The 71,838-nt window shown below is 45.3% G+C and overlaps 2 protein-coding genes and 1 gene segment (V, D, J or C); 1 reads left to right on the forward strand and 2 right to left on the reverse strand.

The window, feature by feature from the left end:
• Nucleotides 1-8,578: 8,578 nt before the first annotated feature.
• Nucleotides 8,579-21,414, reverse strand: LOC120381295. The segment is given in 8 exon segments: nt 8,579-9,909; nt 10,848-11,162; nt 12,132-12,440; nt 12,567-12,926; nt 13,806-13,925; nt 15,218-15,547; nt 16,489-16,830; nt 21,057-21,414. Coding segments are annotated over 8 exon segments (1,821 nt in total).
• A 1,712-nt stretch (nt 21,415-23,126) lies between these two features.
• Nucleotides 23,127-26,639, reverse strand: TP53RK (TP53 regulating kinase). Its single transcript, XM_039499491.1, has 2 exons — nt 26,385-26,639; nt 23,127-24,284 (listed from the first exon to the last, which is right to left on the reverse strand). Exons 1-2 carry the CDS (start codon nt 26,620-26,622, stop codon nt 23,806-23,808), a joined length of 717 nt encoding a protein of 238 aa, XP_039355425.1. The 5' UTR covers nt 26,623-26,639; the 3' UTR covers nt 23,127-23,805.
• A 15,166-nt stretch (nt 26,640-41,805) lies between these two features.
• On the forward strand, nt 41,806-54,784 carry SLC2A10 (solute carrier family 2 member 10). Of its 2 annotated transcripts, none has more exons than XM_039497274.1 (5): nt 41,806-42,321; nt 47,767-49,149; nt 51,314-51,436; nt 52,360-52,402; nt 54,332-54,784. In XM_039497274.1, exons 1-5 carry the CDS (start codon nt 42,318-42,320, stop codon nt 54,426-54,428), a joined length of 1,650 nt encoding a protein of 549 aa, XP_039353208.1. In that variant the 5' UTR covers nt 41,806-42,317; the 3' UTR covers nt 54,429-54,784. The 2 variants fall into 2 exon arrangements, with proteins under 2 accessions (XP_039353208.1, XP_039353207.1); XM_039497273.1 differs by having other exon boundaries at nt 41,813-42,321; nt 52,267-52,402.
• Nucleotides 54,785-71,838: the final 17,054 nt, after the last annotated feature.

Here is a 71,838-nt window from a genome sequence, read left to right on the forward strand (position 1 = left end):
AGTCAGTAGTTACACCAGGGATGATTCTGGGCTGGCCCTAGTGTTCAATGAGCACAAGCAGTGTATGTTTTGTTATCCTTGGGTATCTAACACGAAGAAACACTGACAGTGTTTGTGATACTGCAGTTGGTCGCCTTTAGAAGGCCAGTAATGGCAGCTTCTCCCCCAAATGTGCCTTTTACAGTGAACAGCAAGGCCCAGTCTGAGAATGAGTCCGTGAAGTAGTGAATACACATCTTGCCCTAGCCTCCAAGGCACACATTTTCATTTTGTGATCGTTTAGTCTAGTCTTGATTCTCCATCGCCTTGCACCTTATATCATCATTTACACTTTTGCAAAAATGATGAGGATTCCCATAGGTGTGAGTGGAATATTCTGATTTGAGAGATCGCACCTGCTTACATAGGTGCAAGGGAGAAGGCATTGGGAAATAAGACCCTTATTTTTAAAAAAATAGTGTTTGCCAGACTAAGAAATCTAAAGCAAAGGTCCAGTATAGAAATCAATTCCAAAAATGTCATGTACCTTTAAATTTTGCACCGTTATAGCTACCGAAGGCAGAAAATGTAAAGTTAAAATTCCATCAGAAACATTAACTATGTAACCTTCATTATTATTTAACATTTATATTACAGTAACACCCAGAGAGGCTTCAGCCAGGATCAAGGCCTAATTGCACACGTAAATGCATTCTCTGCTGTGAAGAGCATAGAATTAGGTTTTTGCAGTTAATGTCGAGAGTTTTTTAAAGAAAAAAAAGTGGGAGAGGAAGGGGGAGGGTAGAGGGAATAAAAAATCCAGGGCTCCTCAGTTTGCAATGTTTACAAAATGGGGGAGGGAGAGGAAAAGGGCTGCATTTCACAGCACATCTGCAAAAACTCTCATTGGTGGCAGGTGTGATAGGTATGGGTGGTATTGCTATAGGTGTAGCCATTACACTATGCTTTGAAAATTTGGCCCCATGAATTAAATTCACATTTCAATCCAGATATCTCTGGAATAAAATTGCAGATCTAGGGTCAAGTATCAGAGGGGTAGCCGTGTTAGTCTGGATCGGTAAAAAGCAACAGAGTCTTGTTAGTATATAAGGTGCCACAGGACTCTTTGCTGCTTTTAGAGAGTCTTGTGGCACCTTTAATACTAACAGATGTATTGGAGCATAAGCTTTTGTGGGTGAATACCCGCTTCATCAGACGCATGTAATGAAAATTTCCAGAGGCAGGTATAAATATGCAGGCAAGAATCAGTCTGTGGATAACGAAGTTAGTTCAATCAGGGAGGGTAAGGTCCTCTGCGAGCAGCTGAGGTGTGAACACCAAGGGAGGAGAAACTGCTTTTGTAGTTGGCTAGCCATTCCTAGGGTCATGACTACCCTGTCTTTCCCATGCTGCCAAACAGGAGGAGATCCCCAGCTAGATGGAACAGAGGTCCCAGTATGAAAAGGGTTGAGAACCACTGATCTATAGGATTACAATCCAGAAGTGAATATCTAGGCAAAGTTCTCACTGAGATCAGTGGAGTGTTGCCTGAGAAAGGATGTCAGCATATGGTCCAGTAGCAGAAGGTAATACTGCAGATCTGCTTAGCTTAGATTCTTGCTTTCTTTGTGCTCTCCCACTTTGCCCTCTCCCCCCTCCCACCTGTTACATCTTCCTCCATAATTTAGAGCATATTCTATTTAGATATTGTTCAGACACAGACATAGGCCAACGGTGAAAAGTTCTACGTTCTGGGTTGCAGAATGCACAGAAAACAACTCAGCATAATGACAAGCAACAGCTCCAAATCTTTAGCATTGGCCCCAGAACTCAGACACTAGCCAGCACTGCTGTGAAATAGCTGGCAGTGGAAAGGGCATGTTTCCAAAGATGACTTCTCCAGTAACAAGGTAACTCAAAGGCTCCTATCAATAACTAGAAGACAGAACCCTTCTCACGGTGGAATACAGGTCAAACCTGACTCAGATAAAACAAATGGAATGGGCAGGCTTGGGAGGTTGGGGGAGGTACAGGGGAAAGCATTACATGTTCCCTTCTCCAGTAGAAGGCACTGAGATTAGGAAGAGCACAGACAAAGGACAGAAGATGGAAGAGAGCCACACACATCATGTTGATTGATCTCCTTTCACAGTAACGAAGGATTAAAGAAACCAATTGACGACTTTGTTAGCGAGTTACCCTTAATCAGCTGATTAAAGGGATACAGAGTGACCTGCAAACAAATCAACCCAGCCTCTGGGCTTGGCCAGACATTGTTCAAATGAGTAGTGTCACTGTTTCATTAAGATTACTTGGTTAATTAATATTTATTTACTTTTGTCTATTTATTTAATGTATAAAATGTGCCTATCACTCCAGCTGCTTGTAGAAGGCAGTTCAGAAATACACACAAAGTAAAAACTGACTGGCTGTCAACATACAACAATCACTGACCTCCCTTCCCCAGCAACACAAGCCCATCTTCCTGCCATCTCCATGCAGCCCTAGTCACTCCTCCCTCAGAAAAAGGTGCTTACATCTGACATGCTACAAAATAATGAAAATCAGTGTGCTTAAATATTTGTTCAAATGCTCAATCTGGAATCCAGTATCATATTTCTTCCCCGTACACAGAAATCAAACACAACTGCACATTACGAAGAAGCCAAAAATGACAATGCAGGGAGGTGCAGTTGCTTTTCCAACTCCACTCAATAACACAGGGCTTTTTTAAAGAATGTTGACAAGTTCTCCACACTGTAAAGGTAAGAGCTAATCACAGCAGACCCAAGCCAAAGGACAACAGTCAGTTCCAAACTTTCTCAAAGTTTGCAGGTGCTCAGCTCAAGAGTTTTGGTCCAGGCCCTCTGGAATATTCTGCCTTGTGTCATTCTAATCTTAGCAAAACTAAATCTATTTCCCCACTTTGCACTCTGATGCTGAATAAGCAAAAACTAGCAAGTGAATGTGGCCCAAATACATTAATCCAAGCAAAGGCTAAGCCTGTTAGAAAAGGATGCTTTATAAACAGGTCACAGAGGGAGTACAGAAACTGCCCACACCAGAATTATAACTCCAAATGACTGGCTTTTCACACCTGACCTCAGATACCCCTGCAAAATAAATTCCCGATCAGCACAGGCAGGATAGCTCTTTTCCTCTTTATCAAACAGCAAAAAAGACAGCATAAAGGGCAAGGAGAGGATTCTTTTATTTAACTAACTAAAAGTAAAATCCAACATGGACATTCAAACAATTGATAAACTACAATCCTTCAAATTATGATGTTACAGAAGAATTCTGAAAATATCCTAGATAGACCACATAACTAACCAAAAAAGTATTAAAGATGATTGGAACTCAGTCACCAGACCTGGGGAGAGGGCCAAGGAGCCCCTTCCCCCCACCAGCCCCCAACACACATACTTTTTAACAAAAGAAATATATGTGGAAAATCATGATTGTACTCCTAGGGACAAAGATGCACTATGAGATCAGATGCATTCCTAGATAATTGCGTGATCAAAACTGCATTAAGTTTACATTTTTTGCTTAATAGATATTGTATTGCTTCTGTCTGCTACAGCCTGTTCATGATGTTTGTTAGCATTTCTAAAAATATAAAATATATTTTTTATTTTATTTTATTTTTTATAAAACATAGAAAAATCATTTCATATGGGAGCTCTTCTATGGGGACACGTTTACCTTCTTTCAGAGTTGTTTGTTATGATTATTAATTTTGTTGATGCCTTTTTCTAAGGAGATGTACAATTTAGGGTTACAATTATTAAAATATACATTATATATAAACAAGGACAATTGGATTGTAATGTTACAGAATTGCAAGTTACAGTTCAATAGTAAAAAAAAATAATGCCGTATTAATAGTGGCGTATATGCAATAACATGATAAATGCAAGTGAAGTACAAAAATAAAATGCAGTCCCGATGTTTAGAACTAAAGTTGTCTTCTTTTCTTTTGTTTGTTCATACTATAATTATCCCTTAAATATTATAATCTGGCTACATTTTGTATTCTGGGTATTTATGTTACAGTTGTACTCTGTGGGATATTTAAGTAGCACTTTAATTCCCCCGCCACTCTGGCCTTGCCCTCCCCACAACCTTCTACAAAGGTTCTGATGCCCTTAAACTCAGTCAATGCAATGTAGTATCCTGGTGGACCAAAAGGACTGTTATCCCCAAAGAGATAAGCAGAGGATCGTACAGAATGAGCGACCATACGTGCAAACCTCCAGGAATGGAAATGCCACATAAGAAAAAAGTAAAATCGACCATAGCCTCAGAGAGGCTGGAGGTTGCATTTTAGTTGGGCTCTCCATGCAAGGGGCCGAAGATACAGATGACAATTCAAACTTTATAATCAAATTGAGGAACAGATCAAAGGGGGAAAAGATGGGAGGATAAAGTCAAGTGCGGGCTGGACTTTCTCTCTGTTTTGTTGCTGTGTCTGGAGCACAGCGAATGGAGGCTAAATCAGTCTGAATAAAACCAGAGAGTGAGCAGAAAAGACAAGCAACATAATAACCTGATCTCACTTTGCACTTCTACAGCATCCTCTCACTGACTAGCTCAAAGTGCATTACAGATGGTGATGAATTCAGCCCCACAACGTACTAGGAGATACGAAATTATTATTAGGCAGACAAGCCCTTTCCCCTTCAGAGCCAATTAGCCATCAGGGGCATTAGCAATAATAGACAGGTCATTCCTAATGTGTCAGGAAAGTCATAGTTTCTAACAGAGTCAAATGAGTAGCAAGAAAGTACAAAACAGATTCCAAAGAAGAAAACCATCCCCTGGATAATAAGAACCATAAATCACTGGCCCGGTGGAAAAGAGGTGGAGTATATAGCCACAGAGCTTGTTGGTACTGCATGTTTTAGAGACTGATTTGCAACTTGTCTGAGCAGATCCTGGTCCATGTGAGATAGTTTCTCCCTCCTCTCCAATAGCACTTTATAGCTTCAGAATACTATGCAAATAATAACAAATCAATTAATACCCCTATCAATCCTTCGGGGTGGGTAAGTGGATATTATTATTATCATGCCAACTTTTCAAATGGGGAAAGTGACACAAGAAGTTAAATGACTTGCTCAAGGCCACCCAGAGAGCCAGTGGCAGAGCTAGAATTCAGGATGTTCCTAGCTCCCAGCCCCCTGCTCAGTCCATGCTGGCATACATACCTCCTTTCCTGCTTATTTCCTTAGTGATACTGTGTGGTTCTCCATTTAAATTAAATAACTGGTTGGAAGAGAGAAAGGTATGTGTATGTTTCAGCCCTTTCTGCAAGTTTCATATTTTGCCATTGAGAGACATGAATAAAAAGTTACTGCATGAACAAAGATGCAGAATAACTCTCCAGCATTGCATAAGCTTTAATCCTTTACAAACAAAGCAGCCGACGAGACCTTATTCAATCAGACTAATTGCATTTCTCTCTCCACACACAACCTGCAGATCCAAACCCAGAAGGCCAAAGTCAAACTTCAAAACCAACTACAGGCAACAGTACAGCCCTCCAAAGCCTTCTCATGCCAGCCTGATTCGCTGAAAAGAATCTGTTTTCAAAGAGAGTAAACAGCCTCAAAGATGTTAATTAAAGAGCAACTGCAGCACTAAAGGAAAATGAGCTCTTCATGCCCACACCAAAAATGACCAAATAAAACAAAAACCAAATGATCTATGGGAATTCGGGAATGCAGCTCTAGACAAAACAAAAACAAACCCCAGTGAAAAGATGAAACATCCTGGAAGCAAAGAACTGAAACACAACTAAGACCATAATATAGTTGGGTGAGTCTCACCAAACCCAGTGCCATTCATTGGGCAATGATTTCCCAATACCAGAGTTCTCTACAGCAGCAGAGATGCACATGGCTAAAGCAGGTTGCATTTTAGTTGGGCTGCTTTTGTTAGCCTGATGCTGTTTCAATTTCCCATCCTTTGATAGGGTAGCCTCGATTTGAACTGATTTTCTATCTAGGCTCCAGGGTTATCAGGGATCATTTTGACACAGGTAGAAATCAGGAGCCAATGGGGTAGATTTCACATTTTCAGACCACGAACACAAGACCCGAATCTGCTGCCCTTACTCCTGTGACTAGTCCCAGGATAACTGTCATGGGTCTGCTCCGGCTCCCATTGAAGTCAACGGCTACACACCTATGTGAGTTAGCCAAGAGGGTAAGGACTGCAGTATCAGACCCATAATTAACAACGAGAAGGAAAGAGAACGAAAAGGGAGCCTGCTCATCAGCTGTGAACATGACTCTAATGATGGAGGTTTTGAAACACACACAACCCAGTCACTAAGGTAACATTCCATACGCGGTGACAAAGGATGAGCGGATAAAGAAGCTGAAGACCCAACGGTAAAATTCTCAAATCATAAACCACTGCAACCACTTAAAAGGAGACCAAGTCACCAAATAATATACTGTGCCTCTGTGCTGTAGCCACAGAAGCCCCCCAAATCCCTCTCTCAAAAATCAGCTATGTCAAATACAAGAACACCGTGAGATCTTAGAAAAGAAAGAGTTTATTTGGTGGTCAGTGCAGAAATCTGCCATTTCTCTTATAGTGATACAGGTTTCTAAGAAACAAAGGGAAGGCATTTCCTTACTCGATTCACATTTGTGCCTGTTTAATTCTATTCAACTCCCTTAATGCAACTCCTATCAGCTCAATATCATAAACATGCCGCTCAGTATTCATAGGACAGGGCCCTGTCTCTTACTGAGGTTTACTGTGCTAGTGGTGACATACTGATTTGCTTAGAGTTCCGGTATTTTGAATGTGATTACGATTTAAACCCCAACCTCTTTGTATCTTCTTCATTATGTAAATGCCCACAGGCGCTGGAACTAGAGGTGCTCAGAGTGCTGGCTTGAAGTCATATACAGGGTTTACAGTTTGGTTCAGTGGCTCTCAGCACCCCCACTATACAAATTGTTCCAGCACCCCGTAAACACCTATAATCAACACTTCCTGTGCCAGCATTAGCCTTCATTTTTTCCCATATTACCGTATATACTTGTTCATAAGCCGAATATTTTTGGTAAAAAAAAGTGACTCAAAGAGCGGGGGTCAGCTTATAAACGGGTCTACACCAACATTTGATGATTTTAAACTCTATGGAATCATTGAATATCTAATACATTGTCGTTTTGTTTACCTGGAGCGTCTGCAGGCATGGCGCCCCTCAGCTCCCTGTGGCTGCAGTTCGCCATTCCCAGCCAATGGGAGCTGTGAGAAGTGGAGCACCACTTCCCGCAGTTCCCATTGGCTGGGAAAGGCAAACTGTGGACACAGGGAGCTGAGGGGCGCCATGTCTGCAGACGCTCCAGGTAAACAAAACATCCCAACCTGCCAGCAGCTTACCCTGACGGCCCAGAAGCCAAAGTTTTCCAACTCCTGAAATATAGGGTTGGCTTATGAAAGGGTCATACAGTTTTTGCTATTTTTAACCTATCCATTTTGGGGGGGGTGGCTTATAAACAAATGGGCTAATGAACGAGTATATACGGTAATTATTTCCTGCTGTAACTAGATTTGTATCTCTCTGTTAATGGGCATGGAAGGAAGGATGGTTGATGCCAACCCAACACTTGCTGTAATCACTAATTCCACTACATTTAAATCCACTCACTGTTCATGCAAACGAGAGAGCTGGTAGGTATGGCACTAAGGAACAGCCTGAGACTCTGGGCTTGTGTTCTGACTGGGGAGAGGCTGTATTTATCATTAGTGACCCTCACATACTGACCTTTGTTTTACCAATGAGCTTTTATTGTACTGTTTGACTTATTTCCTATCAGCACCCATACGGTGTTTGCAAGAGGTTAGTAGTGCTCTGCATTTTGCAGAGCAGGCGGATTCCAAATTCCTGCAGCTAGAGTTTTAAAAATTCACATTCCACAATGTATGTGCATAATTTGTACATTCAGTTTTCATGCAGAATCACAGTAACTGAACATGCAAAGGGACAGTGAGACACTGATCCTTTTCACATGTAGTCATGGTAACTGAACACACACACAGATTATACATGTGTATTCTTGCTCACACACTTGTACCAGCAGCCATGCTTATTGGTTTTACACATATATATTATATTTCACATTTATTTTTATCTTTGCATTCCTGTTGGCCAAGCAACCACACTTTCCTCCTTCATTTCCCCTTATAGAGTTCTGGATTCTACTCCCAATGAACTCAGTGGCCAAAGTGGTCCTTAACATTATTACTTCTAATAATCTACACCTAGGCACTTGCTGCTCTTTGCCCCCTGCTTATGATAGAAGTCACTTACCACAGTGGTTCATGGGGGTATGCAGAGATCTTCCAGAAATTACATCAACTCATCTAGCTACTTGCCTAGTTTTATAACAGGCTACATAAAAACCACTAGCGAAGTCAGTGCAAATTAAAATTTCATACAGACAATGACTTATGCTCTATATACTGAAATGTAAGTACAATATCAATATTCCAATTGATTTATTTTATAATGATATGGTAAAAAGGAGAAAGTCAGCAATTTTTCAGCAATCGTGTGCTGTGACCCTTTTGTATTTTTATGTCTTATTTGTAAGCAAGTAGTTTTTAAGCGAGGTGAAACTTGGGGGTATGCAAGACAAATAAGACTCCTGAAAGGGAAGTCTGGAAAGCTTGAGAGCCACTGACTTACAACAATAAAAAAAGAATGCAACAAATTAAGACAATTCAGTTGATAACCAACATCCCTCTCCAAAATAACCCCACACCTATCCCAAAAGAACCTCTCCCTCTGCCCTTGTTTTATCGTTTCCTACTTCCTTATATCCCCCCTTCCCATGGTTTGCTGTCGTTGCACACTGAACTTAATTCAGCCCTGGTGTAAGAAGGTGCATCTCCACTGAAATCATTGGAATGGCGACCATTTACAGCAGACCTAGAGTTGGCCCACTGAGAAAGGGAATTCATTCCTCAAAGCAGCTGGAGTCGATCCACTGTGTAAGACGTATAGGAGGAGTGTCAATTTTCTGTTCAATAAATGATTTTGCAAATACTTGATTGTGAAAAGAATCAAGAAAACAAAAGGCAAAGCTCTTTCTCCATTCACACTGGGCTAGGTAACGCACTCTGGTCACCACAGGCCAGACTGCAGAGCCGTCTTTACATTTTTCAGTTCTATCTCCAGTGATGAGGTAAAGAGAGACACCCAGTGGTAAAATATATGATAGGTCTTCTCTTGTCTTCTTCGCGGCCTTGCCCCTTTCTGTCTAGGAGTCAGGTATGATCATTTCAATGTACATGAAAGCCAACGAACCCCTTAGTATCTGTGAAAATAATTCCACAGCTGTCCACGTAACCTTGGGTAAATCATTTTCACTACTTCGTGTCTCCGTTTCTCCTTCTGTTAAACAGGTTAATAACTATGCCCTAGCTACCCTAGCCCTAGTACTTAATTAATGCCCTTTGGAGATTAATCCTAGTGTTAATAATACTAAGAAAAAGTTTTATGTTAATAATACTGACTCTATAGTGTTGCTCACATGCACATTTAGCAATTCTGTACAACCCACCAAATGCAGGAAGCTAGGCCACCCTTTCACCAAAAGTGAAGCTAAAGAATAAAAAATTCTCTCTGCTCTACAAGCCAGCTGATGAACTGGTGCTTCTCATACAGAAAGGCAGTGAGCAGCTGCCACGAGTGTGACATATAACCAGACACAGTCCTTACATTGAGGATGGGAATCCCTTTACAAGGAGAACGTGAAAGCCAGGAGATGAAGTGGGAGGGATGTAGAATCAACTTTTCAGTAAGTTTCATTTCCAGAGAACTTTCCCTGTGCTGGAACTGTAGCTTCTGCTTTCTTTCCCACCCTGGACAGTCTGCTGAGCCTTCACCACGTCAATCTATAAAGAAAAAGTCAGAATTGTCAGCTTGGCCGGCAGTAACTGCTGATGTGTGCTTTGTTACACCGATATGAAAAAAAAAAAATCACATGCCAAATGGTGGGGGGAAGTTAATCAGTTTGCAATGGAGTAAAACATTTTGGGTTCTCACTACCAATAGTCTGCAGAGCTTTTTTTTTTTTAAATGTCTCCATAAAAATGACATTTCCATATGGGGCAAATTCATAAACAAAAATTTGCCTTATTTGTCCTGGGTGAAATGTTGCCATTTGTGATGCAGGAAGTTGCATTTGCTGACCACAGTGAGGATCCCATGTAGGAGTACAGTACTTTGGGCAAGGCTTTGAAAATTTAACAGACACCAACTAGCCAAAGGACTAAATCTGGTAGCCAGAGACCAATACAAAAGAGGAGGAGGGGTGGGGGAGGGGAACGCACCAGCAAAGTCCAAGCATCCCCTGGTGCAGTGCTCACCTCTAGCTGTGGGATGCAGGAGGGCCTAGGATGACCTTAGAGGCGAGCCTGTGTTTCATAACATTTCACCAGCCCTAAAAACCTGCAGCTGATCAGCTTTGTTCCTGTCCTAAGAGTACATGCAGAGAGCAGCCACAGGCTGCATTCTAATAACATAACAAGAATTAGAAATGAGGCGCTTTGCAAACACAGCACTTCTCGCTCCACCCTTACGTAAGTGAGTGTTTGTACAGATGGGGGCTCTTAGGCAGAGAGATGAAGCATGCTGGGAGTCTGTGTAAGAGCTGAGATCAGGTCTCATTAAGCTCCTAGCTCACAGCCATCGGCTCACACCAGTACTTTAGGCCTCCCTCTGGCACTCTACAGGCCTCATTTGGCCCCTTGACCACACTTTGCTTTAAGCTAATCTCTGTTGTTCAGGCACTGTCTGAACTATCCAATCAAACACACTGTATAGGACATACCAGGCAGCTGCAGAGTGTATGATCTTTCTACAGAGTCCCTTAGAGCAGCATGTGTCACCCGACACGTAAACACTGCTCCTTCCTCTTCCCTTCCAGGCATGACTCTCAAAACGCTCCAGATGGAGTGCAAACCATTGGCTCCCATTATGGAGACGGAATGGCAGACTCCCGCTTGCAGGAGCTGCCCATCTCGGAACCAGTTCACAGTGATCACGTTAGGGGAGAAGTTATTGATCCTGCAGTTCAGCCTCAGCTCCTCTCCCACCACAGGAACGGAGGGGTCTGTGGTGATCCAGAGAACTTCAGGGGGGGTCCCTGTTCAAATGGAAAGAACACACAGCAGGACAGATGGTTAGAGGAGTCACCCCCAATGTCAAGAAGAGGGCAAATGGCCAATATGCATAACTGTACCAATGGGAGTGGTGAAAATTATTTGTGACAGTCATAATGAGAACATGGGAGCCTACAGCTCACACAGTGAGAGAGCTGCTGTAGATTGTGCCTGGCTTGATTGTTTATGGCATGTTGTGGGTCTGGCAATGGAAATTTTTGGGTGTGACTGTAGCTTTGACCTTGGCCCAACATTGTGTATGTCACGCTTTCCCCTGTATCTATAGCTCATGGGGCTCTCTCAGTACTCCAGGCCCCCCATCACATCCCCAGGCTCTCCCATACAGACACACAGTGCACTGTGCTGAATAAGGTCTCTCTCTACTCAGCCACAGGCACCACACCTCTTCTTCTGCATCCCAGACTTTGGGCATTACCTGAGCCGGTTCCCCTTTGCACCACCGCTGAAGATCAGTGTGTGAAATGGGGCTAAGACAAGAAAACAGAAGGCCCATTCAGCAATCACTCTAATAGGCTGGGTTAGGAGGAACTCAGCTGCTCCTTAGCTTCTTCCACAGTCTTTAACCCAAAGGCCCCATTCAGATTCCAGGTGATCAAACCAGTCTCACCTAGAAATATCGAATACTTCCATAGCACTTTATATTAGCTAGCTGATGCTCACAATACCCCTATCCTCTACATTTTATAGAAGAAAAACAGGGGCTGACTTGCCCCAAGCCACATTCCAAGTCAGTGGCAGAGCCAGGATTAGCTCTCAGGACTTCCTAGCGTTACACCCTGTGCACGGACCAATAGACCACCCTGCCTCTCAAGCTCTGAAACTCAACCCTCCAAATCTTTTGCACCTCGTGGTGTAAATCTGCTGAACCTCTCAAAGGCAGCTCCACTACTAGCATCATTTGCAGCAGTTGACTCACTCAGCATGCGGCTTACCTTGCAAGTTAACTTCATAGAAGAGTTCTTCTATATTTCCAAAGCTGCTGTGTTTTATCTGACAGATATAAACTGCCCCTTCCTCCTCATTGGTCAGTAGAAACTCTGTCTGGCTCCAGACACTAAAATAGTCTATTTCACAAGGGAAAGGTCCAAACTGCGTCACATCGCTAACCAGTTGTCCATTTCGAAACCAAGTCAAAGTGATATCCTTCGGGTAAAATTTCTCTACTACGCAGCTCAGAATGAGCTTCTCTCCTACCATGGGAGCCTGAGGCCAGCTAGTGATGTAGAGACTTGTTGGCCGAGCTGAAAGGGAGAGAGAGAGAGAGAGAGAGAGAGATTAGGGAAATCTTGTAAAAAGTTACTGTTCAGATTTTGGCAACGAGTCAGTAAGAAAAGAAGATCTGCTGGAGTGCGGGGGGAAGCTCTTACCGGTGACACTCAGCGTGGTGCTCATCCATATGGCGCTTTTCAGTGCACTGTGCTCAACGCTGCATTCAAACACTGCCCCGTCATCCCGGATGGTGGGTGTGTAGGTCAGACAGGATGGAACACTGAAGAACTTGCCATTGGTTTCCAAAGGCTGCCTTGCCTTGTCTGTAATATCGTCTCTCGGACCCAGAAGAAAAGAGGCTTCTCCAGGAGCTTCACTTGATGCCATTTGGGGGGTTCTCCGGTACCATGTCACACTAATCGCTTTTGGTCTAAACCCATTTATGTTGCACATCAGCTTCAGCTTCTCATTAATCGGGATCACATCTGGTTTGTTAATCAAGGAAACCTGAGGCGGCACTGAAAAGAAGATAAATTTAGGAGGTAGAAGTCTCTGTGAGATGCTGGCATAGCAGAACTGGGGGTTCCTGGATATATAAAGTAGTGATATTCACAGTAAGAGTGAAATACTGGCCCCAGTGAAATCAACACACTGGGTCTTTTCTAGGCAGGTACCCAAAGTGTAGCTGCAGCGAGCTCCGGACCTTTTATGGGAGCCCTGCTTTGTCATCACTCTTGCTCAGACACAACCAGGACCTCCTCCACCCAATGGCCCTTTGCAATAAGATGAGTTGAGGGGGCCCACTCCTCTTTCAGTTGCTGAAACCCACCCTTTCTATCTGATTAAACCCTTGTGATCCCTCCAGTACTGACAAGTGCTATGACTGCTAAAATCTAGTGCCCCTTTCTCTACTGTTGGTCTCCCATAGTTGCTAATACCCTCTTGCATCCCTCTAATGACTGGATTAGATTAGACTAAATTAGTCCATGACAGATGGTTTAGGGAAATGAAATCAATCCTGCCATGATGCAGGTAAATAAGCTAGATTACCTACTATTGGTGCCTCGCAAGGAGTCTGTGCATGGGTCATACAGCTGATTGAGCTGTCCTAACATACAAAATATCCATAAGGAAATCAGATAGAAGTACAGAAGCTAGCAACTCCCTTCTTTGGGGCTCAGAATCAAATAGGATATATTTGTTAGAGAAAGCTGTAGCTCTGATTTTTTGGCCAACTTTCCTTTAACATGAGCTAAGAAGCACACTGTTTGCAGAGCGTACCCTTAGCTAAGTTATAATTAGTTATTAATTATTATTATCATAATTAGTACGTAAATGGGAGGCCTACCACAGCTAGAAGGATGCTGAAGGGTAGGAATGTTTTAAAAAAAAATTACCTTTCATAAGTTGTTCCCGATAGAATATGGTCAAAAATATACTACACGCTCCAGTTATCACAATACAAGCAGCAGCCACTCCAACAATGAACCCAATATCCCGATGATACTGCTTTGGGGCTGAAAACAAATGTATTCATTAGAAACTATTTAAAATAATCAGATTCCACCCAAGGATCTCAAAGCATTTACAAACAATTAATGAAGCTTCCCATCAGCCCTGGAAAGTGCAGCACTTCTGTATTATTGTTATTATCCCTCTTTTACATGATGGTAAACTGAGTCAGAAAGAGGTCAAGCTATAATCAGTTCTCTGTAGGCAAGACAAGGGATTATAGGCCTTTTGGATGGCATGTGCATGAAGAACACACTTGAAACAGGAGCGGACTGAGCCATGGAGTAACTTTGCTATTTTGGGTACAGGACTATGTCTATGAAGGTATGAAGCAGGGATAGGGGTAATATGAGTTTGCTAGAGAAGGCTGATATACAGGATATTTGAGTGGTTTTTTGCTTTCCTGCCCTCAACTACAGCCTGAGTAACTGGGGCTGTGAGCTGGAGAGATTTGTGGGAACTGCAAGGGTGAAGAAACAGATCTCCCATACAGGCTGCAGAGCTCAGGAGCAGCTATTGAAGCCTCAAGGCTGCAAAAGTCCCTGGGAATGCTGCATTCCTTTTCTGTGGATGGTGGATCTGCAACAGCCCCGCCCTACTCTCAATCTCTTCTGCGTGCTGTTGCACTGAGCCAACACAGAGCACAGCCTGAAGAGAGTGCAGAACCCCTGTGCAGGCACCTAGAGTCCTGAGCCCCTGGGCGCTGGTTTTACTGCACTCAGGACTTTCTGGAGTTAAGGAAGGATTTTGCCCCTATTAAAATTATTTCTCCCATCAATCATTTCTTAGGATTTCCCCAATGCCTAGAGAGTAGAATTTCCATTTGCTGGGAAATCCCAACATTTTTAAATTTGTTTTTGTTCCAAAACAAACTGAAAAGCTGAAAGTTTGAAATTTTCTACAAAAATGAAAATTCTGAAAAAGTTTGATGTGGAACAATTGAAACATTTAATTTCAGTAATGTCAAAACATTGTTATATAAAATATTAACTACAGCATAGATTCTATCGTGTTAAATCTCTACATACAATATATTAAAACTAATATTTTAGTATAATATTAAAGTTTAAACAAAAATTAATCAAAATGATAAAGTCAAAATTAATCATTTTTACCTTATCAAAATTAAAAAGTAAAAAATGATTCTTTTAAACTTTTTCCTGTTGAAAATGTCATCAAACCAACACATTTCCATGAAACAGTTTGATTTCAGCAAAATTACATTTTCTGACAGAAAATTGTGCCATTAAAAATTTTTCAACCAGATCTATTCAGAGTCTGTTCTTGGGCCACTTACTCGTGACAAATATGGTTGTATTTCCTCTCAGCGGCTTTTCCAGGGATTCATGTCGGACTTCACAGATGTACAAGGATCCATCATCCTCTTCAGACACCTCTCGGGTCACCCGGCTCAACATGGTGAACGTGCCCTTTTTATCATGAGCCAATGGGACTCCCGTGCAGATGTCCTGCGTTAAAGGCCTCTCGTGTTTACCGCCATACTTCCTAACTAGCCAGGAGATGTCAATTTCTTGAGGGTAAAATTGATGAACATCACAGGAAAAGGTTTTCTCTCCCCCTGCTGTAATTTCAGGGTTTTGGGGTGACAGCATCACTGTAGGCTGAGCTGGGAAGACAGATCACAGTCACGCACAAACAAGATCCTGTTGATCATGATTCCCCATAACAGATTCCTAATTAGCACCAGACACTAATTTTGCTTCTGGGTAGATAGTTAAAATTGGGACTACAGAGTTACATGGCATTAAGTGAATAGGACTAGATCCAAAATACTGACTGAGTGCTAATGGACACTAGCAAAACTTTAGTTCAAAATAAAAAGGAGAATGTAAATGCACAAAGGAGTGATAGATACACACCAGTGAAGCACAGTAAGAATTCCTCTGAAGTTTCTTTTCTACAAAAGTTTTACTCTTATAACATTAACATGTAAACAAGCCAGACCGTGGCTAAATCATTGCATCAAAGATACAGTAAAGGAGCTAACTTTAAACTGACCACAAGGACCTGGCAAGCACCTGATGATCCCCTAAGAAACATCTGCTGCAGTTATCCTCAAACAAGTGCCAAAAATAATTCAGAACAGTCACTGGAGAATGAACAGCTGGCTGTAGGCAGTGGCAAGAGAAATTATAGGGGGTTGCTTAATATTCAGTGCTCCTGTTCCAAAAAAGTCACTTCCTATCCATATGCGGTTTAGTGTTTATTGCAGGCCGGGGATAGGAAATCAGGCCTCTTGGTTCTAGTCCCAGTTCTATCATAAACTCACTGTGTGACTCTGGGCAGGTCAGTTATTCTCTATACCTCAATTTCCCCCATCTGTAAAATGAGTTTATTAATACAGGATACTCCCATTTATCTGACACCCTATTGTCCCAATTCAGTAGTTTATGAAGCAGTTAGGAATTCCTGAAGATGGAAATCTCCAAGGCTAAAATAAGGCTACTGTTTCATTACATCCCAGCATCCTGTCTTAACTCAACCCTCTGGCCTCAAAGTTACACATTGGTTGGTTGTTTCTGTTTTATAGCTAATAGCACTGAGTACCTCTGACTCGGAGCTGGATTGTCCCACTTCCATATTGCGGGGTTATTAAAACAGTGCATGTGTAGATCCCTTCATCATCTAATGTCACATTATGCAGGTTCAGTGATGCGCTGCCCTGGGTTAGTAATTCAGGATTCACCAAGGCCCCATTCCGGTGATATAATGTATGCTTGCCATCAAACTGGTATACTGTCTTCTCTCCAAATTCATTGTTTATGGTCCATTTCACTGCCACATCCTCCAATTTAACACTCTTCCAGATTGTAAAATTACAATGCAACTCAATATGTTTGTCCACCAGACAGAATACTGGGGAAGGGCTGGTCTTGATTTCCAATGTAGCTAAAAATAAAACAAATAAACATGTAATTGGCACTCACTATCAGTCTCAGCAACAGGAAAAGGAGTGAAAGGGTTATAGAGACTGAATTCTCCCTCTCAGCCCTAATTAGGGGCCTGCCCAGGATCAGGATGGAATCACATCACTGTGCTGGGGTGGGGACATTTGTGCCTCTATGGCTGTACCTGTCCTGTGGATAAATCAAAGCCATCAGACACATATCTGAGGGGATTAATATTTTTAGGAACTGAGCCCTGTAAGAACATAGAACATAAGATCAGCCAGACTGAGTCAGACCAAAGGTTCATCTAGCCCAGTAGCCTCTTTTTTGACAGAGGCCAGAGCCAAATGCTTCAGAGAGAATGAACAGAACAGGGCAATTTCAAGTGATCCCTCCCTTGTCATCCAGTTCCAGCTTCTGGCAGTTGGAGGTTTAGGTACACCTGGAGCATGGGGTTGCATCCCTGAGCATCTTGGCTAACAGCCGTCTTGGCTAATCACCATAGTTCATAAACATGAATTTATCTAATTCTTTTTTCAACCCAGTTATTATTTTGGCCTTCACAACATCCCCTGCAACAAGTCCCATAAGTTTTCTGTGCATTGTGTGAAGAAATACTTCCTTTTTTTGTTTTAAACCTGCTGCCTATTAATTTCATTGGGTGACCCCTAGTTCTTATGTTATGTGAAGGGGTAAATAACACTTTCCTGTTCACTTTCTCCACACCATTCATGATTTTACAGACTGCTGTTATATCTCACTTCCCCCACCCTCCAAGCTGAACTGTCCCAGTCTTTTTAATCTCTCCCAGTATGGGAGCTGTTCCATACCCCTATTCATTCTTGTTGTCTTGTTGCCTTTTTCTGTACCTTTTCCAATTCTAATATATCTTTTTTTTGAGATGGGGTGACCAATATATTGATGCTTTGGAGCACAAACATGTCATTGTTTACTCAATGGGACACTGTCAGCATAAAAATTACACATCTGCCTCAAATGTATTTCCTTACCCTTGTTACAAGTAACACGTGAAAAGGATTAGAGAGGGGAGTTGGATTCATTTTTTTGTTTGTTTATTCCATGCCTTTGACAGCACACTGTGCCAAGCACAGGTCCCAAACCTGCAATCAGATCTGCTAGCAAGGATGTCTACACCCATGTGCAGCCCCATTGAAGTCAACAGGGTATTGCATAGGTGTAGGATTCACATCAACTGGAACAAATGGTGGATCATGATCTTAGTCAGTTTCCTCTTTTGATTGTGTGAGTTCAGAAAATGTAATCCTAAAAACCACAATTAAGACTCAAGAGATCAAGATAAGACCTGAAACAAGTTTTCATTCATTTTTTTTAATTGACTAGATTTCAAGCTGATGGTACCATTTGCTTTTTTAAGTCACTGTCATACATTTCTGTCTGTGGAACATCTCTTCCCAATTTGTAAAAGGTCTGCTATAGAAATTGTTCCACGTGTTTGTTCCAGATTCCCGTCTGAAATAAACCTAGCCATGTTAGGGACCCAACTGCACTCTTTGGTATCAGAGATTTCAGAAATTAATCAGACTTCTTTTTTTGTAACTATGCTACTGTAGTCAAACATACTTTTAATAAAACTAGCCTTATTTATTACTGAACAAGTCAGGAGATGATATTTTCCACTTGGACTGCAGTTGTGGAATCTGGACAGTTCTTAATGGACATAATGTTTCCTTTTCTCCACACACACCCTTCAACTCCCCCAAATGGCAAATGTTCAGAATAGTTTTCATGTTATCTCCTTTGAATTCTTATTTATTTTATTTATTGTTACAACACAGCTCTTCGGGCCACAATCTGCTCTCGATGCACTTGAAAACGGGAATCTCCAGTGAAATTAACAGGAGCCCTGTAGGTGCATCCAAGAGCAGAATTTGGCCCTTAAAACTGAAACCCTCAAACTTGGAAGCTGAAGACACTTTGGGCCAAATTTGCCTTCACTTTAGATGCAAGTTGTTACACATTCCAAACAATTAGTGTAAAATACTACTACTTTTCTAGCCCTGTTCTGTGAAGCATTCCAAATATTAGTTACCCTGATATTCTATGTTTGCTCTGTATTGTGTTGCAACATAGCCACTCGTATCTCTGGAATGTAAACTCTTTTGAGGAGGGACCTATTATTTGTCTGGCATAAGTTTATCTAGCATATAGCACCATGTGTGACAGATATGGCAATGTCACAATATCCCTGAAAGACCTTATTGTATTAAGTTCATGTAATCTCTCTAGGGGCAAGATATGACCAATGTAGGAATGGGGAGTTCAAAAGACTCTATTGAAAATGCCAGACAAGTATGCACTTTTGGGACAATAAGCATTAACTGCAGTTCCTGGGGATACCTAGGATGCAGTTAACGCACATTATCCAACTCTGGTTATGCAAACACCCAGCCTTTTGAAGCTACATCCAGAGGAGAGGGTCTTTGTTGATTACCCATTGTAGAAGATCAAAGGCTTAAGATGTAGAAAGAAACTAATGCTCTGCCCAGCCTTCGTTCTGGTTCTGGAGCTAAGATGGATATGAACTTTCAACCACAGGGAAAATCCAGTGGTCGGTTTTGAAAGACTGAAAGCTACCAGTGTGCTAGGTTGGTGTTGGGAGTGACCTGCGGTAATTGTTCTAGCATGCGTGTAGATTCTTTTATTGTTTTCTCTGTCCTGTTTTTACCTTAAGAATAAATGTACTTGCTTAAAAGGAGCTATGTGGTAACCGATAACTGTGGGCAATACATGGGCTATAGCCTTCAGGGAAAAAGCAAGGTGCAGATGTTTGCCTGTTTAGGCAGTCTGGCTTGCTGAGGATATCACAGTGTAATCCAAGGAGCTGTGCAGGCTTAAAATCATCTGTGAGGAGGAAGAGAGAGATGCAGGTCTCTGCTCAAGAGAGGTGATGGCTGGGAACCAGAAACCTTTAAGTGGGTGTCCTAGAGGAACCATGGAGGGGGAAATACACGTGCAGTTACCAGAAACTATGAGTTAGGCTTGACAGAAATTGGTTTACACCAGGAGTCGGCAACCTTTCAGAAGTGGTGTGCCGAGTCTTCACTTATTCACTCTGATTTCAAGTTTCACGTGCCAGTAATACATTTTAACATTTTTAGAAGGTCTCTTTCTATAAGTCTATAATATATAAACAAACTATTGTTGTATGTAACGTAAATAAGGTTTTTCAAATGTTTAAGATGCTTCATTTAAAATTAAATTAAAATGCAGAGCCCCCCAGACCGGTGGCCAGGACCCAGGCAGTGTGAGTGCCACTGAAAATCAGCTCGCGTGCTGCCTTCGGCACCCGTGCCATAGATTGCCTACCCCTGGTTTTTACACACACACACACACACACACACACACACAATTTAAATTTGCACAGCTGCACAAGATAATTGGTTTTAAAGCTTTTTTTTTCTATTTTTATCTATTTAAACTTTTACAGTTGTGGGAAATTATGGGGGTCCAACAATTATTGAATGACAATAGACATTGAAATTCAATCAGTTAAAGCTTTATACCCCAACACAAACTGTCAAAAGCACATGTCAAAAAGTCCAAAGTAAATGCCCTCAAATCAACCAATCCTAACTGTTCACTAGCCCATTTGTAACAAGTCGAATTCAAAGTCTAAATCACTGAATTTAGACTCTTCGGAAGTTATTGGGCAGCATTTTTCTTACTTTGCCCAGTTGTAACTTTGGATAGTTACTGATGGAAATGTTTTGCCAGTTCCTGTGTGTACCGTGAAACTGACATTTACTGATAAAAATCTAATGCTTCCCAGCCTACTTAGCCTGCCACTTAAATAAGCCACAAGACCACCACCAACTTCGGTACCTTCCTCCCTCTCCTTGCGGTGACACTTTGGGGGGATTTTTTTTAAATCAGTGGGAGTTGAGGTTGAACCCAAACCCAACCCCCAAAGGCCCAACACGGCCACCTTTGCTGCTGTTGAACGGTATCTTCCTTCGGGAATAGCCCCAGCTGAACAGAGCCACTCAAGGAGCAAGGTCCTGCACAAACGCGAATAGAGGCGGCAGAGTCTGGCTGGCAGCTACCGGTCATGGATTGGAAATACAGCAGCGGCAAAGGAGGGGAAGGCGGCGGGAGGGGCAGCAAAGGGAGTCTCCTGTGTCACTCGCCGCCTCCCCCCAGGCACGGCCCAAGCCGCAGGGCAGAGGAAGAGGGGAGCGTCCATACCTGCAGCCACGAGGTGCAGCAGCATGAGCAGCGCTTCCATAGTCCGGCGCGGGCAGGGCAGGGCGCCGGGAAGGAGCCGCCGCAGCAGGTGCCCTTTGAACGGCTGTAGAAATTAGCGCAGCCCGGAGTAGCCTCGCCCCGAGAAGGGCCCCGCCCCCCAGACGTGCCGGGAAGGTTAAGACAGCGGGGGCGGGCAGGGGCTTGGCTCAGGCTCCGGCTCCCTGCACCTCGGGCACCGGGCAGCCAGAGCAGGGAGTGGCTCTGCTCGGCCCAGAGGCGGCCGCCCGGTAAAATTGTCCCCGGGCCGGTGGAACCCGGCTCCCACGGGGGGGGGAACCGGGCACTTGACCTGGGCAAACTTTTCTGGCAAGGGAGTGAATACGCGCCGGGCACGGGCAGCCCGAAGCGCTAGGACGCTTGCACGGGGAGGGGAATAGCAGCCGCGAACTCGGCTCCTCCCCGCTCCCAGGCTGCGGCGCTAAAGCTGAGCCACCGAGCTGCTTGGTAGCGCCTTGCTCCGCTTGGCGGCATGGCAGCGGCTTCTAGGCTGCCAGAGCAGAGCTCCACCACTTCCACCACCGAGCGATGGGGGGACCCCTTGTGCGCCCGTCCTCTTCCCCCAGGACAAAGAAACTCACCATGCTCCCTCCCACAAGCCCTGGCGGCTGCCAGAGACCAAGGGGTCTCTGCCCCCAATCTCAGCGCTCCATAAGATATTTAAAAAATATATAACCACCCATCTTGCCCAAAGTGTGCAGATGAGACATGGTTACAAAAATGTCACAGAAAACTACAGTAGTTATTAGCTTACAGCAGTGGTTATTACAAAATAAAAAGAGGTTCAGAGAAGGGTGACAAGAATGATTAGGGCTTGTCTACACTACTTTTCCATGGAAAAAGCTCATAGGAAGAGAGATTGAAAAGATGCAGATTCTGTATTTTGGAAAGGACATAAACAACAAGGAATAAAAGTATAAAATAAGGTATGGTATAGAGATGGTAGATCAGGAGTTTCTGCTCTCCCTATTTCATACCACAGGAACAAGGGAACAAAGGTGACAAGTTCTAAACTGATGAAAGGAAATAAATACCTAATTAGACTGTAGAACTGATTGCCACCAAAAGTCAGAGGCTCAGAACTTAACAACATTCAAGAAGGAATTGGACATTTATACAGATGACAAGAATATCCAGAGTTATAAATAGCTAATGCTAAGAACATATTTCCAATTAACGTTCAAGCGTGCTTCAGGACTTAGATGTATGAGTGATCACGATGTGGGGGGCTGATTAGCCCACATTTGCCAACTGCAGAATTCTTATTTTGGCTCCCGGGGGAATTCTGCACCATTGCACAACACAGAGTTTGCTCAGAATTAATGTTCTGCACAGAATTTCATTCCCTCCCCTGCAGAATTGGCACTGCAGAGCTGCTGCCCAGTGCTAAGATCCGGCAGAGCCCAGCTCCCCAGGAGGCTTGAGCAGGCTGCAGTTCCTGGGTTTGCTGGCCCCGCTCAGTCCCATGATGCCACCAGCCCCCACCCCCCATACAGTAGCTGCCAGAAGAGGCAGAAGCAATAGCAGGGAGCTGCAGGGAGGGGAGACTTAAGTGAGGAGGGGGTGAGGCCTGCCGGGGAGGGAGCATGACTCAAGCTGGTCCAGGGGCAGCCAAACCTTAAAATTGTGCCCCCCCCACCACCACCCACACACACACAATCAGCAGGTATGAGTTGTCTCTGCCTGGCATGCAGTAATGAAACTTCAGAGCAGAGCCTGCAGCTGGTCTCTGGAGATGTAGGCGTGTGTGACAGACCAAGAGTGAGGCACCCAACAAAAGCATAACAGAGAAACAGGAACTGGATTGTCCTAGGGGTTTCTTTAACTTCCTACTTCTGGGGGGAATCCTTTTTGTCATCTGTATCATTACAGACATACTTGATGACAGGCATTTTGAAATAAATAACCAAATAATTGAAAATGGCATGATTATATTGTGTTTTGACATAAAATATGCAGAATTTTAATTTTTTGGTGCAGAATTCCCCCAGGAATACATTTTCCTCAGAAGTATCTGATATCGACCAGTGTTGGAAACAGGATACCAGAGTAGACGGACCTCATCTCTGATCCAGTATGGCATTCTGCTGTTATACTGTGATGATTAAAAAAATGATTTATTTTAGAGGGCCTAAACAGAGTGGAAGCAGTTCTTCTTACAGAAACTCTGCATGGAAAGTTGCAACATTTTTGTTTAACTGAAAGATCCTCAGCAGAGGAATCGGTCATTTTTATTACTGGTGTTACTGACTATTGGCTTAAAACAAAGTTGATTTGAAAACAGAGCCAAAATTTACACTTTCCCAAATTTACTGCAATAAACATTTTTAATGCTCTAACAAAACAAGCTCTATGTTTGCATAGCAAAACACACTACAAATATTGGATTTTTCTTTTTAAAAAGGGATATATAATAGTTAGGAGACAAGAAAAGCAACTGTTCCCACCTCAGCTGTTACTTTCCCACCTGCACTCTCATCACCTATCATTAACTTGGTTACTCTGAGCCACTTGTCAGATTGCTGTACAAGGATCACCACCATGTTGGATTAAACTGGTTTATTGTACATTTGAAAGACAACGAAAGCTACCAAAATGGTGAATTATGAAATAAAACCAAACAATAAACAAGCACATTTGCACATCCTAGGAAGTTACATTTCCCCTACCCTCCCACAAATTCTGCTTTCTTCTATCCAACCATGGATCTCTTTCTTCCCCTTAGTCGTACTTCATCCAGCTTTTTGATCACTAGACTTGATTTTTTAGATGTAGTAGAGTACTTCTTCAGCAGAGCTTCAAACAGTGTGTCTGTGTTTGGATGAGTACTCAGAAAAGCTTTCTCCAAAACATACAAATCAACTCCTTTATCCTCAGGAAGACCAGATATAAAACTCAGTCCAAAATCTATTAGCACCAGGTCCAGCTCTTCTACTGGGGGTCGCAAAAGCATGTTGGAAGTTGTAAGGTCTCCATGGATAAGATCCTCATCATGCATTCGTGCCAAAACCTCACCTATCTTTTCTGCTAAGAGAAAGAGGTTGCTGGTATCCTTTCCACTTTGCTGTATAGAAGTTATATAATCCCGAACTGTAGTTGACTCTATGATATCTTCAAGATATATACAGTTGGAGACATAATCCACAAAGTAAACCACTGGTGCAGAAATCCCTATTAAAAAAAAGAGTTGAAGAAATGCTAGCCTTTAGCTTATAAGAATTTTTAGCTTGCTTTAAGATATTCAAAATTTATAATTACATAAATCAAATGCACTCTTAGGCCATGGCTACACTTGCAAATTTGCAGCGCTGCAGCAGGGTGTGAAAACACACCCTCTCCAGCGCTGCAAATTGCGGCGCTGCAAAGCGCCAGTGTGGTCAAAGCCCCAGTGCTGGGAGCGCGGCTCCCAGCGCTGTATGTTATTCCCCACAGGAAGGTGGAGTACGGACAGCGCTGGGAGAGCTCTCTCCCAGCGCTGGCACTTTGACTACACTTAGCGCTTTGAAGTGCAAGTGTAGCCATAGCCTTAGAAGTTTACAACACTATCCTGGAATTGGGACAGAAGAATACTTCTGTCAACCTATCCACATTTACACACGAGGTCAGGTTGGAATAGCTACTACGTTCAGAGTTGTGAACTTTCCCCAACTTCTGAGCAACATAGGGCTTGGCTACACTTGCAGATGTAGAGCGCTGGGAGTAAAACCAGTCTTCGGAGACCGGAACAGGGGAAACGCTGCTGTGTGTTTACACTGTCAGCTGCAAGCGCACTGGCATGGCCACATTAGCAGCTCTTGCAACACCACAAAGAGCAGTGCATTGTGGTAGCTATCCCAGTGTGCAAGTGACTGGAACATGCTTTTCAAATGGGGGGTGGGGAGGGGAGTGTGACAGGGAGTGTGTTGTGTGTATGTGGGAGGAGAGACAGTGTGTTTTGGGGGGCAGAGAGTGTATCAGCATGCTGTCTTAAGTTCAGATAGCAGCAGACCTCCCCTCCCCACCTCACAACAGCAGCATTCCACACTAATGGTTGCTTTGTCCCGGAGCAGATAAGCATGCCAGCTGTCAGAAACAGAGCTTTGAAAGAGGAAATCTGCATGCCTGCAGCCAATTTCAAAACAATGAGAAGAGTGGCCACTTGACTTCAGGGGATTATGGGACATTTCCGGAGGCCAATCACAGGTGCAGTAATGCAACACCTTGTCCACACTGACACCCAGGCGTTTCAGCTAGGGCACAGCAAGCTTTATGCTTCTTGTGGAGGTGGATTACCAGGAACAGAGTCCAGATGCTCTACGTGCCTTGCCAGTGTGGACACCTCCAGAGTTAGGACGCCCGGGGCTGCTTTAATGTGCTCTAACTTGCAAGTGTATCCAAGCCCATAGATATGTCACTCTACATTTTAATTGCAGACCAGATCTCAGAATAATCATGCAGGGACCTATTGGAGAACACCTATTTCCATTACTTCCCCAACATAGAAAAGCCCAAGCCTCTTTCTAAATACTATCAATATACTCCATGAGTACATTAATATTGTGAAATATTCGGATACTATAATGAGGACCACCGACATACCTACAACAGGAAAACAATATCCTGTGGCAGTGAGTCACTCAGGACAATTGTGTGCTGCATTTTAAACAAGTTCTTTTGTGTAGGTTTTTGTTGCCTTTCAATTTCACTAAAAGCCCTGTTACCTGGGGTTATGAAAAAGTGTAAAGAGGTGCTGATGGCTCCATTCATAATACAAACCCCTCCCCAACCAGTGCCAAGACCCTTCCATACAAGCAGCTCCTATCTCTCCCTAGACCAGTGGCTCTCAAGCTTTTTTACTGGTGACCCCTTCCACATAACAAGCCTCTGAGTGCAACCCCCCCTTATAAATTAAAATCATTTTTTAATATATTTAACACCATTATAAATGCTGGAGGCAAAGCAGGATTTGGGGTGGAGGTTGATAGCTCACAACCCCCGATAATAACCTTGTGATGCCCTGAAGGGTCCCAACCCCCAGTTTGAGAACCCCTGCCCTAGACTCATTCTTGTAACCCCCCCAGCTCAGCCCCACACCACAGAGCCCCCACTTCTTCCTCGGCTCCCCAACCCCACAAGCAACCCCCATCTCACCATAATCTCCCCCCCAGCAAACCCACCCCCACAGAGCCCCCTCTGCCCGAGCTAAGCCCCCGACACACCCCTAGAGCCCCCGCCACCCCTAGGCTGAGCCCCCCAGAACCACCCCGCAGAGTCCCCATCTCTCAGCCCCACCTGCCCGGCGGCAGCGCAGCAAGGAGCGGGCCTCCTGCGCCGTCCGCCGCCGGCTCAGCCGCTCCTCCAGCGCCGGGTGCCGGTACCGCTTGGGGAAGCGGAGCTTGACCACGGCCGCCCGGCCCAGGAACTGTCCCCGGTACAGCCGTGCCTCGGCCCCCTGCTGCACCAGCTGCAGCCCCCGCAGCGGCGGGGGAGACACCGCGCACGCTCCCGCCTCGCCTCCCCCACCGGCCATGATACAGGCGGCCCCTACGCTACCTGCGTACGTCAGCTCCGTGGCCGGCGTAACCTGCGTGAGGGGAAGGGCCACGACACCGCCCCCTTCGTGTCACGTGACTTACCGGGGCCCTCGGGAGGCCTCGGCTTCGGCTACCGGAAATAGCCGAACCGCCTAGGAGAGCGGTAAAGGGAGGAGCCTGTCACCCCGCCCTGCTCCGCCAGCCTGCGGCTCGTGCCCGTTACCCCGGCCTCCGGAGCTCCCCGCTAACCCATACCGGCCGCTGCTTCCCTCTCAGCGCTTCGCCCCGCCCCGCCCCTTTATACCGCTCTTCCCGTGTATCGCCCCGCCCCTCCATGCCGCCCTCGCCCCTTTATAGTCCCTCCAGGCAGCGCTTTCCAAGCCCATCACTCCCCCCACCATACCACCCTCCTGCTATGAATCACCCCACCCCTCTCCCTCCTATGGGGTCCCTCCGGTCCTGCCCTCTCAGGTCTAGGGTTGCCAGGCGTACGGTTTTCAGTGGGAACGCCCAGTCCAAAACGGGTCCTGGCGGCTCCAGTCGGCGGCGCACTGGGAGCCCAGGGCTTGCCCCGGTTCTGTGCAGCTCCCGGAAGCAGATGCCAGGTCCTTGCGGCCCCTGACACATGGGCGGCCACAGAGACACCATGTGCTGCCCCCATCTCAGTGCCGGCTCCGCAGTTGCCATTGGCCGGAAACCACGACCAATGGGAGCTGCGAGCGTGGGGGCAGTGCGCGGCGCCTCCCTAGCTGCCCATGCATCTAGGGGCTACAGGGACCTGGCGGTCACTTCTGGGAACCGTGGTAAGCACCACTGGGACCCTGCACTCCAAACCCCTCCCAGTGAAGTCACCATGAGCAGGAGAGCTCTTGGATGTGATATGCAGAAGAGCACACCAGGAAGTGTGCGTGTGTAAAGGAATGAATTATTCTGTACAGAACAGAGAGCCTTGCTACACGCTGCTGATTGGGACCCGCAATAGAGGGTAAACAGGCAGGCCTAGGATTAGCCATTCCAAGTGCTGGCAGCATGCTCCATGCTGCACAAGGCACAGACAAGGATCCAGTGCCTGCCCCTGGAGCTTACAGTCCTTCAAGGCACAGTCCTGCTGCACTACCCCAGCAGGGAGCTCCAGGAGGCAGAATGCCACCCAGAGCTCTCCAACCTGTAGTAGGGGAAGTAGCCCTGCTGCTATACTGCTTTCTGAGGTGTTATTGCCCTGGCTCCTTCCCACCCCCTTGGAGCTGTTATGTGCCCCCAGGGGAGCACAGTGGTCCCTGCACTCCCCAGAGCACAGGGAAAACAGCTGTGCCAGGCTCTTCTATGGGCCACGCAAGGGGGAAGGAAGGCTCCTGCTCACCTTGAGCCTTCCAACTGCTCGCCAGCATGAAGGCCATGCTCTATCTAGCCTTAAATTAATAGAATGTGAGCAGGGGTGGCAGGTTTGTATAATATTTTGGTGGTACCCAGAATGGGTCCAAGTCCCCCCCCCACACACGCACACACCTGCCTACGGCTCTGGGAGGGAGTTTGGGTGCAGGAGGGGGTTTGGGGTGCAGGCTCTGGGAGGAAGTTTGGGTGGGGAGGGGTGTTGGCTCTGGGAAGGAGTTTGGGTGCTGGGTGCAGGCTCTGGGCTGGGACAGAGGGTTGGGGTGCAGGGTGTAGGGCTGGGCCAGGGATGAGGAGTTTGGGGTGCAGCAGGGAGGCTGCCCTGGGGCAGGGGGCCAGAGAGGAGGACTCCTCCCAGCCCTTTCCCCACCAGCAGCAGCAAGCTCTGGGGGAGGGGAGCCCCTCCCTCCCTGGCCCAAGACTCACCCAAGCCCCTCCACCCCAGCTGCTGCTCAAGACGTCTAGCCAGGATAAGCCCCCACTCCCCTCCAGGCGCCTGCAGGAGGTCCGCTGAAGCCACGGGACCAGCGACTCTCCGCAGGCATGCTGCCGAAGGCAGAGCGCCCCTGCTGGCAGGTGGCGCCAGAGGAGAGACCCAGGCCCAAACATTGGTGGAGCCTGGCCCTCTGGGTCCTGAATTTGCTGGAGCCTGGGCACCAAGGGGCCCATATAACTCACCACCCCTGAATGTGACATTTGCATATAGTACCACAGGCATCCCCAGAGAATGAAGGCACAGTGTCTGTCACAAAGAGCCTACAGTCTGAGGTCCTGATCCTGCAATCCATATTGCAGAGGCATTCTGCTGTGCACACATGGAGCTTCACCGAAGTCAGTGGAGCTCTCAGCAGGCACATCAGTCTGCCCATGCCTTATCATTTGCTGGATCAGGGCCTCGGTTAGCTAGGACCACAACTTGGTGTTGGGAGGTATGAGACAGAGGAAGTGGATGGGGAGAGATGTCAGCTAAGGTTAAGTAAGGTGCTTGTTTTCCACCCTATCAGCTTAGTTCCAGCTCCCCCTCCCCAATAAGTAAAGGTTTAGAAAGTTGGCCTGAAAGAGAGTCAATCATTCACGGTGCTGATAGTTAATGGTTACTTTATGGAAAAGTTAATTATCAATAGTGAAGTGCTGTCAATTTTCTAAAATCCTGCTGGCATTGTGAGCTGATTCAGCTCAACAGTGCTCACATGACATCTTCAGCTGGCCACTCCACATAGCTCCTGGCTGAGGAGGGCCATTTGTGTTAGAAGAAAGAGAGAGAGTGTAGAGCACGTGTTCTCAAACTTCATTGCACCATGACCCCCTTCCAACAAATATTACTACACGACCCCGGAGGAGGGACCGAGATCTGAGCCTGCCAGTGCCCACTGCCCCAGGCTGGGAGGGAGGGGGGCAATGCCAAAGCCTGAGCCCCACCACCCTAATTAGGGAGGCCAAAAACAAAGCCCAAGGGCTGTAACCTGAGCCCCACCACCCAGAGCTGAAGTCCTCGGCTTCAGACCCAGGCCCCAGCAAGTCTAATACCACCCTCACCCTGTCCTGCTAAGCCAGGCCATCAAACCTCCTCCAGCACACACCCAGGTAGGGACATGCCCAGCTGCAGAAAGACAGACATTGAAATCAGCTCTGTATGGGAAGAATCAGCTTGGCGATTGCCCAGCACTCAAGGGTGCAAATCCAAAATTGTATTGTTTGTGCTGCACAGAAAACTGCAGTATAAGCTCATGAAATTCATTCCCTCCCTCAATGTGGAGGAAGATATGTACAGCTTTTTGCCCCCAACTCCTCCACCCTCCCGTTATGAATTCCACAAACTGGGTTTTAGAATAAACAAAACAAGTTTATAAAAAGGTAGGTTTTAAGTGATTATAAGGGGTAGCAAACAGACCAAAGCAGATTACTGAGCAAATTAAACAAACACGCAAACTAAGTTCAATACATTACAGAAACTGGTTACAAGTAGTAATTTCTCACCCCAAATGTTGTTTTAGGCATTTCTTTCACAGGCCAGATACCTTTTCCGACCCAGGATCAGCTCTTTTCCTCCCCCACCCTTCCCTTGTTTCTTAGATGTTCTCAGCAGTGAAGAATGCTCTTGATTAACTAACTTCCCTGCCTTAAATAGGATTTATGTATGGCAGGAATCCTTTGTTTCCCAGTTTGGTCCCCACCCCCTATTAGTGGAAAAATACTAGTAGGCCAAGATGGGTCCAATACCAGGTGACATGATCACATGACCCTGCAGTGTCAAAGCAGCATCCCAGGAAGCTTCTCAGGAAGGTGGGAGATTAGCATCTTCAGAATCCTATTGTTCTCCCTAATGGCCCATCCAGGCTGATTGCCTACTATCTGGTGGGTGTTCCCCAGGTGTAAACACAGCTGTAATTGTTACAGAGTCAATATTCCTAGCATCAGATACAGAAATGATACATGCATACAAATAGGACAATCATATTCAGTAAATCATAACCTTTTCAATGATACCTCACATCACCCATCTTGCATAGAGCACATCTTGGTTATGCCATGTTCATATCATAGCAATATCTCTATGAAGAATATGGGGCGGAGGGTCACAGAGGCATGAACAAGACTCATTAATCTTTCACAGATGATGTTTTAAATACATTGGAGGCATCTAGCCAACTGCTTAATTTGTAAAAGCCCATGGTCTCAACATCACAACTGAATTTTAATGGCACACAATGCAACCCACTACTCTCCTGGGCTATTTGCACATACTGCAAATGTTCTTCAGGAGATACAGGCTGTACAAGAGATTTTGTCTAGTCCATATAAATAATTCCTAGATTGTTACATTTGGAAATGTCTCAAGTCCATTTTGTCCTTGTTTTCCCTACCACATCATTTGTTTCTGTTTCAGATAACAAAATAAACATAAACACATTCCACACAGCTTACTTCAGCTTCATGTGGTGAGGTTGTGCTGGGGAAATATTTACATTGTTTCAGTAATAGCTTTGGATGATAAAAGAAATTTACCCTGTGGTTCTTCCTTCTCTTATTATGTCCTAAGTCCATTGGTCTTAGGCCGTTTAACACAGGATGCTCTAGCATTTAGCCAGGAAAAAGCTGCATTCCCATTTTTCATGTTCCCAATTTGCAAATACTATTTTTAAAAAATCAGATGTTTCATAGGGCCCTGGACGGAGTTTACACACACATATAGGCCCATGAATGTGTTGGGATTCCCTCCAAGATCTCTTCCAATTGGCTTATCCAGACCACCTCATACAGTTCTGGAAGAACACTTCATCCAGTTCTCTGGGATCCAAAAGCTCAGTTCAACTCCAGCTCATCGCTCAGGTTACTGTATTAGGCATATAACAGTGCTATGCCCATGCAAATCAGGCTCAGACTCAAGGGGTTTAGATACAGTGTGATACCATAATTCTAAATCATTTATATCACACACTATACAGTTTATGTACATTTTTTTCCAGGCTACTAAAACATCTATTCTTCTTGAATCTAATTGGTTTGGACATGGTACAGATCATATACGGACCAGTTGCTTTGCAGATCGTGTAAGGACCAATTATTTGTATCCTCACCTTATGTACATTTCAAGTTTATCAGCTCAGGGTGTTCCCAGTTATCTCAACTAGCCCCAAAACACAGTCTCCAGCACACAGCCTGTCACACCTTTGTTTCCTGTTTAACCTTGCACTCAAATAAGCCATATGCACATTTACTCATGTCCAGCAAGATCTATGCCTACAGCATGCACTCTAACACACACATGTGCATACACGCCCACATATCTATAGACCTGCGTGCTTGTACACATACAGGGCTAGTTTACAGTTAGTACACTCTATATAGCTCTGCCGCTATAGCACTTCAGCGCAGACACTGTCGTAAGTAATCCACCTCCCCAAGAGGCGCTAGCTAGGTCAATGGAAGAATTTTTCGTCGACCTAGCACTGTCTACACAAGGACTTGGGTCAGCTTAACTATGCCGCTTCGGGGTGTAGATTTTTCACATCCCAGAGCTATGTAGTTATTCCGACCTAATTCTATAGGGTAGACCAGGCCATACCCACACACGAGCAGCATGTTACCCTTTCATTAAATCATCAGGGTAAACTAAACAATTTATCTCATGCTCACCAACAACATCCCCTGGAGTTTCCAAAATGTTCAAGAGGAAACATTTATTTCCTCCATTATTTTATTTTTCTCATTATTTTCATTTACAACAAAATAAACGGTTGATGCAGCCTTTGGAAATAATCTGAAGCCGTTTACAGTATCGCCCAATATTTTATTGGAACAAAACACATTTTGTGTCACCCTGGAGAATTTCATTGAGGCATGGAGTTTGTTGTAATGTCTTTTACTTGTGTAACTGTTCCCCTTGACAACATAGTTTTATGTGCAATCTTCCTTTTATAAATGATAGAATTGAATTGAAAATTATTGTAGGCCAAGCTAATAGAAATAGAGCCTGTTCTTGTAAGGGGCTGAGACCCATTAATTCCCATCGACTTTGAGAGCACCCAGCATCTCGCAGGATGGAGTTCATACAGAGAACTCTTTTTCCAGGATTTATTTAGAAGAAGAATGGGCCGAGGTCTACACTACAGGGTTCTGCTAGCACAATTATTTTGGTCAGGGGTGTGATGAGGTGTGATTTATGACTGACACACCCGTGCCAGCAAAAGCCTCTACGGTAGACACAGTTATACTGGCAAAACTGTGCTTTTACTGATTTTATTTGTAGGACTGTCAATTAATTGCAATTAACTCATGCTATTAACTCAAAAAAATTAATCATGATTAAAAAAATGAATCACTATTAATCAATCACAGAATTAATTGCATTGTTAAACAATAGAATACCAATTGAAATTTATTAAATATTTTGGATGTTTTTCTACATTTTCATATATATTGTATTCTGTGTTGTAATTTAAATCAAAATGTATATTATTTTTATTACAAATATTTGCACTGTAAAAATGATAAACCAAATAAATACTATTTTCCAATTCACCAATTTTGTAGCTGGCATTGCAAGGTATTTACATGCCAGATATGCTAAACATTCATATGCCCCTTTATGCTTCGGCCACCACTCCAGGGGACATGCTTCCATGCTGATGATGCTCATTTAAAAAATAATGCGTTAATTATATTTGTGACTGAACTTCTTGGGGGAGAACTGCAGTCTTGCATGATAACCCAACACATGTTCATTTTAAGAACACTTTCACTGCAGATTTCACAAAACACAAAGAAGGTACCAATGTAAGATTTCTAAAGATAGCTACGGCACTCGACCCAAGGTTTAAGAATCTGAGGTGCCTTCCAAAATCTGAGAGGGATGAGGTATGGAGCGTGCTTTCAGAAGTCTTAAAAGAGCAACACTCCAATGTGGAAATTACAGAACTCGAACCACTAAAAAAGAAAATCAACCTTCTGCTGGTGGCCTCTGACTCAGATAATGAAAATGCATTGGCCCACACTGCTTTGGATTGTTATCAAGCAGAACCCATCATCAGCATGGACACATGTCCTCTGGAATGGTGGTTGAAGATGGAGACATGAATCTTTAGCGCATCTGGCATGTAAATATCTTGCAACGCTGGCTACAACAGTGCCACGAGAACACCTGTTCTTACTTTCTGGTGATGTCGTAATTACGAAGAGGGCAGCATTATCTCCTGCAAATGTAAACTAACTTGTTTGTCTGAGTGATTGGCTGAACAAAAAGTAGTTCTGAGTGGACTTGCAGGCACTAAAATTTTACATTGTTTTATCTTTGAATGCAGTTTTTTGTACATAATTCTATATTTGTAAGTTCAACTTTCATGATAAAGAGATTGCACGACAGTACTTGTATTAGATGAATTAAAAATACTAATTTTTTTTACAGTGCAAGTACTTGTAATAAAAAATAAATATAAAGTGAGCACTGTACACTTTGTATTCTGTGTTGTAATTGAAATCAATATATTTTAAAATGTAGAAAACATCCAAAAATATTTAAATAAATGGTATTCTATTATTGTTTACCAGTGCGATTAATGGTGATTAATTTTTTTAATCGCTTGACAGCCCTGTTTATTAGTTTTCCCACTTGCAGGGGCTGGAATAAGCCTACCGAGGCCCTGGTCTACATTTAAAATTTAGATTGATTTAGCTACATTGCTTAGGGGGTAAGCACTGTAGTTAAGCCGACCTGACCTCCGATGTAGACCAGCTATATTGACAGAAGAATTCTTCCATCAACCCATCTACCGTCTCTTGGAGAGGCAGATTACCTACAGCAACAGAAAGCCCCTTCTGTCAACATAGGACCCATCTACACTCTGGTACAGTGGCATTGCTGCAGTTGTGCTACTGTAGCGTCCGTAGTGTAGATATATCTGAGGAGTATTTTGCCAATATAGTAAGTACACCAGTATTCCTATACCGGTAAAGCATTCCCAGTGGACCTGGCCTAAGGCCGAGATTCTCAAAGCTGTTCAACTGGGAATTAGGCAAACTGTGGCAACTGAGTTTATACAGACAGGAGTCAGCTACACCAAGCCTCAGCATGGCCCTTCTCTGAGTATCAGTATAACTAAGTTGGCTGGGGGGTAATTTTTTCTGAATCAGTTATCCTGGTACAACCCCTAGTGTGGATGCAGTTATACTGCTGTATTAGTGCCTTACACTAGTATAGCTTATTCTCCTTCTAGTATGGGGATAGCTATGCTGTTGTAAAGCACACTGATGCCAATATAACGGTCTCCATGCTAGGGGGATTGTAGTGCTTTAACTCTTCCCAGATAGTTAGAGTGGTACAAATGTTGTGAGTAAACAAATTCTGACTCACTTTGCACTATTGTCATCTCTAAAACAAAGAATGACCTGGACTTGCTGAGTTTGGTTATAAGAACAAACATTTCCTCTAATAAACTTCCCATAGCTGACTACAAAACAAACTAGCTTAACTTCTGTTCTGCCCTTATTTTAAAGCATTTTAATTATTACAATGACAAAGTGAAAAAAAGAACAAATTACAGATTTGAGGCTTTGAGGCATTGTGGGGGAGAACCTGCTAGATGGCTGGGGATTCCTTCTTTGCTAAATGGATTCCCATTCCTTGTTTTCATTTGTGATTTTAATTTCTGTTTCTAGCTGCCACCGCCCTGCGGCACAGTGCAACTTTTCATGAATAGTTCAGCAATGTAGAGCATATTTGAGCTGGGTTATTGTTACCAACTGAAGTTTGAATTTTAAATGCAAAACAGCTCAAGAAATACATATTTGTGGTTTTTAAGCCTGGTGTTTTTATTATTCGGTTCTGTGGCTGGAATGCAGCCTCATTCACTTGAAATCCACCGGCCAGAAGAGAGATAAGAATCAAACAGGGAAGTGGATTGGCCAAGACATACAGCCTGATGATCACAAGAGAAACACCCCAGGGAAGATCATAGCAAGGAGGACAAGAAATACTAGAGAACAGGCGGCATGAGCCTTTCTTCCTTTGCAGGATCCTTCGGAACTAATGCTGTGTCTGCAAGTGGCCACAGACTTGTCACTATAGATATGACTCTTCCAGCTCCCCCAAGACCCATTCCATGAAAGACCACACAAAACCTTTAATTCATGGAGTTATGTGCTACAGCAGCTGCAGAAAGAGGGTATGATTTAAAGTCCATGTGAGTGTTTCCAATGACTTCAGTGGGCTTTGGGTCAGGCTCAGAATATATATGGTTTACATGTATAGGACAAAAGTTTATTTACACAACTTCAGACTGCAAAGAAATATTTCAGGTCGCTTTTCAAAGGATTGTTTAAAACACATTTTCAATTATTCCCAGTGCATATTGTATCAGTTCCTCATGGTTTAGTTTGAAAGGGTCGTGACATACAGCTGACTGCAATGTTGATGCACCAGCCAAACATATTGACATATTCTCACCTGCCTCTTTATGTAAACGAACCATAAAGATATTTCCCCCCTCACAGAGTCACGCCTTCTTGCTATCTTAGGTATTTAATGTTTATTACCCTGCCAGAGAACAGGATCCTTCCAGGATATTTAAGAGCAGGTTTGTTGGCAGTTCAGATACCTGGACAATAGTTTGCTGAAAAGTCACAGAAAAGCCATTTTTTCGATTTCACACAATGAAATAATTTAAGAAAAAGCCTCAGAAGAAATTGAGAATTCCATCAGAAGAAATGCATGTGCTATAACTGTTCCCCAAAGAGAGAATCCAAACTCAAGGGAATCCTACCTCTATTCTGGCAGTGGCAGAGCCAGGTTTTGCAACCAAGGAGCTAATGGGTTGTTCGTGGTACTATTTTCAATTATACCTACTGGCTTTAGGTTTCATTTTTTAAAACCATCCCCACTCAGAAGACTCTCCTGGTGGTTCTCCAGTACTCAAATTAATTGACCATTTGGTCTCATTCCCCTCATCAGCTAGAGCTGCACAGCTAATATCTTTCACCAGTGAGATAGCCTGAGTCTACAAATCTTGCAGAACTAGCAAACGTGTAGCTAACTATTTACAAGTAAACTGAAGAGACTTGTATGCACACAAGTAACATTTTAAATGCACCATAATCCACTGGACTCAGTGGTGGATGTAGCCTCCCTATTCAATGGGTTCACTTCTCCACCACGTTCTCCTCACCTCACTGATGGGGCACCAAACACCTGCAGCAGCACCTTCTGTCCCAGCACCACAACCCTAATCCTGGCCTGGTGCACATGGGAGGCCCTGCGGGGGAGGGGGGGCTGGTGAGTGAACCCTATGATGCTGGCAGACCATGTGCCAGCTCGTGCCAAGGCCCCTAGATCTCAATTGTACACTGTACAGCTGGAATCGGTCTGGCTTACCTGTGTGTTAAAATAGGTATCAGCATCATAAAAAATGTTTTGTCTTTAGACTTTATGAAATGCTTGTCAATTGCTGAATGCATTAATCTCACTTATAAATATCTGTATCCCATGTTATAAGGTAATATGTAAGTGTTTTCTTTATAACTGTAAATTACCAGTCAGGAGAGAAGTATTACCAAGTGTGAAATACAGTTTGCCACAGGAGGTGTGTAACAGCATCAGCACCTGCCTCTCGTGCATGCCCCATTTTCTCTGGCCGAGAGTGCCTGCAAACAGTTATTTTCATGGGGGGACACCCACCTCTTGCAGATGGCTCCCTTTTCTTTTTTGGTCTTACATCAGGGTAGCACCTACCTGCCACAAGCACTCCCCAGGCACTGTTCCTCTCAGCTGGTCTTCGGCAGCTCAGCCCTCCAGCCAAGCCGCACATGCTGTCCCGCCTTCCGGGGTATACATTCCCAAGTTCTTATCACGGCCCTGGTATGGGGCCACAGCTTTTAGGCTTCTTCGCAGAGGCACTGACTTCTTCAGACACCCAGCCGGGCCCATCTCAGTACCCCAGTCTGGTGACATGAGGCTTTGTGCTCAGTCCCCAAGCCTCAGCCTGCCCACACTGACCTTTTGATGGCTCTGCTGATATTCTATCCAGCCAGCCAGGCACAAGGTCTTTGGCAGCCTTCGCTGGGCTCAGTTCTGGCTGGTGAGCTCTCTGAGGTGAGCTATCCGCAGTCCTGCTGTTCATCTAGCCAGCCAGGCACTCAGTCCTCCCTCATCAAGCTCCACACAGCAACTGAAGGCTCTGCTCTGCTGCTTGCCTTTTATCCAGTCCTTCTGGCCCCTTATTGATCCAGCAGCCCTTCTGATTGGCCGCTCTTCTACAGCCCCTCTAGCCACTCTAGGCTGCCTGGAGGACTTCTTGCTGCTCTATTCTGGGACAGGGTGATGCAGGGCCAGGGGGCCTCCGGACCTAGTCCACCCTGCCATAAGGTGTTATCTCCTGCCCAACAAAAGAAGGCCCATAGACACCAGACAAACATCAGAGGACAAAAGACCTTGTTGATTGCCCCACACACATACACACCCATGAAGAGGAGACGTGCACAAGGACTTGTCCCATCAGCTTGAACTCTGGGGGAAGGGAATAAAAATCCCAGACAAGAAGAAACTGATCTTTATGTTGCTAGGACTTGGAGGGGAAAGGATTACTAAACATAAGCAAAAGATCCCCATGCTTAGCCTGGGTTAGCCCTACAGGACATATAGAGCTTGCTTATTATAGATGCTTCTACCACCTTTTGGAGTCTAAGACTGTAACTCATTTGTGTCTGTATTTTTACCTGCTTTAACGTTGTAAATATCTCTATTTCTTTTTCTTGGTTAATAAATCTTTAGCTAGTTTGTTATAGGGTGGGCTACAAACGTTGTCTTTGGTGAGAGATCTAAGGTACAATTGACCTGGGGTAAATGACTGCTGCTTTGGGACTGGCAGTAACCAGAATATTGTTGTAATTTTTGGCATAAGGGACCGTCTATCGCAAAGGCAAACTTGCCTAGGTGGCAAGCTAGATTGGTGTAACCAAAGGGACTGTCTGTGACTCCATGTTAAGGCTACTGTAGTGCTTGAGCAGTTCACACTTGACGCTTGGTTGGTGAAATCTCAGTATAGAACTCACAACCAGTTTGGGGTTTGTGCTCTGGTTTGTAACAGGCTGCCCCGAGATTGGTACTCATGCTCTTGAGCCACTCCAGACAGCTCGACAAGCCCACCCCCCACTTACCCTGCCATGGCGGCTCCTGGGCATGGCTCCCCACTCCAAGCCATTCAGGTTTGCCCTGGCCAGCCCTCCATCATGACGGATGGGTGCCAAAGCCAACTTTGAGAGAGTGGCATTGCAACATGGTACACAGGGTCACAGCACCAAGCAACCATGAGCACCATGTTACAATGACCGGAACAGGGAGCCAGCCCAACCCCACAGGACAGGAGCCACCACTGCCAAGTGAGTGCGGGGCAGGCTCACTCTCCAGCCCTGTGTGAAAATCCGTGTCATACACCTCCTTTTGTCAATTGCATAATATACTTGAAAAGGCACTGCACATACACCTCAGGGCCACCTAGCGGGGGCGCTCCCCCATCCCACCTGTTAGCTCAATGACGGCATTCTGGATGGCAGAGTATATGGAGAAAATCACAGGGCATCCACCAGCAGTACCCCATATTTTTCAGTGTGTTCCCAGAGTTCAGAATAGACATCACAATGGTCAGTCAGTCTCACACACATAGCTTCAGGATAAGGAGATACTTAATTAGCAATTAGAACAAAACATTTTGGCTTTGAATGCTATAAGAGCCAATCAGAATTTTACATCAGCCCCTTAACATACTTCTATATTAATTAGAAAACCCTGGATCTCCTTCATTGTCATAGCATCATTTTACTTCCCTGATTACTTCCAGACAGGATAACCCATTCTCAAGAGAATCCTAATTTCAAGAACAAAATCTCCCAGTGATTTGGGCTATGTATATGCTGTGTGTACATTTCATATTGTAAAACTGTAGGATTTTCTGTCCTGCAGTGATTAAAGCTGATTGAAAATGCTCACAACTTATGGTCTGGCTTTTAAAGTACATTACTTAATTTGCATGATTATTAGCATCACTGGAACAGTTGCTATGGTTACCAAATCCTTCAACTCTCATTCCTTAATCCCTTTGAAAAGCTGCTTCCTTGAATGTTGTTGATCTTATTGGTCATCTTCAGTGTTTGAAGCCATTCTTTACCTTTCGTAAGGTCCCTGTGCAGTTGTGAGTTTATTCTGGATAAAAGAATTTGGAAGTGGTAATTTTAAATACTTAATTTGAATTTGAAACTAGAGAAGATGAATGGGAAGTGTATATTTAATCTGTAAAATGTGTGGATGACTTGAAACACTTTTAAAAATAGACTAGATCTGTGTCTTTGAGAGGGAACAAAAACAAGTCTTTGATCAAGCGCAAGTGTCAAACCAGATGGCCTACAACCTACTTTTCAAAATGCTGGCATATCCAGTGCTGAAAAGATGTCGAATTTCCTATATTGCCAGTCTCAAGTGTACAAAAATGATAAGTCTGGCCCCCAAAAGTCATGAGACTGGATTAAAAATCATTAGATATTTTAAAATAGTAAATCTGAAGTTCTTTTTATTTTCCTTCTGTTTTTTGAGCCTTTAGGATTCACCATTTCAACATTTACTCCACAACTATAAAGGTTAAACATTTCCTTTTAAGAAAAAGAAAGCTGAGATTCTTTCTAGTCACATGAGTCCAGGAACCTATGACTTGTGGAGGGGGATGGAGGGAGATTGCAAATCCCACAGTTAAATCATGAGATTTGGCAACACTAGATTCCTCGGGAGCAGAGACTTAACACATTTTTTCCTGAAAAAGAGCTAGATACCATCATGGTTTTCTGAATAAAAAGGTTGCTTTTTAAATATTTATCTAGAATTCCCTGCTAAAGTAAATAATGCCTGAGATTATTAACCCTGAAATAATCTTTACAATCAAATGTATATTTCATTAGTTATCCAACTTGTTTGCTTTTGTAGTCCTCTCATTTTGGGGGGATGAAACTTGGTAGGTAGTTTCACTTTGTATAGTTACTTTCATGCTCCAGCTCTCATGCACAAGCCTAACACTCTATGGTTTGAGCTTATAGCATTGAGGGGAAGTGTTTTCATTGGATTAAAATAATCGTGAAAACACATAGATTTTGTTAAACCCCGTGTTTAAAGATTGGGTTTATTTGTTTTGGTTTTAGATCTGTGAGTTTAGGCCCTGATTCAAGGAACCAGTGGCTTATGTCCCATTGTCTTCACAACATTCACTTTATGTACATGCTTAAGTGCTTTGCTGAGCAGAGATGAATTTAAGCTTAACACTAAGCACTACTGAAGTACTTTGCCTAATGGGGCCTTGACACTGACAGCCCTTGGCACTGAAATCTTCCTTATCTCTGTCCTGCTGGATTGTTTTTTGTAATATACACCCCTTTCCAACCCAAAGCAGAACCAAAGAACCATTAGTTGCCAATCTCTTCTGGTTATTCCACTTGCACTGGTTTTGAAGCAGTCCTCTAGAAGCAAAGGCTTCCTGCCAGAGCTATCCAGACCCCCTGCAATGAGCAGTGAAGCATTTCACATGCATTGCTAAAATGATATATAGCATATACTATATTTAGGGCTGAGGTTTGGTGTAGATCTGTAATTCCAGCAGAAAGTCTTACTCTGGCCCTGGATCCATGCGTTTAGAAATGCACCAATAAAAGCTGAGCTTCAGAACCTGAGCATTTAAGTCCGGGTTCATGATACATTCAGCAGGAGCACTAGAAAACTTGCATGGTCAGGTGTTATTAACTCTTATGGTTTATTTCTCATCTATCAGTTCTCTAACAGCACCAGCATACTAGAGCCTTTACACAAGGCCCTGAAGAAAAGATCCAGGTCCCAAGGACCTTACAAGTGCAATCCCAGAGGTAGAGGAACAGTGAGGATGTGCCATGCGCGTTGCAAGGGTTTGTGTTTTTGTCTGTGATGCGGGACAGTTTAAATCTCCTTCATAATATTCATAATTGTCACAGCCTGATTACACTGCGCCCCATACACCCAGAAACACCCCTCCCCTGCCCCGTTATTCTTAGGGAACACGGGAGGGCCGGGTTCATGCACGAGATTTAAGCTGCCTCCTTGGAACTCGCTTTGCAAAAATCCTTCATCGCAAAGGGAAGCGGATCAACAATAATTCCCTGCAAGGGAGACGGAATCAGTGCTGGAGGAGCCAGGGCAAACCCCATTACAGGGGGATGGGTACAGAGCGAGCTCTGCCGACTGCTGCTCGCTCCGGGCTTTGCACAACCACCGAGCCCCTTGGCGGGGCAGCTGTCCCCGGGCCGGGGAACCAGGACTACAACCCCCAGGCTCCGCCGTCCCCGCTGCAGTAGGCAGGGCTCTAGCAACGTGGCGCTGTGCAGCAGCAGCAGCACCCCCTGGCTCGGCGCTGCCGGGCGCTAGGGGGGCTGGAGGGGAAGGGAAAGTTTCTGGGGCGGGAGTTTCTGGAGGGTTTCGAGCCGGATCGCGGCAGGCGAGGCGTGCCCGAGCCTGGGGCACCCAGCCGCCAGTCCCGCCCCAGGAGAGGAGAGCGCAGGAGTTTAGCGTCTGGCTGCCCGGGGATCCTGGATGCGGATCCCCGGTCCAGGGTCGGGGAGCCCCGCTCCTCTCCGGGTCTGGCTCAGAGCCCCCCTGCTCAGGGCTGCTGCTGCAGCGGGGGCGGATCCCCCCCGGGCACAGATGATCGGAGGGACCTGAATCAGTCGGTTTGGGTTTTACTGCCCTGTCCCGGGCTGGTTGGAAACAAACTTGAGCCGAACTCCCCGGCCGGCCTCTCGCATCGCCATGGGTAAGTGCCATGCCCGCCCGGCGAGGGGCTGGGGCGCAGCGGGGGTTGCGGGGCTGGCTGGCTCCAGGCGGAATCCGGGGGGGCGGGCTGGGGGTTGCTTTGTCACTCGCCGCCCGTGCTGGTGATCCCGCTTTGCTGCTGCTTCTCTCCCAGCCCCAGTGACCTCCCCCCGCCCGGATCGCACAGCCCGCCTGGGGGAGGGGGATGGTTTAAGCCTTTAAGGGATGGTGCTTCCCGGCAGGATCGGTGGGGGTGGAGGAGAGATGGATCGGGGGGTGGTTTGTCGTGTCTCCCCCCTCTCCCTCCGGGAGTTTTGGTGCTGTGAAGGAGGCTGGGTTGAATTCACACATACACAGCCCGGAGGTGGGATTCCTGCTACCTAATCCATAGCCGGGGCAGTGAGGGCAGCTTCCCTCCACCCCCTGAGCTGGAGGGTTCAGATTCCGTGGCCCTCTCAGTCCTTGGGCTCTCTGCTGAGGCTGCCACCGCTTGGAGCTGGAGGCTTTTGTAATATGGATTCTTGTACGCTAGGAATGGGCCTGAGACCCTTCAGCCCATGTCCCAGAGTCCATGGGATATCAGGCTTGATGTTAAGTGAACTGTTACTCATTACTCCAAATACTTCCTTCATTACAACATTGCCACTGATTTCCTAGAGTCCTCTCCTCTCCCTCTGGTGTAGTAGCGGAGAACCACTGTCATTCATTGTCTGCTGGCTAATTTAGATTCAGTTAATCTTCATACCACCCTCACAGCCAACTCTAGCACGCTGGTCTCCGTTTTCAATAGAGGCTAGTGATTTTGGGTGCTGCTAGTTTTGGGTGCCAACTTCACACACCTTAAAAAGGGTTTGATTTTTTCAGAGGGTGGGTGCACAGCACTTTTTGAAAATCAAGCTCCTGTGGGTGCATCTAGGCACACCCAAAAACAGAGACACCCAAAATCATTAGCCCCCTTTGAATATAGAAGTCACATTTTGGTTTGTATTGGCAAGTTTCAGACCACTGTTAAGGCTCTGAAGCGCCAGAACTCTGTAGTCAGGCATGAGCATGTGGGGTGCTGTATCCCATGGGGCTGAATTGTAGCTGTCTTTTTTTTATTGCTAACTGCTTGTGAACAGGAAGCACCAGACCAGAAGTCTTATGAAAACGTAGCTAACAGAAAGGATCCGAAAAACACAATGAAATTTTCACACACAAAAAAAGTTGAAATTTTCAAACTGATTTTTGACAACATTTTGAATTTAGAAATCTTTTTACCAAATCTCGTAGCAAACTTTGTAGGCCAAATTATCCTCTCTGCCCCAGCCCATTAATGCTACTCTGGTGATATGAAGGGGTGGAAACAGCTCCCGGGGAACTCCCAGTGAAAGATAATTCCCCAGCCATTGAACCAAGCTGCTGGAACACTCTCTGCCAGCCACCAATGTGTATGGCTAGTATTTGGGGCACTGGCATCTCACACCGTGACCTAGCACACCCATAGGGGGGCTTTGCAGCCAGAGCATCCGTTAAAGCTGCTCAGAGGCGCTGATTTTTGCCAGAAGCTACTGCTTGCCCTTAGACTACAAGGAGCACAAAAGGTGGCTTAAAGCCAACTTTGTCCCCAGCCCCACTTCCTGGCATGAGTGGAGGAACAGAACAACTGAGAATTAGAACCCACTATTAAACTTTTTGTTAAAGGAAGTCGCATTGATTGAGAGTGTTGGCACTGGTCTTATGCAAATAATGTCCTTAGTGGTACAAAAGTCAGTTTATCTGAATTCTGACTGGCACCACCAACTACTATTCTAGACCTGAGCCAAGTGCACACTTGACAGAGAGGCATCAGTGAGACCCACCAAACTTTTTCCCCTTGTGACATTAAGTAAAGATTCAAGAGAGGAGTGCAAATGTGACAGCCAAGTGCAGGGACACATGTCACTGAGCCCCCATGACAGCATTGGAATTGACTGAATAGCAAGTTGGATTTAAATCAAAGCTCATAAATCGTTAGTGCCCACAAAGATAATGAGAAGTACAGTAGAATGGCCCTGTCCCCTTTCTGTTCTTATTGAGCAAATATTGTTTCTAATTATCTATATTACATGTGTGCAAGAAGTGATTACGTGTAGGTAACTGCATGAAGGGTGGGTTTTGGCATGTATCATGAGTGACATAATGAATACAAAAGGCACGACAAAACTCTACAGAATAAATACAAATGTAAATCTAGCCTTTACCGAGAAATAACCTTTACTGCATACTGTAATTAGAAGCTAAATATAGACACTTCCTGTAAAGCACAGACTGCAAAACATCTTATAAAGCTCTAGTTGAGGAAACTTTTCCATATTTCAGTGGGTGTTTCCATATTTTTTTTCCCAATAGTCTATTTAAAATAACAGTATTTTAAATTAAAGCAAAACCAGTAACAAAGCATCAGTGTCACATGCTGGAAAACAGCATATTACAGAACAAACTCCTGCCTGCATCTCAACATTTAGGAGAAATAGGTCATTTGGTGTGGTGAACATTATCTGTACGATTATTACTGGTGTTGCCCAAAGACCCCAGTCAGGTTTCGGGCTCCATTGTGCCAGATATTGTACAAACACAGATGAAGTGACAATCCCTTGCCCAGAGAACTTAAGGCTTTTGTCACAAAGAAAGATGCAGAGCCCGAGCCTGGCCAGGAGAAATAATTCTCTATTACAAGCCAGTACTTTTTTAACACCACTGCCCAGTTATTCTTATTTTCCACTTATCAGGTTCTCCCACAGTAATTTTTTCCTTCTCTTGTGCCTCCCATCAAGGCTCTGAAAGCACTTTACAAATACTAATTAAGTCCCACAGACACCTCTTCCACGCAGGTAGCTCTGTATTATTATCCCTATTGTACAGAAATGGAAAAATGAGGTACTGAAAAGTTAAGTGACTTGACCAAGGTCATGTGTCACATCAGAGATACAGGCAGAAATAGAATGAAGAACACTCCTGCCTTAATTTTACTCTAATAGGCTATATATAAAGGCCGGGTATCCTGTGTGGGGCATTCGATCTAAATGATGAGACTGAGGCCCCAGGATTTTGTGGCAGGGACCTAGGGATTATGTGGCATGGTCAAGCACTCCACTCCTAACTGCCCTCCACTAGTCTAGTCCAAACCATTTAGTATTCTTTGTGCATCTGATTTATTCTGAGATTAAATTCAGGGCTTGTCTAGATACAGAAGTTGCCCTAGCTGAATTTAAATCTGGTTAGTTAAAACGGTGCAACTTTTGTATATGATCTCTCTTATATTGTCTTCATGCTGGTTTTATTGGTTTAACTTGCTCCTGTACATTTACCCACGCAGGTGAAACTGATCTAAACCCAGTTTAAACCAACATAAGAGAGTACACGTATAGAGTAATATCAGTTTAATTAAATCACTGTAAAATCATGCCTTTAATTAAAATGGTGCAACTTTGTGGGTAGACCACACGAGAGAGTCTGCTTTCACTGAAGTCAGTGGGAAAGCTCCCAGTCAGGCCAGGATTTTACCCCAGGCCTCAGTTTATTTTGTGCTGCCCCACTGTTTTATTTTCATTATGGTTCGACTGCCTGTACTGACCATACTTATCAGCTTGGTAGAAGTTTTCAGGGCAGAGCTGGAGGCTTTTAGCATCCAGGAAAGTATCAGGAGCGGCTTTGGTTTTTGGTTCCCAGGGGACAGCTGAGGCCTTTGGTAGGGGGATAGGATGCACTTTCTCTTAGCCTCCCCCTTTAGAGGCAGAGATGGTTTTAAATCAGGGGGTAAGAGGGATTGAGCCACCACCCCAGCAACCCTTGACAGCAAGTAGCTGTGGGCCCCTGCACGCACTCCCAACATCTTCCATTGCATTCAGCACTGAAAAACAAGCTCTATGTTCCTGCTAAAATACTCAGCAGTGAAAGAGTTAACGCTGAAGTTTAAACTGTCCTCAGACTTAAATTAAGGTGACTGGAGCATTTCACACCTCTCAGAGCACACACCACCAACCTGGTTTTGCACTCCCTTTGGCTTTCTTGCCGTGATAAGGGCTAGAGACTTCTTTTTAGCTAATGAGATTCTGGAGCATAACTGTGCTGCAATTTCAAAATAATCCACACTCATGCAGCAATTTACCTGCACACACATAAACATGCGATGCACAGGGGCCAGGCTATATGATACCACTTATCTGGTGAGGAGACATTAAAGGGAAGTCCTTGAGATCTCTGCCTCTGTTATTAGCATTAGTAAAGGGACTTAAAAATTGAGCTTTTCAGAGGAAAGAAAGGGGACACAAAATCGGTTAGTTTAATATTTTCTACTCCTATTACTTCAGCGAGTCCTGTCTCCCTGCCCAGGCTCAGATGGAGGGCCAGAGACACAACGTGAGGGAAACAAGTGAAATAATGGTGCAGGAAGCTGTAAATAAAGACAATTGTTTGTGTTAGCATAACACTGTCTAGAACTTCAGTATCGTGACCTAGAATTTCTGATGGAAATAATTTACCACATTAAAAGTCAGATACAGTAAAGTCAGATCTTGTAATGGGGAAGTTTGGATCTAAAATACTGGACATCCCTTGTAATGAAAAGATGATGGTAAGACAAGAAGGAAGGATCTTCTTAGGAAGTCAGAGTTTATGCTGGACTTTAGGGAAATGGAATACATTTTCCCTAGAACGCCTGACCATTGCAGGGAATTAAGGAGGGATTAGGTAAGAAGTTAGAGGGAATGTGGTAACGAGCAGCAAAGGGTTCACAGGATGGCCCAAGTGGTCCTTTCTAGCTCTCTGGTGTGAAGTTAACAGGCAGGAGTGTCAGTATTCAGCACATAGAGACAGTAACTTGCTCCTCTGATGATTTATTTGTGAAAATCCTAGGTGGTGAAAAGAACCCACACAGATGCTTCTAAGTTACAAACTGAGGACTAGAGCATCATAATGGTAACACAACCCACAGAAAAATACAGAAAGGAGAAAACTACATCCCCTGGCTGGGAAGTTGTTGAACATACAGAATAGTTTGGACAGTCTAAGGGGGAATTACCCTGGCTTCTCCACTATAAATCACTGACTTCCAGTTACAGCTAAGTCTTAACTGTGTTGACATTCACACACCAGGCCCACAATTTCAGAACTGTGAGCACAAATATGTGCGCCCCTTTCCATGACTAAACTCCATGCACAGTTGTGATGACTGAATGCACACTCATTGTAATTCCATAAATACATACCCAGAGAGATGCTTGGTTGTTTATAGGCATGATTACCACAATTGTACACCCAACTGGTGTAATTGTTTGTGTAACTTAGGTGCGCAAATGTGCATGCTGAAAACCTGGGCCTCCTTTTATCAGAACAGCTTTTTCCATTTTGTGTAACTAGATAGTTTTCATTATAACGCCAGCAGAGTGAATCTTTGAAATTCCACTGTTGCTTGCTTGCTTTCCAGGTCGTGCATTGCTGGTCCTCCTGTTGCCTGCAACAGTCTCTCTCCTGGGTGGGTTAATGTTCGGATATGAGCTGGGGATTATCTCTGGTGCCTTACTGCAATTGCAAATGGACTTCCACCTCAGCTGCTTTGAACAGGAAATCCTCGTGAGTTCCCTGCTCATTGGGGCTCTCCTTGCCTCTTTGGTTGGTGGGATCCTCATTGACCGTCATGGAAGGAGGAGGGCGATACTGGTCAGCAACCTAATCTTGTTGGGTGGCAGCCTCATTCTGACATTGGCAGGGTCACTTATTTGGCTGGTATTTGGACGTATGACTGTAGGGTTTGCAATCTCTGTGTCGTCCATGGCATGCTGCATCTATGTCTCCGAAATGGTGGCTGCTCATCAGCGAGGGCTGCTGGTGTCTCTCTATGAAGCTGGCATCACCGTGGGCATCTTACTTTCATATGCGCTGAACTACATCTTCTCAGACATGACTGAGGGATGGAGATACATGTTTGGATTGGCTCTTGCACCGACTGTCATACAGTTTCTCAGTATCCTGCTCCTCCCGACTAAGCCTGTTGTATTAAACCTTTGGGACTGTGACTCTCAGAAGGGCCTCATTCAACTGCAGAACAATGAAGATGGAGAGGAAGCAAAGCCGGAGCCATATAAGGAGAAGCATTATTCCTTTCTTGACCTTTTCAGGTCTAGAGACAACATGAAAAGCAGGACTCTGGTTGGCCTGGGTTTGGTGCTCTTTCAGCAGTTCACCGGGCAACCTAATGTCCTGTGCTATGCTTCCAAAATCTTCCGCTCCGTGGGATTTCAGAATGATTCATCTGCTGTCCTGGCTTCTGTGGGGCTCGGGGTGATGAAGGTGATTGCAACATTAGTTGCGATGGTTTTTGCAGATAAGGCCGGCAGAAGGGTATTATTGATTGCTGGGTGTGTGGTGATGTCTGTCTCTGTCACTGCTATTGGCCTCACCAGCTGGACTGTTCCATTGGATAAGGCCAGAGACTGTAAGACTGCCACAGAGTCCAATGCTTCATACACCATAGCACAACATCCCGTGCAGCCAGTATCCTCCCGACCAGCTGTGTTGTACATCCCACGGACTTCAGCTGCTGGTGAAAGTCAATTGAGTCCCGGTTTTGCTCTTACCAGACCAGAGGGTCTTACAAAAGACTTTGCCAGCACTAGAAACAGAGAGATCATTACAGAGTCTTCCCACACTCAGAAAATGGACCTGCCAAATCAGTCCAATGAAGAGACGGTGCAAAACACAAGCTCTCCTTTCAGCGATACTCCCAATAGGGAACATATAGTTTTAAATTGGATTACTTTGCTGAGCATGATGGCCTTTGTGAGCGCGTTCTCAATTGGATTTGGACCAAGTAAGTATGGCGTTTATACATGCTCTGTCTGCCATAACCCATAGTATAAAACCATGACTGAGCGCGTCACAATGCTCTGGAAACATTTGCTATGTACCTGCTTTACAAGGCAGCTGAGGGTCTTGCAACTGAAAAAATATCCCACACTCATGCCTCCCTGAATGATTTCATATGCTCCAGCCCTGCAGACTGGAGGTCTGGTACAGCATCAGTGTAAGGTTCCCATACATATTAACTCTGCCCTGAGTTATTTTTTTAATAGCTTTTTCTGTGGTGTTCATCACTGTAGAAACTGGGCACCTCACAAACATTGAGCTGATCTTCACAACGCCCCTGGGAGGCAGGGGGAAATTATTAACCCCATTTTACAGATGGTAAACTGAGGCACAGGAGGACTAAGTGACTTACCAAAGGTCATGCATGAGGTCAATGGCAGAGCTGAGAGTAGAATCCATATATCCTGAGTCCCAATCCAGTGCAGCCTTCTCTTCTTCCTTACTGTAGCTGGCAGGTCCGTCTCTAGGCTTTAAAATATATTTGGAAAACTCACAGCACATAATAAGAGAAGGAAGCATTGGCTTGAAGCTACATCTGGAATTTCATGTTTTTTAAATAGTTGCTGTTCACTGTCCAAAAGGCCAGTATACATCAGTGCCTCACAGCACAATTTTTGGTCCCTGGGTCTTCATGGCCCTATCGACCTTCCGCATCTCTTCTGAGAGAGTCAGCAAAGGTGACAAGTCATTACTGCCAACTGGGGTGTAGATGCCCATCCACTAGGAACTGAAGTGAGATTATCAACTCATTTCACAGGTGTTACCGGTCACTTGCCACCTGGCAATGGCTTTTAGTCATAACTCGCCTGGACCATATTTGATAAGTAATCCGCAGTTGAAAGCTTATGTAAAGCACACCCAACCTATCCTCATTCCAGCTGCCTTTTATTTTAGGCAATGAAAGGTGTATTACACTTGCCTAAATAGATATTTTGAATAATTTAAAAATTGAATCATTTTTGCTTTTAATTTATTGTTATTTATAGTTACCCCTTTGAAAGTATCCCACTCACGTCTGCTCCTTGACCAAATTCCTTGCATGAGCACCCAGATTTGTTACTGCAGGGCTGCTTGTGAAGTTTTTATTTTGGGGAAAAGGAAACCACATCTAATGAAGTTAAAAAGATCTAAGTAAAAAGACAGTAGGTCCACGGTAGGCCTCATAAACTTGACAGCATCCCTTTCAGTTGTTTTATGCCATCACATACAGTTTCACAAAATACTGAATTATTTCTGGGACATACCTAGATTATATACTGAAGTGTCCTGCACTCTGTGACAGGTAGTGTGGTCCCTTGGAGATTAAGAGAACTGAATTCTGTTCCCAGCTCTGCCGCATACTTTCTGTGCAACCTTGGGTAAGTCAGTTAACCTCTCTGTGCCTCAGTTTCCCCATCTGCAAATCTGAACTAATACTACTTATCCACCCGTGTAAAGCACTGAGCTCCATGGCCAAAAAGCACAGTGTAGGGGCCCAGTACTGTTGTTATTATTTTATAATGAAATGCATGTAATAGAAACAGCTGCCTAGAATCCTGCAAATTAGACACACGACTGGGTAAGTGTTAGGTGTGATGCTCCAAGACTGAGCTGCATATGTCCCACCAAGTCTAAAGGGAGCAGCCATCCCTGCTCATCTTTCTGGAAATGGCCTCCCTGGGCATGAGAGACACCCTCACTGTGTGTACTGTTCCCATCTCTACAAAGGGTGTCTCTGGTTTTAGACAAAATGTAGCGCTGTCTCCTGCCTTTATCCTACTGTTTAGAACTGATCCTGTTTATGTCCCAAATGTAGCTTCAGGTAACTGGGTTTTTAGGAGCTTTTCTGCAGATTCCTCCTGGGTCCCTCTCCCTGGGCCTTTGCATGTAGTTTGTCTCTATATTTGTATTTTGTTCCTCCACAAAATAGTAAAGGTGGGATTTTAGAAAACTCTCAGCCTTGGCACTCTCCTGCTGAAGTCAGTTGAAGCTTTAACGTTGAATTCAGTGGGTACAGAGATAGGCCGGTGCTCAGCCCCTGGTAAAATCCAGCCTTAAAACTTTCCCACACCCTTTCACACTGAAGTTGCCTAAAGATGCTGTTGTCTCTCCTTCTTTCCTCTCTGCAGTGACATGGCTGGTCCTCAGTGAGATCTATCCTGCTGGAATAAGAGGAAGGGCCTTTTCCTTCTGCAACAGCTTTAACTGGGCTGCTAATTTACTGATCAGCCTCTCGTTCCTTGATCTCATTGGTATGTATAGTCCTCATTTCCTGTTTGCCTTCCCAAATGCAGTCCAAGCACCCTTCAGTTCCCTACTGTCAGGCTACTAGAATCAGCCAGGCTGCCGATGTCCCTACTGGCCACAGGATGCTGTGTGGGGATTGGGTATCATTTCGGGCTGCTGGTGGTTAGGTACTAGAATGGACACAACCCATGTGTGAAGAACTCACGCTGTGTGTAACACTGTAGTCAAGCCTTGAACTGGGACCCTCCTATACTACCAGGTGAGACAAAAGGGCACCATTCCTTAGCCACCCTGATAGTGGCTCCCTGCAGCTTCTGTGTCATCCATGGTGATAAAAACACCATAGCTTTTGCTTCATTCTTTCACATTGGGTTATTTTGTGATGTGGGCAGTGGAAATGTTGTACTGGCCGAGCGCAGCGAATCTGAATCCGTCTGGAAAGCACCAAGCTTGCAACTTTTGCAACCCCTTGCTCTTCAACTTTTCTTGCCAGCAGAGCTGTCTGATGCACTAGACTGAGAAAATCATCAGGTACTGCCTGGCCTCTGGAGCCGAGGTTAATCCCTGCTTCTTACACAGCTCTGGCAGGCAGAGACTGGGATGTCAGTACTTCAGAGTTCTGGAGCTGTGAGCTGTCTTTCTCATTGGCTGATTCACAATCCGGGCCTTGTGCATTTCTCTGCTATGTTTTACAGGCTTCTCTAAGTACAATGGCCCCACACAACACAACTGATGTTTGGTGAAGATACTAACTTGCTTCATATGCCAAAGGACATTCAGTGCAAATGGTGTTATCTCTTGTTAACCCTTCACTCTTTTGAACCTGTTTCTGTAGATGCCATAGGCTTGTCATGGATGTTTCTTCTCTATGGAGTAGTGGGAGTGGCAGCTGTTATATTTATTTATCTTTTTGTTCCGGAAACGAAAGGACAGTCTCTGGAGGAGATAGACCAGCAGTTCTCAAGGAAACGGTACGTACGCTGTGGTGCTGGCTCTTTTCCAGGTCAAAGGGTCCTACCCTATGACTTTAGTAGGGGGTCTTTGTAACATACACGAAGGATCAGGCCCCCAGTTATTCATCCGAAAAACAACTGATCTGTGTTCAGGGGCGGCTCTAGAAAATAGGCTGCCCCAGGCAGCGCGGTGCGCTGCGCCGCCCTTCCTCGGTCCCCGGCCCCCCCCCCTTCCCCCGCGCCGCTGAGCTCCGCGGGGCAGGTCCACCGGAGCGGACCGGACGGCGCCGACGCTCGCGGGCTCTCCGGACGCGGAGGGGCGGACCTCGCGCGGGAGCGGACCGCGACCCGCGGGGCGGGGCCGGCGGCCGCGGGGCGCGCGGCGCTGCGCCGCGTCGGCCCTGCGGAGCCGGCGCGGGGCAGCGAGCCCCGCCCGCGAGCGCCCCGATCGCGCGGCCCGCAGGTCCGTCGTCGGTCGGTGGACCGCCCACCCACCACCCGAGCGCGCCCGCCCTGCCCCCAGCCCCCCCTGCCCCCTGGTTTGCCCCGCCCAAGCCAGCTGCAGTTGCTGCTGGCCCCCTGCCTGTCTGTGTTACTAAGGGCATGTCTACACTACAGAATTATGCTGACCTAAGTTATGTCGTCATACAGTCGCCTCAGTAATTAAATCACTTTTGCATGTCCGCGCTATGCTCCTTGTGTTGGAAGTGCATGTCCTCACTGGGAGCGCTTGGGCCAATTTAATTGTCGGGGGGGGGGGCATTGTGGGATGGTTCCTGAAAGCCATTAACAGTAGATGTAAGCTGCACAATGTCTACACTGACACTGCATCAACCTAACTACATCATGAAGGTATAGATATTAAGCCAGTGTAGTGGGGCAGTTACGCCGGTGGGAGCAAACTTTTAGTGTAGCCACTTCCATAGTTAGGTCGACGCAAGGCAGCTTATGTAGACCAGGCCTCAATTCTGAATGAGATCATCCACACAGATGTTTAATGCAGTTTAACCAATCCAATTTAAATTCACACCTCCAATTAGTTTGGATTAACTTTCCTGAGTATTCCTGTATAGACAAGTCCTTAGATTGATAACTAGTCAGCAAAATGTCTATGAATGAATCACTAAAAATCTGAATCGTCTCATCAGTGGCAGGATTGATTTGTCCAATTTATTTATTTGTACTTGATGCATTCCAGAGAATGAGTCTAGACTGGACAGTTTCACGTTCTTATTCTCAGACACCATTACAGTAGCGACAGGTCAGGGCTGAGGTGCATTAACAGACCTGGGGAGGAATTAGGGAGAAAATTGCAGGGGTTGCTGCAGGTCAGCACTGAGGTGCACTCTTAGCCACGCTAGGTGGGAAGCCCAGGATTGGACTAGAGGGCATCACAGATCACGATTGAAGGGCATTGCAGGAGATGCAGAGGAAGGACTTTAGTTTGCCATTTACACCCTACTTATAAATTAGTAGAGTCATAGATTTTTAAGGCCAGAAGGGACCATGTAGTCTGTCCTCCAGTATAACACAGGCCATAGCTTTTCACCCAGTACTTCCTGCATCAAGCCCATAACTTCTGGTTGAGCTAGAGCAGGGGTTCTCAAACTGGGGGTCAGGACCCCTCAGGGGGTCATGAGGTTATTACATGGGGGTCGCGAGCTGTCAACCTTCACCCCAAACCCCACTTTGCCTCCAACATTTATAATGGTGTTAAATATACAACAAAGTGTTTTTAATTTATAAAGGGGGTCGCACTGAGAGGCTTGCTGTGTGAAAGGGGTCACCAGTACAAAAGTTTGAGAACCACTGAGCTAGAGCATGTCTTTTAGGAAGACGCCAAGGAGGGATTCTGTGCCCACCATGAGGTGAGAGGGGAAGAAAAGTAAACACTAACACACTGATAACAGCAGCTGCTCCTAGCTGACCTTAGTCATTGTCCGGCAGGTTGTTGAAAGGAAACACATTCAGGCGAAGATTTGGAAGAAGGGGAAACTTTGCACATGCTCAGTACCAAAGGGTAGAGCACTCCAGCGCATCCTGAAACAAACCACCTGCAGCGAGTGTCACTGTCAGGAAACTGTCAGGTCTGTGACAGCAAGAGATTTATTCTGGATATCTTCAACATAAGGCAGTCACTGGCTCGAAGGAAAAGCCCTGGCACAGTAAGCCAGCGCACTGAACTCATTGCAGTGCCTTGAATCTTGAGACACGGATGTTAGCAATGCTGTAGATTGTGTCCCTATATATTTGTGCTATATGTATAGACAATAGCATTCTGGACTCTGAAGAGGGACCCTCTCATTGCTTTGGTATCTTTTATTATTTCAGAGGTTGGAACCTCCCACTGTTTGTTGAATTTATGTTTTTTTTGTATTTGAGAAATAAAGCGCAACTTATGCCAAGAAGTCCGGATTCTGTCTCTCTGCACTATCTGTGTGCAGAATATTTATTGTCCTGGTTAAGAGACCTGCTTGCTTCATTACTCATGCACAGGCTGTTCCATGAGCATGTCAAAGATTTAACAGTTTGTATTATATATTCTTAATTTTTTAACTTTTGAGCAGTGCCGTAGAGTCTGTTAGATAATCTAAATAATTGCCCTGACTGAACAGAGATAACTATGCAGCCAATGTTAGTCCACAGGGCTATGGGGCAATATTTTCCAAAACGTAGGGGCCAAATGTTCTAAGTAGCCCTCCTCCTAGCTGATTCCATAAGATTTTCACCAACAGAAATGGGTATTTGTCTGCACACCTCCTGGGTGTGGTGTTCTGTCCCATCTAATGGCACCGACACCACTTAGAGAGAGAGAGAAAATGAGTCTGCTCTACAGCCTTAGCTAATAGCTAGCTGGCTTTTAGCTCATGTGGTAGCTGTTCATGCACTAAGCTCCAGAGGTCCCTGGTTTGATCCCACCCGACAACAACCAGGGTGTCTCAGCGTTACACACATTTCCGCATTTTGCACACACAGAGGCTCTTTTGCATGCATGGACACAGGTTTTGCTTGCACAAAAGGTTGTGGGTGTGCAGTTTTCAGGCACTTTTTTGAAAATTTGGCCCCAAATCCTGTTTTTGCTTGTTCATTTTATGCATAATTTTCTAAAATGAGCCCTTCTCAAATAGTCTCGTAAGCACATGTATGTCATTCAAAACGACACCATTAATTGATACCACAATCACCTCCTCAGGCAAAAGCCTGTGACTTGGGTTCTGTTGGAGCAATGGAAGAAGCAAGGAGTGACTAAAGTATTGTTACCATCTGCCAATTGTTTGGCAGCCTATATGAAATGAGTTTGATGGGTCTCAGTGCAGCTGACAGTGGAGAGGTGGCCACAGCACAACTGCCAGTGCAGTTGCTGCTCCTCTTGAGTATCTCCACAGAGGGGGGAAGGGTCACATGGGCCATAGTAAATGACCTCCTTTCCTACCTCTAGCTGGAATTCCTTCATTGATTGTACCATTCCCCTTCCCCAAGTGACCTCCCTCGTCAATAGGAATGCTTCATTATTTCTGACTTTCACATCCTCTTTTCATCTTGTGTTGGTCAGACAGTAATTTCAGCCCTTATACTGCCCAGTGGGGGGCGTAGTTCAGTGATGACACTTCAGTTCACTTGCCTTTGCTCTGTCCATCATCATTAACAGATGGCTAATGGGAAGCAAGTCCCGATGCCATCAGGATTACTGCAGAAGCAGAACAAGTGCAGAAAGTTCTGAAATATGCCTTTGCTCCATAGCAGAGCTCCACCCTGGGGAACTGGAGGCTCTGACTCCAGCCTCAGTGTCTCTTTCTGATTCATCATTCATGCAGTCGCTTTCTCCCCATTTGACATAGTGAGGCACCGTGGCCTTGTCACTCAAAGTCCCTCATTCAAATCCATCCCGAAAGCCCACTTCTCTCACCATGCCTGCCAGAGACTAGCTGGCTACTACCATGAGTGTGGAGTTATTGGGGAAAATCCATCTGTCTCTTTGCTGACAAAACCTCACCCCCACTCTGGATTATAAATATTTTGTACTATCAAGACAAAGCCCATCACTCTCAGGGTTCCTGGCTCATTTGCATGCCATGCCCCTTCCCAAAGCCTCCATCACAGTGTCTGCCTGCTACTGTTCTAGGTTATTAATTCTTTGGGGGCAGGGAGTGGGCTTTATTTTCTGTTTGGGAAGCATCTAGCACACTGAAGTGCTAATGAAGACAAACTAATCATCCTCCATTAAAGCCATTGCAAAGTAGGACAGAAGCAGGGTCTCCCAGCAACCGTGATCCTCCTGAACTCAAAGGCTTTGGAGGATAGAGTCTTCCCAGCGAGAACATCTCCCCGTAACCAGGCTTGGAACTAGGAACTTTATTTTCCAAAACCGTTGAGTGCAGCTGGTCAGATAATGGTTATAGATATCTGCTGCTCTTCCTTAGAGTCCCTCCTACACACACACCTGTGTCCTAGAGCCCCTATTACCAGTGTGAGCTCCGGTTACCGCACACAACCTCTGATGAGCTATGGAAAGGGAATGTCTTTCACTGAGTCGCTGGGCTGGGATTACAAGGGGTGGGGGTATGACACACTGTTTTACTTGGTAAGCCACCACCTTGATTTCATGTACAACGTGATATACCAGAATCACTGTAATGACTTTGCAGTGCAGACAAAGGGGAATAGGAATCTTCTCTGTGGCACAGAAAAAAATGGGCATAAAGTACTGGGATGTCAGGACACTTGCTCAAACTCCTTTTCAGTCATCATTCCCCATGGTACAAACACAGCCGCAGCTCCTGTGTGCTCGTTAGGCTTTCATATTTTTAAAATGTTTATTCTGACACAATGAATAGTGCAGGGCATGTCTTGTCTTCTAAACTGACTGCATCTGCATAGCATAGTTGGGAAGGGTAGCCCAGTGGTTAAGAAACTAGCCTGAGAATCGGGAGAGCTGGGTTCAAGTTTGTGGCTCTGGCACTGATTTCCTATATGACTATTGCCCCCTGTGCCTCATTTTCCACATGTGTAGAATGAGGATAATTTTTCCCTGTCTCTGCAGGGTGTTGTGAGGTTAAACTCATTTAAGTCCAGCATGGCTCATTTCCTTTTAGCTCTGAGATATGGCCACACTGGAGAGCTTACAGTGGTGCAGCTGCAAGCTCTCTAGTGTAGCCACTCTAAACCGATGGAAGAGAGCTCTCCCGTCGACTTAATTAATCCACCTCCAATGAGTCGGCAGCAGCCGACATAGTGCTGTCCACACCAGCACTTAGGTCAGTGTAACTTATGTTGCTCAGGGGGGTGACTTATTCACACCCCTGCGTGACATAAGTTATATCAACATAAATGGTAGTGTAGACAGCCTTATACACAACTGAGACAGCAACCATCTCTTCTGCTCCACCAACAACAGCAGACTTGGTTGTCTGTTCAATATTCCAACCAGGACCTGTCTGCTTTCTCCCATGTACATGGAAGGAGCTCACTATAAACATCTGGGAAGTCACCACACTGTGGTTCTTCCAAACTGCTTCCATCTCTGCCATGACACCTACAAAACGCTTGACAATGTTTTAGGCAGCTGGAGTGCACAGACTGCAGCTTATTGCTCTAGCCAAAACTGTCTCTACCTTGCGCTGCCTCCACTCCATCTGTGTGTTGTATTCACCAGTTGTCTCTCATTTTATACTCAGATGCAGGGAGGGACTTTCCTTAAATGGGCGTACAACACCTAGCACAGTGCGGCCCTGATTGGTGGCCCCTAGGAACTACTGTAATATATAAATAATATTTGACAGGAACTTACTCAAAAGATGCCGTAGATTGAGTCCTCCCTAGGGAATGGGTAATATTGGATTGGCCCTGTCCCATAACATTATCTTCAGGATAACCTCTGAGGAAGGAATGCTAAAGCCCATGAACTGGCTAAAGCTGGAAAAGGTGACTCATACCCGCCTCCCACAGGAGCACATCGCATTTCGACACCGCTGCTGGGTGGGCCTGAGCAATGTGTACCACAGTGTTTTATCCCAGGCAATGCTGCCTCCTAAAGTGGTTCTGAGCAGGGAACAGGAAAATGTCATGTGCCGCACGGTAACAAAGTGACCTATTGCCCTTCTCTGGAAGGTAAATGAGCCTGTGTTGTGATAGCTGGAGCATCATCACCTCAGTGCTGTGGTCTCGAAGTCTGAGAACTATGACCCAGTCCAAGAAGGGCTTTTCACTGCTGAAATTATAAATTCAAGAGAACTTCACCACCCATGGTGGAAAGATGGGTACTTAGTGGGCATTATAAAGGGAAGAGGAGAAGGATCTGAGGTAAATCACAAAGCCCTATTCATGGTAGATTTTGCATGGGGCAGCAAAGAATTCAGAGGTGAAGGGGTAAAGGTTGGAGTTAACAGGGAAAATGCAAACTACCTTACTGCGAACCTTTGGGTGATTTGCCAATGGCACTTTGCTGCCTTTTCAGCAGGGTCTTGGGGCCTACAAGGATCACATAACACAGCTGGACACGCGTAACTATTTCTTTGCACCTCCAGACCCCTCAGCAACACAGCCTCTCAACACCAGCTAAGATCACAGGCCATAGCCCATCAGCCCGCCAAGCCTGGTATCTTGCTTCCCAGGTGACAAGTACTTTATTTTTCAGAAGATGGGGGGAGGGGAGGCAGGAAAGCCTCCAGAGTGCAGCACCTAGGTAGTTGTGCAATGCTGCACCTGCCTGGGAAATGGCTTTGTGTAGACCTGTTACCTCCTCCAATTTAATACTGTTTGGGGAGCGGAGCTGCACCCACTTCAGCCATGCCATGCATAGCCAAGCCCACAGTTTGGTCAACAGTTTCCCAAAGGAAGCAGTTCTGTGTGTCTTACCTGAAGGAAATAAAGTGCATTATTTACTTTCTACCACTAGATAGAGCCCTGGGATTGGGATAAACCCTTTCTGTTTGTCCTGGAGGCAACATTATACTCTGGTTTGCTTTGTCCATTCTCCCACTGCTGCTAGGGTTTCTCAGGACACATTTTTTGGTGGCCTCAGAGTACGGCCACCAACTTTTGCTGGTGGTCACTCACACTTTTCCTAAAATACTTAATTAGCTTTAGGAAAAACAAATAAATATGCACAAATACATGTTCCAAATTATAATTTATTTATTGCTAGCTACTAAGTCTGCTATGAAAAATGATATTAACAAACATACAAATATCACTTTTCACAACAGACTTACTCAGACTTGGCAAGCCTGAGGACAAATTAAGCCCTGGATGGTGGGGTCGGTGGAGGCGGCATGGGGCTGGAGCCTGAAGCCTCATGGCCAGGGCCTGGGGACGGAGCCCGAAGCCATGCAGACAGAGCCTGCTGCCCCGCCACCCCAGGGCTGAAGCCCAAAGCCTGAGCCCCATCGCCCTTGGGAAGGTGGGGAACTCACCAGCTGCCTGCTCCACCAGCGTTGTGCCCCTAGTGTCTCTAGAGGGGGGCAGGGCCCAACCCCTGCTGGCAGCCCCAGCAACCAACACCAAGGCAGTGCATCCAGGAGCAATGGGGGGGGCGGGGGTGTGCTACTTTGCCTCCTCCCCCCCATCACAGCCTAGGAGGTTGCGGCCACATTTGAGAACTGCTGTGCTAACTGCTTCATCTGTGTTTAGCTTTATTTTTCTCGCAGCTAGGTTACAATTGGACTGGCCCACCACACACTGACAGGGCACCAGTGAAAAACGTCAACCAGCCTCAACCAGAAAGCCAGTGCTCTTCCCATTCTGACCAGGGATCGATTCTGTCTCAGGCAGAGCCAGAATGGGTCAAGCCCTAAAACCAGGGGACCCCTTGATCCCCTTTTCTGTCTCCTCATTCGTTGTGCTCAGTGTAGCCGAGTGGGGAAAGTTGCCAATTGTAAATTTCTATGAAAAATGAGGTGAGCAGCAGGGAATTGGCAACATTTGGACCAGCTCTAGCGATTAATGGCCATGAACCTGAATGCCATATTGTTGGGAAGACGGAATTATTGTGAAAGTGAGAGGCTGCTGTAGAGGCTCCTGCCTCGGTGAACTCTGTGCTGAGGACCAGCTCCTGCTGCCTCTGAGCTCTGTCCTGGGACTCCTAGTCCAACTCCTGCCTCCGAAGGGTAGTGAAACTAGAGCGGATGCTGTGGTTTTATCCTTCAATTGATTAATAAGCAATAACTCAGCTCACTTCCCCTCCCGCTCCCTTATAGGAGGCAGCCGGAGCAGAACATGATTTTCTGTATTAGCAGAAAGGAACTGAAGCGTTTGCCAAACTAGTTTCCTCCGTAATCTTCTACCTAGGCAAACGAGTCCCCTCTCTAAATTTGTGGCCTATTAGCACAGACGCAGGCTGTTTTGCTTCCCTCTCTGCTGAGGCAAAGACCTTGTAAGACTGGGGGATACAGAAATGCTTGAGGTTGTGATAAATCTTTAGTGGGGTTTTGCTTCCTTTACTTTCACAATATTTTCTTTAGTTTCCTAGCCAAATATTTCCTAAGGAAAGATTTCTGACTTCCTGTGCACTGCAGCTCAACATCTGTCCACTTCAGGGGCTGAAGTAATACACTGTTAAGGGGGTTTTGATGTCAAGCCAAATCCCCTCGTGGGAACGACTTGTGAGGTTCTAGCAGCCTGCCCACCCCATCTTCACCCCCAAACACACCCTTGTTTGCTCTCCTCACTTGTGCTATCATTTCATTTTTCCCACTGCGTGGCCAAGCTATAGCAGAGACAGGTTTAAGCCACGGATGCCTCTGCCATGAGCTTTCATAACATAGTAGCAAGCACCAGCTGTCTGGATGAGTGTGTATGATCCCAGTATAAGAAGCAGTGCTCAGATAATCTGGGTACCCATCCAGCAGTGGGGGTGATGGTTAAATAGTCTCCCTTCCCCCAGAGGTCACTGCTGGATAAAATGTAGGTAGTGAGAATTCTGCCAGGCCACTCACAGCTAACACCTGCTCATGCAAACTGGCAAGAGAGAATTTAACAAATCTCTGCCAAAGAGGAAGGGATGGAAGGATCCTCCGGAATGCTTTAAGGGGAGGACGCTGCCATTGGACAGCATGGATGCCACCAGGAATATGGCTGTTTGAGGTTGTGGCTTGCTATGAAAAACCCATTAGGGTGTGGGTTGTCATGGGGGATGATAGGGAACACGGGTCAAATGGATAAAAGCTCTGGAAATCCACACCTGAGCTTTATGGGCTACAGTTCCAAATGGACAGGCTCTTTGCTGAGGACACAATCTGCATCTGCAAGATTTCCACTTGCCATTTTATGCCCTCATGTCTGGCTACCTCTCACTACCTGAGTGTGGGCGAAAAGCACCTGCCTGGTACTCTGACGTGCTTCTCACAATTTGCTTGTGGGGCACAAATATGTGGATATAAATTGCACCTGCTAGAGAAGAATTCAGGACTCAGGTTGATTTCAGAGGTGAGGGCCACAGTTAGGGTGACCAGATGTCCCAATTTTATAGAGACAGTCCCGATATTCGGGGCTTTGTCTTATATATTACCTATTACCCTTCCACCCCCATCCCAATTTTTCACACTTGCTATCTGGTCACCCTAGCCACAGTCATCCATGGTAAACCCGGTACAACTCCAGCAGAGTCTCTGGACTAGAATTCCCCACTGGCTCACTCTCTGGTGTACATTATATGTGGGGTGCAAATGGGCCTAGAAATGGGGAAATAGCATAACTTGTACTGATTTGGCATCAGTTGGGAGGGCGCAAGTTCTAGGATGAAAGGGCCATGTGGGGTGTAGCAAGAAAAACAGCAAGTGGGGGGTGTAAATTTAAGTAGATTTGAAGACAGTGGAGTAAATCAGGGATTAATTGAACCTGTTCTTTCACTCGCTCTCTCTGGTCTGAAGAACAGGCGGCTGCTTGCGTCTATCATTTATGTCCAGGAAAGTGACATGCAGCCCTTGGCAGTTTCCCGAGTGATCTGGGCAACCCACCTTGAAGCCACTGTGCTCCTTGTCTGACAAGGCTGGGCTATGGCAGTGGAGGAGAGGGTGATATGTGCCTGTCTCATGTGGAGGGGTAAAGCTTGTAAGTGGCACTGGATCTTTCTGATGTTGCATTTTGCAGACATGGATCGTGGGGCCAACTAAGAGTTGGGAGACACATTGCTCAGGGTTGCAGTGATTTTGGTCCCATTTTCTGAACTCAGGATCTGGCAGCAGATGCTCCCATTCAAACCCACAATAGCAGGCGACACAGAAAGGCGACTTCATGAAGGTTTCCAATTAAATCCCTCTGACTTCCCAGGTGCAGGGATTCTGGGAGGAGCGCTATGCATTTGTCATCCTGCTCTCTAGGACTGCAGTCATTTAGCACTAGCCAGACCAGCTGTGTGCATCCTGCATGTTACAAGAGCAGCAACTCAGAGACCCTGGAGGTGGGGGTCTTGTAGGCTGCAGCACTAACGGGTGAACCTAGTGTGGAATCTGCCCCTGGCTAGGCTACTGGGAGCAGCACTGAGCTGGCTGTAGTTGGGTCACTCTTTGCACATCTTACAAAGGGAAGGCACAGCCATCAGACAAAAGGAGACTCCCCTGCTTCCACTTCCAAGCAAACTAGAAGTGAAGGAACAGGGAGAGGACTAACAATGATCATCGGACCACTCCAAGAACTCCAGGATGCTCAGGATTATCCGTTCTGCACTGTACAGACTGCAGCACATTCTTGCTACCATGGGGAGGAGCTCCAGGTCTTTTCAAACTGCACTGAACAAAACCATCCCACAGCTTTCAAGTCCCTGAGATGTTCTTCCAGCTCCGCGCACTGTAAATCTAATCATGCCTGAAGCTACTGCCCTAGCATCCGGATCACAAACATGGACACTGACAGCAAGTTTGCCATGGCAGAGTGGGTTGGAGGGATATCCTGCATGTGTATTCATAACTGATAACAAGAAGATCAGTCTGCCCCACGGATTTGCTGGATGCTACTGAGTGACATGAATAAAGGATTGGTGGCAATTGGAAAGATCTAAATTAGTTCTAAAGCCATTGCAGAGCTAGAAAAGAAATAAAAGGATTTTTATTTCATTAGAAACTTTCTAACCACTTGTAAAAGTGCCCAGGAATGTTTTGATCACCATCCATGAAGGGGCAGATTTCCAAAGAAGAAAGATGTGCAATTGTGCATTTGTTCACACTGTTACTATGACTGCACACACATGACCAGAACTGGCCATTTACATAGGCAAATGCCCAATTGGTACATCGAATCATGGGAACTATGTGCAGAATTTTAGTTATGCTTGGCTTAAGTGCACTATTTATTAATGAATTTTTAAAAGACTATTGAGAGGGCAGAGTATTTGGTGGGTGCTTTTTTTCATGTAGAATAGTAAAAATCCAAATAAATACATGGAAATAAGTAAGTGTAACTCTGAATTTGTTTGTTAACCCTGTTCAAGCCAACCTCAGAAACAGGCCCAGAACCCTGAAGGTGGAAATGTAAAGCTTCGAGGGGCAGAGGAACTTGGCACCGCTGCTGTGTCCTAGAGCCATAATCGTGGTAAGGCTGTCTAGGCGTCTGCAGTACTGTAAGTATAGTAAAGGGTCTCATAATCCCCATGACAGTTACCTACCCACTGTAAGAAATACAACTGGGAATGGGGGGTATGTGTCATTCTGGTGTGTAGGAAGGCAGCGCCCCAGGGATCACTGCATGGTGAGTACAGGCTCTAGGCCCCCACTCCAGGATGGAAGGAGCAGGGACAAATGAAATATGATAACTGGAAAAAATATGAACCGGAAGATGAGATGTTTAATACACTCCAGATCCAGCACAACACCCGGAGCTGCACAAAATCCCACTCCTTGTTCTGGAACAAAGATCCCATCCCACTCTAAGAAGAATCTAATATACAGAGTGTGTGTTATGTTACCCTTGTCTGACTTCAGGCATTGTACACATCATACTGTTTTCTAGCAGGGGAGCCTAACCTTGAGAGCCAGCATGAAGGAATGGGCTCTGCTTCTCCTGGCTGTCTCCCTCCCTTCCTGTGCTCTCTGCTTGTGTTTCTCCACCACTCTTTCCAGGAGAAGCAGATCTGAGCTCTCTGTGTATGTCAGCAACAAGCTGGAGTGAGCCAGTCTACATTTGCACACTGCAGCTCCTGCTAGGGTTCCTGTGTTTGATATCTTTGGCTTGCATCCTTGTACTTCCTGTCTCTATCTAGCCTTCTCGCTATTGCTTCTGCCTTTGGCTTCAGCACTTCCAGCCTTCACTCTTTGCCTCACTTTATTAAATTGACAGAAGGAGGGATGCTGTCATTTTTAATCAGAGAGGCCATTTGGTTCCTCCTGTCCTCTCTGTAAGCATTTTAGTGCCTGCTAAATTACACCTTATGGCAACAGGCCACATCGTTTTGTGGCTCCCATTGTCCATGCTGGATTGTATTTTAATGAGCAAGGAACATGCTGGGGGAAGGGGGGCTGCCCACTTCCCAAACACCAGCAGGCGGAAGGTTTGTAAAGCGAGATGTTCTGGCTGCTGCCAGCTAAAGATCAGACACTAGACTTTCCTGCCGCTCTTATACAACACACAAGAGCCCTCTGATTTCAGTGGGAGTTACACACACAAAAGTACTAGGCAACATAGAGTCCATCATTGTGTCATTGGACTCAGTGGGTCAAATTCTGCCTTGACACAAGCAAGCACAATTCTTGTCAACTTCAGTAGGAGAGCCTTCCGCTTATGCCCTTGCTGGATTTGATCCACTAAATAGGCATGTTTCCATCCTGAGCTGGTCCCAGCTGGGTATCACCTCCCCTTGGCTAACTGATAGAAGCTGTGTTGAGCAGGTCCCACTTGGAAGTCATTTCCCCTTGTTTGATTTAATAGGAGCCATACTAGTCCCAGCTGAGAATCATTCCTACCAGGCTCACAGAACCCAATCTCAACAGTCCTAGCAACACACTGACCAACCTGGGCTAGCAGACGGGAATGAAGTTTGAAGAACTTCCACCATGACCTCTTTGCAGTGGTGAGTAAGAGAAATCAGAGACTCCCATCATATGAGGGGGCTAGCAACAGCCTATCACTGAAATGTAGTACTGGGCCTGAATATGCGACATGAGCACAGTTTAAAATACTGTTTAAAAGAAGTTTATCTATGCTGATGAGGCAGTTGGTATTGTAGAGCAACATGCAATCTCCAAGAGCGGCCATGCTGGCAAAGTCGCAGAGGCACAAGAGGAATCTGGGATTCAGGCTCATCTGCAACATTCTTTTTCACATCATTATTATTAATAATTAGTATTATTTTAATAGCAACACAAATTAACCTCCAAATTAGCATTTTATTTTTTGCCTCTAGAAAAGCCCCAAATGCCCACCCAGATTGAGCCAGTAGATGCTTAGCTACCCAATTTATTCACACAAATTTGTGTTTCTGTGCTCATCGATATCATATAGGTTGTAAGCTCTTTGGGGCATGGACCATAGGCACCGGCTTTCTCCTTGCCCCAGGGGCTCAACCTCTGTTCTGACCCAGGCCCCGCCCTCACTCCACTCCTTCCCTCAAGCCCCGCCCCTGCCCCACCTCTTCCCACCTCCGCTCTGCCCCAGGCCCTACCTCCACTCCATCCCTTCCTCCAAGCGCCTACCCCTGCCCCTGGTCTGCCCCCACCCCACCTCTTCCTGCCCCTGGTCCACCCCCACCCGCCTCTTCCCACCCAGTCCCACCCCCTCCCCTAAGCGTGCTCCATCTCCAATCCTCCCTCTCCCCGCAGTGCTCCTGCATGCCACGGACCAGCTGATCTGCAATGGGCAGGAGGCGCTGGGAGGGACCGGGAGAAGTTGACTGGCGGGACCGCCAGCAGATGGGAGGCACTGGGGGGGAGGGGAGGAGCTGGCTACTGGTGAGTGCTTAGCACTAATTTTTTTCCTTGTGTGCTCCAGTCCTGGGGTACCCATGGAGTTGGCACCTATGGCAGGGACCATCTTTTTATTCCGAGTTTGTGTGGAACCTAGCACAATGGGATCTTGGGCCATGACTGGGGCTTTTAAGTGCTACTGAAATGCAAATAATAAATCATAATTATTATAATATTTGCATATGCAAAACCACAGGTGCAAAATGGATGGCTTGGCTGAGACTTCTGAAAATGTCTCTGCAGTCCATATTTATGAGAAAAATAGAGTTAACCAAACAGACTGCCAGATAAAGATAAAAAAGATGGGGGAAAAGAATGAAAGAATTCCTTCCATATTCCCTTCAGAGGCAGAGACGCTCATCCACCCCTGCACTCTGCTTTTCTCCTTTCTAACATTTGGGACTCTTTTCCCATATCAGCTCAGGAATGGTTTGCATATTTGTTCAAACTCGTCTCATTGTATTTTCCAGCTCAAATATTATTTTTTCAGATGCCTCTCTTCCTGACGGAATTGGAATGGAGAATACAAAGGGTATCTCCTGAGATGCTCCCTGAGCTTTTCCTGCCCACTGGGAAGCTTTGGCTCCATGCCACAGCTGGAGAAAACCTGGCCTTGCTGAACAAATTTGATTACTGAGCTCACAAGTCTGGGAGTAATTTAGGCTAATGGCAAAAATAAAAGTGGGACAAGCAAGAGTGTTAAGAAGAGTGGAGGTGAGGAGAAGAATTGAATTACAGGCTGTTTGGGAGAGAGGCGATCCTTTTGTTTTGTGTTTGTACAGTGCGCAGTGCAATGGAGCCCACCTCCATTATATAATAGCTGTTTCGCGGTGCAAGTGCTGGGAGGGAGGGAGGAAGGGGGGAGAAGCAGGACGTGGCGGCATGCTCGCGGAGGAGGGCGAGATAAGCTGGAGCGGGGGGGTGGGGCAGGGAGCTGCCAGTGGGTGCTGATCACCCACCAATTTTTTTCCGTGGGTGCTCCAGCCCCGGAGTACAGGCCATTCTGGATTTTTGATGGTCTCACCATGTCTTCTTGGAAATGGGAAAACAATGGATATTCCATCACCAGTGCTAATCATCTTCCTCAACCGGGTCAATGCTGGAGCCACAACCATGACGTGGAGATCACATCGCTACACTTCGCTGGTGCTGTAGCTAGGATTGGATGTTCATTTCCTGTGTGGATGACATGCAATGTTCTTTAACCCCTATTTCTCCAGCTTGGAGCAGAAGGAAGAACCTGCAAGAGTGGGGTCCTACCATCGACCATCATTAAGCAGTTAGTGATGTGGGTAAAGAGCTGTAAACTGGGGAAATGCTACGTAAGGGCAGAGTATTAACCAGTATGAATAACTTGTGTGACATCACCATTTTCACTGTGTTTCAGTTTCCTGTGAGATAGTCCAGTTACATTAACACATGCTGCACAACATACCCAGCTGTAATTTGTCTGGCCCAAACAGCTCCCCAACACTTTATTCTCCCTGAAGGAAGAGTGCTTTTAAAACAGGCTGAAGAACACTCTGAAACAGGGGTTCTCAAACTTTATTGCACCACAACCCACTTCTGACAAAAAAAGATCACTACACAACCCCAGGAAGGGGGACCAAAGCCTAAGCCAGCCCAAGCCTCACCACCCCAGATGCAGGGGCAAAAACGAAAGCCCAAGGTCTTCGGCCCCAGGCGGGGGACTGGTAACCTGAGCCCTGTCACCCAGAGCTGACACCCTCAGGGTTCAGCTTTGGCCCCGGGCAGTGGGGCTCGGGTTTTGGCTTCGGCCCCAGGCCCCAGCAAGTCTAACACCAGCCCTGGCAACCCCATTAAAACAGGGTCCCAACCCACTTTGGGGTCCCGACCCACAGTTTGAGAACTGCTGCTCTAAAAAGAGAACCTGATGCACTCCATCACACTCAAGCAGGCCCAGACCTTACTGTTTGTTCCCAGCGCTCAGGCAGAAACACAAGGGCCCATATGTTTATCTACAGCATGGCAACATTTAAACAGAGCAGGGTTTCCACAAACCAGTAACGAATACTAATGAATATACCACAGAGTCCCTGAGCACTAATGAGTAATAAAGTGTCCCATATACTAAAGAGTCCCCGAGTATTAGTGAATACTAAATAGTCCCAGAGTACTCATGCATCTCTTGGGTCAAATTCCACTCTTTAAAACAATCCCCATTACTTTTTACACATAAGGCTGTAGAAGGCCACAGAGGGGTTGTTAGTGTCTACTGGGAGGGAATAAAGCATGTGTCAAAAAGACTTTTAATGCCCATTTTAAAATGGCCTAAATACAGTCTGTAGTTACACGATAAGCTGCAAGGTCTCTATTGGGATAAATATTTTGTTTTTAAAATTGTCTCCACTCTTACACACTTTTATGAGAGATCATTCTTGGCTCTAAAATACAGTTGTGTTAAGTATGTTAAAACTATACTACGGGCCTGGCTTTGGTTCCATAAAGACTTTTACTCCTTGCTGTGTTTTTTATAATTATTATTCCAGTAAATATTGACCATATTATAATACTTGGCACTTCCAGAGCTGGCTGTACTTTTACAAACTTTAATTACAGTTCACAGAACTTCTGTGAGGGAGATCGTTATTGTCCTGGCTTTGCAGATGTGGAAGCTGAGGTACACAAAGGTGAACTGACATATCTGAAGTCACAAAACAAGGCAGGGACAGGGCCAAGTATGGAGCCCAGGAGTCCCAGGTGCTGTGATCTGACCATCGCACAATGCTTCACTCTACATAAGCAAACATATTCTTAGTTCTCTGTCTGTGTAAAATTACCCTCTGTCCCCATCCTGTGCAAATTAGTCATTCCCCCCATAAAGAACTACAATTAACCATCTGCGTGAACAATTACCTAATTGGCATGTGCTCCGGTGTGCACTGTCTGTGCGATGGTGCGTGCATTTTGTGTAGGTAATTGCACACCATAAGGTTTTAAAAACTAGGCCCATAATTCAAAGAGCATGTCGCAAACTCACAACAGCCAAGAAATTCAAAGTTCAGCTTGAGACGGGGCATTTCATAATGCCCTGCTTTGTTCCTAAGTGTCGCAAGGAATCTCCAAAGTGGGATGCTGTTTTGCTGCTGCCCTTGTGCCTAGGGAAGCATGTTTGCATAGTAGCGAGTGAGGCCAGCACACACAATTCATGACATTCAAAGCTAAATATGACTCTTGACTTTGAGGAATGCGGCGATAAAAACAAAACTTAAAACTTTCACATTGCAAAACCTATTAGCTGCTTTAACCATTTTTGCAGTCATGCCAGTTCACTCATACAGGAACTTTTACCAGTGCATGACAGCTCATTTGTTTAGCTTGGGTCAGATTTAAAGTTCTGATGAAGCCTAATCTTCTGACCTGTGTTTATTTTGGCTAGGGATGTCTCTTAGCACAGACGACTTCCTATCCTTCCTAATCTTTCCCGCAGGAAAGAAGCTGGGGGTTGTGAGTGGGGGAGGAAGGGAAAGTCAGCTAGACATGCAGCGAAAAAGAAACAAGCATGCACATGTTGGTGAAGTGGGTCAAGAAGAGAGAGACCTTGTCTGTTAAAAGAAGGCATTAAACAGGTGGAGTTGGCACCTCCATTGTCATCATTCAAGATGCATCAAATACATCACAGTTTCTCTGGAATTTTATCTATCCAGAAATATGGCCGGTTATAACTGTGACAACTTCAGAGACTATGAGAGCATTTAGGGCTGGAAAAGTCCTTACTTACTTCTTACTCCTGTCAAATCTCCCATTGAAGTCAGTAGGAGTTTTGCCCGTATAAGCCCTAAGTAAGGCCTCCAGGATTTGATACTTAGGGTCTGATCCTGGAGGTGCTAAGCATCTCAGTACCAACTCTCCGAAACTTCAATGACAGTTGCAGCCTCTCAGCACCTCACAGGACTAGTCCCTTCTTGTCTATCTCCTGGGAACAGTTTCATTCAGACATGCCAAACCCATGAAAAAAATACAGAAATTGGGCTTGTTTTTCGTCTTAATTGGCATGTGAGTTGCTTGTTGGCTAGTTTTTGGCTTGTAGCTTGCTTGTTTGGCTTGTAGCTTGTTGCTTGATGTAGCTTTTTTTTTTGATCAGCTCCGAGCAAGCAGGGACAAGGGGGGGTAAGCAGGGGCAAGGGGGGAGAGAGTCAGGGGTGCACAGCGGGCCCACCACAGTCCCAGACTGCACACTGGGGGGATCTAGTCACATAGAGTGTTGGGGTTCTTAGGGAGTGGGTTTTTTGGCCTTGTTTTGAAATGGGATTAGCTTGATTTTTGGCTTATTGTGAAAGTCGGGGTGCTTATTTACCGCGTGAAAGTTGGCAACTGTGGTTTCATTGTATATTAAGAGCCACACTTTCTAGATGGGCTGGAGCCTGCTATCATTTTTTCTGGTGAAAATTGCATCCACAGGGCTGAGTACTTGTACCCCTGACTACCTGACGGTGGATGCAAACAAGTAGCCAGAAGCACAAGTTTCAGCACAATTCACTCTCTAAACCCAAACATGCTGGTATAGATTTGGCAGAGGGGATTTGTACCCATAAAAATGGAGGCAGGACTCAGCCCTTGTGAAAGTTTAGCCCAGGAGAGAGAAGTTTATTATGATGAAAAAGTCTAAAGTTAATTAGAGGGAAGAATTTGTAAACACAAGCTCTGTACACTACAGATTTCCCACCGTGTACAGTCACTTCTACTGTCTCATCGAACCTTGGGCCATTTTTAACTTTATTACCTTGATTTGCTGCAAATTCTTTGAAAGGAAAAAAAAATCTGGAACTCATTCCAGTCTTTGCCTTTTGCTTAAATATACAGTCCAATGTCACGGTCTCCATGGAGAAACCTTACATGGATACTTTTGATGTAATTAGAATTTAAGCTGCACACAGGAAATACCTAACCTTCGCCTTTGAAATACTTGGGTTTGCCTTCAATTTACTTCACAAATCCTAAACAGTAGCTGCAGAACTTAAAAAAATGAGAGAGAGAGAGAGAGAGAAAACACTGAACATTTTTCAAAGGGGAAACCAAGTGGCTGTTCTGCAGCATTTTCTCTGCTTGGGCAGGTAACATACACACAGAATAACTCTATTCTGTTTTCTCCCTAAAGCCAGATGTGTGAACTGCTGGACCTCTTTTTTTAAAAATTCTTTTTTATCAGTTCTTGATGTTACATAGTAAATATAAATGTAACTTTTTTACCTCTGAGTTTTAGCACTGTGGAGAGACACCATATACTTTTACCCTCCATGGAATTGCCAATGTGCTTTGCAAAATGTTTATGGTGTATTTAGAAATAAGGTTTCAGATTCCCTCCGACATGACAATAAGGCAGAGAGCAATTTTAGAAGACATAAAAGTCGTTTTTTGGTTAATCTTTGATCTCTTGGGTTTGACCAGCTTCCCAAAGGTGAAATAAAACATTCTGATTAGCTGAAAATATCTCTTTCCTTTCACCCCTGTGGGAGAGCACTCACTTAAACTTGTTCTATGGCTAATATGAATTTGATTAAACAAACAGTTCTATAGAGTATTATTCTGGGTAAATCTCTGCAT

Source organism: Mauremys reevesii, linkage group 13 (assembly GCF_016161935.1).
Source record: "Mauremys reevesii isolate NIE-2019 linkage group 13, ASM1616193v1, whole genome shotgun sequence".
NCBI classification, from domain to species: Eukaryota; Metazoa; Chordata; order Testudines; family Geoemydidae; genus Mauremys; species Mauremys reevesii.

Excerpts from the sequence above, each read along its gene's own strand:
- TP53RK (XM_039499491.1), bottom strand. The coding sequence starts at position 26,622 with ATGGCCGGTGGGGGAGGCGAGGCGGGAGCGTGCGCGGTGTCTCCCCCG. Across the intron at positions 24,285-26,384 it reads GCTGCGCTGCCGCCGGGCAG|GGATTTCTGCACCAGTGGTT; the intron begins GTGGGGCTGAGA and ends TTTTTTTAATAG.
- SLC2A10 (XM_039497273.1), top strand. Across the intron at positions 49,150-51,313 it reads CTCAATTGGATTTGGACCAA|TGACATGGCTGGTCCTCAGT; the intron begins GTAAGTATGGCG and ends TCCTCTCTGCAG. Across the intron at positions 52,403-54,331 it reads CAGCAGTTCTCAAGGAAACG|GTTGTTGAAAGGAAACACAT; the intron begins GTACGTACGCTG and ends ATTGTCCGGCAG.